The 72089-nt window shown below is 42.6% G+C and overlaps 1 protein-coding gene across 1 annotated transcript; it reads left to right on the forward strand.

The window, feature by feature from the left end:
* The first annotated feature begins 842 nt into the window (after positions 1-842).
* LOC141191661 (uncharacterized) lies at positions 843-32867 on the forward strand. Its single transcript, XM_073661608.1, has 7 exons — positions 843-920; positions 15257-15406; positions 15536-15715; positions 15798-15921; positions 16001-16098; positions 16294-16384; positions 31194-32867. Exons 2-7 carry the CDS (start codon positions 15335-15337, stop codon positions 32204-32206), a joined length of 1578 nt encoding a protein of 525 aa, XP_073517709.1. The 5' UTR covers positions 843-920; positions 15257-15334; the 3' UTR covers positions 32207-32867.
* The last annotated feature ends 39222 nt before the right edge of the window (positions 32868-72089 follow it).

The raw sequence follows: 72089 nt of genomic DNA on the forward strand, positions 1-72089 counted from the left end.
TCCGCTCCGTACACCTCGTACACACGCGGCTCTGCTCCGTACACCTCGTACACACGCGGCTCTGCTCCGTACACCTCGTACACACGCGGCTCTGCTCCGTACACCTCGTACACACGCGGCTCTGCTCCGTACACCTCGTACACACGCGGCTCTGCTCCGTACACCTCGTACACACGCGGCTCTGCTCCGTACACCTCGTACACACGCGGCTCTGCTCCGTACACCTCGTACACACGCGGCTCCGCTCCGTACACCTCGTACACGCGGCTCCGCTCCGTACACCTCGTACACGCGCGGCTCTGCTCCGTACACCTCGTACACGCGCGGCTCTGCTCCGTACACCTCGTACACGCGCGGCTCCGCTCCGTACACCTCGTACACACGCGGCTCTGCTCCGTACACCTCGTACACACCCGGCTCTGCTCCGTACACCTCGTACACACGCGGCTCTGCTCCGTACACCTCGTACACGCGCGGCTCTGCTCCGTACACCTCGTACACACGCGGCTCTGCTCCGTACACCTCGTACACGCGCGGCTCCGCTCCGTACACCTCGTACACACCCGGCTCTGCTCCGTACACCTCGTACACGCGCGGCTCTGCTCCGTACACCTCGTACACGCGGCTCCGCTCCGTACACCTCGTACACACGCGGCTCTGCTCCGTACGCCTCGCACACACACGGCTCTGCTCCGTACACCTCGTACACACGCGGCTCTGCTACATCCACACTGTAAATCCCTCCTGACCCCACACATAAACTTCAGCTCATCCAGCACCATGACAACCAGCACAGCAGAGTCCTGCATCCACTGAGGCCCCTGATCATGTGACCCCTGACTCCTCCCCTCCTGTGACCTCATCACAGCTCCTGTGCGCACAGAGCAGCCATATATGTGGTGGCGGCTCTGCAGGTGGAGGTATGTAGAGACCCCCATTACTGGGCACAGGGGGCATTAACCCCTTCAGCACCGAGACTCTTTTGGGGTCTTGTGTTGCCCCTTTATAAGAATCATAAGGTTTTTGTTCTGTTTCCTGTAATAGATACATACGACCCAACTATGGAGACAGGAAGGAGGAAACGTATTGTTCTAATAGTACAGGACCCCTTTACTGCCCCACAGTGTAATGCCCCCATTATGCCCCTTATGCAGGATGTATGATGCCCCACACAGTGTAATGCCCCCATTATGCCCCTTATGCAGGATGTATGATGCCCCCCACACAGTGTAATGCCCCCATTATACCCCTTATGCAGTATGTATGATGCCCCCACACAGTGTAATGCCCCTTATACATTATGTATGATGCCCCCATTATGCCCCTTATGCAGTCTGTATGATGCCCCCACACAGTGTAATGCCCCCCATTTTGCCCCTTTGCAGTATGTATGATGCCCCCACACAGTGTAATGCCCCCATTATACCCCTTATGCAGGATGTATGATGCCCCCACACTGTGTAATGCCCCCATTATGCCCCTTATGCAGGATGTATGATGCCCCCATTATGCCCCTTATACAGTATGTATGATGCCCCCACAGTGTGATGCCCCCATTATGCCCCTTATACAGTATGTATGATGCCCCCACAGTGTAATGCCCCCATTATGCCCCTTATGCAGGATGTATGATGCCCCCACACAGTGCAATGCCCCCATTATGCCCCTTATGCAGTATGTATGATGCCCCCACACTGTGTAATGCCCCCATTATGCCCCTTATGCAGGATGTATGATGCCCCATTATGCCCCTTATACAGTATGTATGATGCCCCCACAGTGTAATGCCCCTTATGCAGGATGTATGATGCCCCCACACAGTGTAATGCCCCCATTATGCCCCTTATGCAGTATGTATGATGCCCTCACACAGTGTAATGCCCCCATTATGCCCCTTATGCAGGATGTATGATGCCCCCACACAGTGTAATGCCCCCATTATGCCCCTTAAGCTGGATGTATGATGCCCCCACACAGTGTAATGCCCCCATTATGCCCCTTATACAGTATGTATGATGCCCCCACAGTGTAATGCCCCCCATTTTGCCCCTTATGCAGTATGTATGATGCCCCCACACAGTGTAATGCCCCCATTATACCCCTTATGCTGGATGTATGATGCCCGCACACAGTGTAATGCCCCCATTATGCCCCTTATGCAGGATGTATGATGCCCCCACACAGTGTAATGCCCCCATTATGCCCCTTATGCAGGATGTATGATGCCCCCATTATGCCCCTTATACAGTATGTATGATGCCCCCACAGTGTAATGCCCCCATTATGCCCCTTATGCAGGATGTATGATGCCCCCACACAGTGTAATGCCCCCATTATGCCCCTTATGCAGTATGTATGATGCCCCCACACAGTGTAATGCCCCCATTATGCCCCTTATGCAGGATGTATGATGCCCCCACACAGTGTAATGCCCCCATTATGCCCCTTATGCTGGATGTATGATGCCTGCACACAGTGTAATGCCCCCATTATGCCCCTTATGCAGGATGTATGATGCCCCCACACAGTGTAATGCCCCCATTATACCCCTTATGCAGTATGTATGATGCCCCCACACAGTGTAATGCCCCCATTATGCCCCTTATACAGTATGTATGATGCCCCCCATTGTGCCCCTTATGCAGTCTGTGTAATGCCACCCATTTTGCCCCTTATGCAGTATGTATGATGCCCCCACACAGTGTAATGCCCCCTTTATACCCCTTATGCAGGATGTATGATGCCCCCACACTGTGTAATGCCCCCATTATGCCCCTTATGCAGGATGTATGATGCCCCCATTATGCCCCTTATACAGTATGTGTAATGCCCCTTATGCAGGATATATGATGCCCCCACACAGTGTAATGCCCCCATTATGCCCCTTATGCAGTATGTATGATGCCCTCACACAGTGTAATGCCCCCATTATGCCCCTTATGCAGGATGTATGATGCCCCCACACAGTGTAATGCCCCCATTATGCCCCTTAAGCTGGATGTATGATGCCCCCACACAGTGTAATGCCCCCATTATGCCCCTTATGCAGGATGTATGATGACCCCCACAGTATAATGTTCCCCCAGTACCATCCGAGGTCCTGTAGTTGGAATTATCCCTCTGGAGTTGTTTTCCCTTTGCCTGCTCCCCTCCATGTAGACCCTCGAGCATGTATACATGCATGTAGGGGAGCAGGCCTTACTAGATATCGAGGCTTTGTACAGTAATATACCGCATGAGGATGATATCAGAGGAGTAAGATATTTCTTGAAATTGAGATCAATAGAGTGTAGCAGACATAATGACTTCATGGAGGATCTTCTAAAATTCACTCTTGCTCGTAACTTCTTTCTTTTTGACAGGAAGTACTTCCACCTGCTCAGGGGTACTGCGATGGGGAGCCTCTGTGCCCCCTCATATGCTAACTTATCCCTGGACTGGTGGGAGGAATCCACAATATTCAGGGATGGTCATAAGTGATGGCAGCCATATATTGGAGTATGGTATAGATATATTGACCACATTTTTATCATCTGGTCAGGGACGACCAGGTGTTTTCCGGGCACGCTCGTGTGCTAAGAGTATCTTCTGCGTGCTCGAAAAATATATTTGCATCGTCACAGTTGCATAAATTGCGGCTGCTAGGCATCTGCAACACATGCAGGGATTGTCTGTTATACTAGAGAGGAAGCTATAGTGTCGCCAAACTGGGACACAAGTTCTCCTACACAGAGCTGAATATCTGAAAACAAGAGACAGAGGGAGCTTTTTTTATGAAAGTAGAAAAATATTTATTAAATATTATAATACACCATAAAATTCATAGGGAGTCCATAAAAAGGTTAACAGACGATGTGTTAAGAAAAGAGCAGACGCCCCAAAAGAGAGTAGTCAGCCCTGGGTAAATGGTGCAAAGTAGAGTAAAAAACATATATGACACGACCAACAGTAAGCACCTTTAACACCTGGCCACATGAAGGCTTATGGAGCAAGAGGGGGAAGCAGACAATACTGCTATGGTGCATCCACACTAAATCAAAGCCAAAGAGATGGAAGGTCACAGGTGAAGGAACATGGGAATGCAGTATACTGAGAAGTGCAATGTAAAAAAACATAAATAGTACAACGCTTACCCAAGGGCTGAGAACCCCCCCAGTGGGGATGAAAGGGTGCAAGGACACCTACCCAACGCGTGTTTCGCGTGGACAATGCGTTGCTTTCTCAAGGGATGGATATGCAGTGCCACATCCAGTAGTGTGTGGCCCTCATCGAATGGACTTTGAGAGTCTTACCGACAGGCTCGGACTGGCCTGGCGGGGTGCCGGGAAATTTCCCGGTGGGCCCCCTGCAGAGAAGACAGAGGAGAAATATATATATATTTAAAAAAAAAGTGGTCGCGGGCCCTTTAAGGGCACGCGCACGCACTCTCACCGCCGTGATGCCCAGGACAGTAGCAGGAGAGCCGAAGGGGCTGCACTGCAGCGTCACACTCAGCAGACAGGGCCGCACGTCTGCTAAAAGTGACTTCACAGCGCGCCCTGCACTGCAGTCTCCCGCCTTAGGAGCACATCTGTACTGTACAGGTAGTGTAATATTTGTGTTTGTATGAATTTTTATGTATATGCCTGTGTGTGTATATGCCTGCCTGCATGTGTGTACAGGGTGTGTGTACAGTGTGTGTGTATATGCCTGCCTGTGTGTGTGTATATGCCTGCCTGCATGTGTGTGTGTGTATATGCCTGTGTGTGTAAATGCCTGCCTGCATGTGTGTACAGTGTGTGTGTGTATATGCCTGTGTGTATATGCCTGCCTGCGTGTGTGTATGTGTGTATATGCCTGCATGTGTGTACAGTGTGTGTGTGTATATGGCTGCATGTGTGTGTATGTAGTGTGTGTATATATACCTGCATATGTGTGTGTGTGTGTGTATATGCCTGCATGTGTGTACAGTGTGTGTGTGTATATGCCTGCATGTGTGTGTGTAGTGTGTGTATATATACAGTGCCTACAAGTAGTATTCAACCCCCTGCAGATTTAGCTGGTTTGATAAGATGCAAATAAGTTAGAGCCTTCAAACTGCAAACGAGAGTAGGTTTTATGAACAGAAGCATAAATCTTACAAACCAAAAAGTTATGTTGCTCAGTTGAATTTTATTAAATTTTAAACATAAAAGTGTGGGTCAATTATTATACAACCCCTATGTTTAATATTTTGTGGAATAACCCTTGTTTGCAATTACAGCTAATAATCGTCTTTTATAAGACCTGATCAGGCCGGCACAGGTCTGTGGAGTTATCTTGGCCCACTCCTCCATGCAGATCTTCTCCAAGTTATCTAGGTTCTTTGGGTGTCTCATGTGGACTTTATTCTTGAGCTCCTTCCACAAGTTTTCAATTGGGTTAAGGTCAGGAGACTGACTAGGCGACTCCAACACCTTGACTTTTTCACTCTTGAACCAGGCCTTGGTTTTCTTGGCTGTGTGCTTTGGGTCGTTGTCTTGTTGGAAGATGAAATTACGACCCATCTTAAGATCCTTGATGGAGGAGCGGAGGTTCTTGGCCAAAATCTCCAGGTAGGCCGTGCTATCCATCTTCCCATGGATGCGGACCAGATGTCCAGGCCCCTTGGCTGAGAAACAGCCCCACAGCATGATGCTGCCACCACCATGCTTGACTGTAGGGATGGTATTCTTGGGGTCGTATGCAGTGCCATCCAGTCTCCAAACGTCACGTGTGTGGTTGGCACCAAAGATCTCGATCTTGGTCTCATCAGACCATAGAACCTTGAACCAGTCTGTCTCAGAGTCCTCCAAGTGATCATGAGCAAACTGTAGACGAGCCTTGACATGACGCTTTGAAAGTAAAGGTACCATACAGGCTCGTCTGGAACGGAGACCATTGCGGTGGAGTACGTTACTTATGGTATTGACTGAAACCAATGTCCCCACTGCCATGAGATCTTCCCGGAGCTCCTTCCTTGTTGTCCTTGGGTTAGCCTTGACTCTTCGGACAAGCCTGGCCTCGGCACGGGAGGACACTTTCAAAGGCTGTCCTGGCCGTGGAAGGCTAACAGTAGTTCCATAAGCCTTCCACTTACGGATGATACTCCCAACAGTGGAGACAGGTAGGCCCAACTCCTTGGAAAGGGTTTTGTACCCCTTGCCAGCCTTGTGACCCTCCATGATCTTGTCTCTGATGGCCTTGGAATGCTCTTTTGTCTTTCCCATGTTGACCATGTCTGAGTGCTGTTCACAAGTTTGGGGAGGGTCTTAAATAGTCAGAAAAGGCTGGCAAAAGAGATCTTTAATCCACACATGTGAAGCTCATTATTCTTGGTGCCTGAACTACTTCTTAATACTTTTGGGGGACCAAACAGAATTCTTGTGGTTTGAGGGGTTGAATAATAAATGACACTCTGAATTAACTTTTAACGTTATAAAAAAAAACAAACAAACAAACAAAAAAAAATTTGCTGCAGTGCATTTCCCACTTCCAGGCTGATCTACAGTACAAATGTCACAATGCCAAGTTAATTCCGCATGTGTCAACCAGCTAAATCTGCAGGGGGTTGAATACTACTTGTAGGCACTGTACCTGCATATGTGTGTGTGTGTGTGTATATGCCTGCATGTGTTTGTGTGTATGTATTTGAGTGCCAGCATGTCTACGTGTGTATATGTGTCTTCACACATGTGTGCGTTCTTCCCTGCTTGTCTGCATTTTTGTGTGTGATTGTCTGAGTGTGTCTGTGCATTTCTGCGTGGTAGCATATTTTGCAGCGGTGGACAGACGCAACACATGCAGGAATTGCCTGTTTTTTAGGTAATTCCTGCATGTGTTGCTTCGGTCTCCGCCGCAAAACATGCTACCCCGGGGACTCGAGCATATTAGCAGAGCACTACAAGATACTCAGATAACACCCAAGCACGCTGGGATCACACCTTATCCGACCACGCTCGCTCAGCACTAGTTGCCAGGTGCTGCTGCCATGTTGGTCATTCAATGAAGCTCAGTCTAAGGTTGGGCTCCATGGAAGTGTCACAATCAAGGTGCCGGACGTTATTGCAGCACCCTCACTTTGTAGTTTGCGGTGACTGTAATGTCTCCCTCCTTGCACCGACCCAATAACAGGAAGCGAGTGGCGGCAGGGAGAATAAAATGTAATTTTCTCTGTGTAGCCAATGCCTTTCCATTAAGCCGTCTAACCAGGCTTTAAACCCTTTTTACCTGCAGATTAACCCCATATCTGCAGATAAATAGCGTTTTTCAAGATGACAAGTTACCATTAAAGGGACTCTGGCAGTACGGAATGACTGTTCAAACAAAGTCCTGCCGCTTGGTGCTCCACAGCGCGGCCAATCATGTAATTATAGTACATTATAGAAAAGCATAACAAGTAATAAAACAGTTTATGGTGGGCTGTAGTGTGGGCCCCTAGAGAGTCAGTTCCCCTGGTGGGCCCATGGCACCCCAGTCCAACCCTGTGTACCGATGCACCTCAGCCAGTGAGGTCCTCACAAATCAACTGGGAGCTGAGAGTAGCTGTGAGGGACTGTAGCGACACATCTCAACCCATATGGTCCCCACAGGAGATTATAGGCCTTACCATAATGGTTTGTTGGACTGTTGTAGCTTGTAACAATAGTTATGTACTTCTACATACAGTGCTGGCCAAAAGTATTGGCACCCCTGCAATTCTGTCAGATAATACTCAGTTTCTTCCTGAAAATGATTGCAATCACAAATTCTTTGGTATTATTCTCTTCATTTAATTTGCTTGCAAGGAAAAAACACAAAAGAGAATGAAGCAAAAATCAAATCATTGATCATTTCACACAAAACTCCAAAAAAGGGCCGGACAAGAGTATTGGCACCCTCAGCCTAATACTTGGTTGCACAACCTTTAGCCAAAATAACTGCGAACAACCGCTTCCGGTAACCATCAATGAGTTTCTTACAATGCTCTGCTGGAATTGTAGACCATTCTTCTTTGGCAAACTGCTCCAGGTCCTTGATATTTGAAGGGTACCTTCTCCAAACTGCCATTTTGAGATCTCTCCACAGGTGTTCTACGGGATTCAGGTCTGGACTCATTGCTGGCCACCTTAGAAGTCTCCAGTGCTTTCTCTAAAACCATTTTATAGTGCTTTTGGAAGTGTGTTTTGGGTCATTGTCCTGCTGGAAGACCCATGACCTCTGAGGGAGACCCAGCTTTCTCACACTGGGCCTTACATTATGCTGCAAGATTTGTTGGTAGTCTTCAGACTTCATAATGCCATGCACACACTCAAGCAGTCCAGTGCCAGAGGCAGCAAAGCAACCCCAAAACATCAGGGAACCTCCGCCATGTTTGACTGTAGGGACCGTGTTCTTTTCTTTGAATGCCTCTTTTTTTTTCCTGTACACTCTATGTTGATGCTTTTTCCCCAAAAGCTCTACTTTTGTCTCATATGACCAGAGAACATTCTTCCAAAACGTTTTAGGCTTTCTCAGGTAAGTTTTGGCAAACTCCAGCCTGGCTTTTTTATGTCTCGGGGTAAGAAGTGGGGTCTTCATGGGTATCCTACCATACAGTCCCTTTTCATTCAGACGTCGACGGATAGTACGGGTTGACACTGTTGTACCCTCGGACTGCAGGGCAGCTTTAACTTGTTTGGATGTTAGTCGAGGTTCTTTATCCACCATCCGCACAATCTTGCGTTGAAATCTCTCGTCAATTTTTCTTTTCCGTCCACATCTAGGGAGGTTAGCCATAGTGCCATGGGCTTTAAACTTCTTGATGACACTGCGCACGGAAGACACAGGAACATTCAGGTCTTTGGAGATGGATTTGTAGCCTTGAGATTGCTCATGCTTCCTCACAATTTGGTTTCTCAAGTCCTCAGACAGTTCTTTGGTCTTATTTCTTTTCTCCATGCTCAATGTGGTACACACAAGGACACAGGACAGAGGTTGAGTCAACTTTAATCCATGTTAACTGGCTGCAAGTGTGATTTAGTTATTGCCAACACCTGTTAGGTGCCACAGGTAAGTTACAGGTGCTGTTAATTACTTGAATTAGAGAAGCATCACATGATTTTTCAAAGGGTGCCAATACTTTTGTCCACCCCCTTTTTTAGGTTTGGTGTGGAATTATATCCAATTTGGCTTTAGGACAATTCTTTTTGTATTTTTTTCATTGAAGACAAATTAAATGAAGAGAATAATACCAAAGAATTTGTGATTGCAATCATTTTCAGGAGGAAACGGAGTATTATCTGACAGAATTGCAGGGGTGCCAATACTTTTGGCCAGCACTGTATAACCAGAAAGTTCTTGACTCTGCATAATGCAGAAGTACAGTGTCCATTTTTGACAAGTGATTCTGACAAGTGACTTTTACAACTGTAATAATAATAAAAAAAATATTCACTGTTCACTTATGGGACTTGAACCCAAAACTCTACGTCTAGAAGAGTACCCCTGTAGTTTGTGTGCTAAATAGGCATAATTACAAAAAAAACCAAAACATTCCTACTGGGATTTGAACCGAACCATTGTAGTTTCAGAGGCTGATGCCTTACCATTGAGCTATCCAGCCATGACATACTGCCTGGGAGCTTTTCTTGTCTTATGAGATCAACCATGAAAATACTCAGGATGACTAAAAGTTATTGTGATTCTGATGTTTGAAGAAAGTCACACATCAAAATCAAACATCATTTGAATTTGGCTTGGAGCAGGTATTTCTGAAAGCCCCAATCAGTTTCAGACAGGTTTGCCCTGAAAATCCTATAACCAAACAGAGCGCTTGGCTTTCATCAACTGAGTTTATAGCTCAGTGGTTAGTGTACTGACTTCCGGACAGAATTTTGGGTTCAAGTCCCATCAGCGAACAGTGACTTTCTTTTATTATTATTACAGTTGTAAAAGTCACTTGCCAGGATCAGTTGTCAAAATCACTTGTCAGACAGGGTATTTAGCCTCAGGCTGACATCATTCTGATGTTTGATTTTGATATCTGATCATGTCATAAAATGGACACTGTACGGAAGAAGCATTCATGAAGTATTGTGCCTGCTATCTGATATATGTACTTATCGTCAAGTTCTTGTTGGGTAAGAAAAGTTTTTTTGGACTTTGGGGGCCAATTACCGCTATTGCTGTGGGACCTGTGATTTTTATCTATACCACTGTTTATAGGATGTTTATAGGATGATAGAGTAAAATAAAGTTGTTATGGACGTGACTTAACTAAAATTGTGCAGTGAGTCTGTTTTCCCTATAGTGACCGATATTTCTTGTTATTAAAGCTGTGATATATTTTTTCATTTTAAACCTTTTTTTAAATTTTTTTAAACAACTCTCATTAGTGCAATCATACAACACAGAAGCCTCTGATTGGTCGGGTGATGCACTGTACTACTGTAGTGCCGTGTATTATCCCTGCCTGTTAGTGTAATACGAACGGCCCCATACACATGAGATAAATGTTGGCTGAACGGTCATTTGGCAGATGACATCTTTCCAGACTCCCCCATACACACAAATATTCCAGCTTTCCTGTGGTGTGTATGAGAGTCTCCTCCTGACTTCTCTAGCTGAGGATTATCTACAGGAAGAACAAACTTATTAGCCTCTGAAATACAGGATGCCAGATCCTTCTCTGCCCTGACATCATCTGTCGGGAGGCCCCCAAATACATTATATAGTCAACCAAACCACCCAAGTCAGTGCTTTCATGCAACTTTAGTGTAATATTTATGGAGGCGTTAAAAGGTAACTTATTGGACGCTGCCTTTGGCCCGTCCTAATAGACTTTCGTACTTTCCTTTCCTTTTCTTCCTTACTTTACTCCTTTTCTTTCCTTCCCCTACTCCCTTTCCTTCTCTTCCCCTTTTCTTCTTCCCTCTCCACTCTGCCATGCAGTTTTTTACTCTACAGTAGTATATATAGGTGTTACTCTAATTGATCCTATCCAACCATGGCTGTCATAATTTATGGAAGTATTCCTGCTTATTCTTCTTGGTGTAAATACTTATTTCAGGTTGAATTATATAGTTCGTTTGGGCAATGAATTCGCTTCTGGACGGGGGCTCCTCTCTAATCCAATATTTTGCAATCAATTTTCTGGCAATAAACAATAATCTCGCAATTGCTATTTTTATCATGTTGTCTGTTTTTATTTCTAAACAAAACGCTTTGGTAGATTAGGGACAAACTTTTAATACCCTTTCTTCATTTTAATGGAATAATTAAATAAAAGTGAAATTTTATAGCCTTATAGTGAGAGATATTATATGGAGTTTTCCCCATTTGGTTAATAATCAAGTGTACATCACTCCGGGCTATTGATAGTCCTATTTTGATTTTGGTAATTTTATTAATAGTTATTTTTATTTCACAGTATAGTAGTGATAGGGAGGACCCAGGGTCAGCCCGCCAGAGCGTTACAAGAGGGAAGTAGAGAGGGGGAAGACATCACTACATGGGGGAAACCCCAAACCCTTAACAATTAACCACTTAACTGTTTATGCTCTGCAGTAAGTTGCCCTGCTAATAGTGTTTGCACCACTGATCACGCTATGGACTTCTCTTTTTTTTCTGGTGAGTTGGACCTCAGAATATTAAGCTAAATTAAAAACTAAGAAAGGGAAAAGAAGAGACTCTTCCCGCACCTGGGTCAACTCGTTCACCAACAGGGTGCATGTAACTTCATAGCCTTAATCATTTATGTAGCATTAATAACTCTAAGAACTTTATATACTGTGTCTATAAATGCTACTGTGAATTATTTAGCAGCAATGTTCCTATGATAGAAAAGACAAAGAAAAAATATATAGCATCAACATTGAGACTGTTTTTCAAAGAGAACAATAAACAATATTGGTCCCTCTCATTAAAGTCAGGAAAAATAATGTAACTCTCTACATGGAGAATTAAGATGATGTAAACAAGCAATTCACTTCCTGATATGTAAACCAGTCGGAGACATAACTTTTTCAACATTTTTTCAAATCTTTCGAAAAGTGATTACCATTCAAGTAGGTGATCTGCTCCGGTGTCTATGCCGTCCTTGGGCCTTTGGGGTTGAGTAGGGTCCGACTTCTTCTCATTCACTTCTTTCCTAACCTCCATGTCTCGATGATTTGGAAAGTGAAGTGTCCATGTCCCTTTCAGCCTCTCGAGGCGACTTAAAAGTAATAACTTTTCCTGGAAAATTCTTAGTACAGCAGGGTACTGGAGTGTGAACCTCCACTTTTACTGGAATAAAGTTGAACAGATTTTTTTTAAAGGACCTCTTGTGTTTGGTGACATCTTCCGAATCAAAAAGGGCTGGATGATTTCCTCACTACGCATAACATTGTGGGTTATAGTTAAATTAGTGACAAAATGTACAATTGGAGGAAGAAGGTTGAACTTGATGGACCTAGGTCTTTATTCAACCTATGTAACTATGTCATCTTCAAATAGTAAGAGTCTCATTACTTTCATTATCAAAGGGCGATAGTCATGTAAGGTGTAAGAAAGACTTAGTGCAACACAAAGGGAAGGGGAAAAGGGAGCGCCCAGACTCTATGGAAAGGGGGAAGTGGAGACCTCCTAGGCTGATCTAGTATCACCCTGTCTCCACTAACGTCCCTACATTTGCTCTTCACCAATCGCCGCACGCAAACCTCACCCTGTCTTTCCCTGGCGTTTGGCCCTGGCTAGGGAAGGGAGCGGGATGAGCGCTAGTCAATCCCCACTGACTACTAATGATAACAAGGGGTAACAAACAAGGGAAGATAGCTTAGCTTTTAGTCAACTTCAGAGAGATGAACAACCGTAGCTTCAGAGAGGATGAAGTAATGCACTTTGCTCCGAGCCTTCACAAAGGGTAATGTGAGTGTTGCCGGCACCTCCCTCTAGCAGACAGCAGGTATTTATACACCCAGGCCAGGGTGTTCATTAGCCAGAGGAAGATAGCTGCTGGGTCCTAGAGAGACAGCCTCTAAGAAGGTGTCTGTAATGCCAAACGTAGAGATCTCCTGCAACCAGCTGTAGGGCGACTGTCTGTCACTTCTGACACACCCGTGACAGTGATACCTTTTTCTGTAAGCTCTCATAATGTCTGCTTTGTCGTTGTAATCTAAGAATTTCATTGTTGGTGAGAATGTATATCCAGTCCCACTCTCTGTGCTCTTTCAACTCTGCAGCTATGGCTGAGACCCAGTGATTGAGGCAGATCTCTCTCACAAAGTCGCTGTAATTTTGAGGCAGGAACCGACTCCATTAGCCTTATTAGTCTCAAGTTACTACATCTGTATCTATTCTCTAGATCTTCCACCTTTTGGACTCGCTGTCACTTGTGATTAATTCGGACTAATGCAATCCAGTAAAACATTGGATTGCATTAGGTCCAGTGTTAATCTTTGAGTGTGTGCTCATATGCTTTTTTTTTTTCCCAGCTCCAATCGAATTGCGATTGGACTAAAAAAAAAAAATGCATGATGGTGCGATTGCATGCTGAATTTGGATCTCACGCACCCATACAAGTCTATGGCTGCATGTGAAACATCGCACTGCACTCTGATATCACCCTAATGCATTGCGATTCCCGCCGACACCAGCAAAAGAGGAGATGGAGAAATTAATTTCTCCATCTTCTCCGCAACTGTGCTGCAATCCTCTCATGTGAGCGGATCAGAGCACTGACACTTGGCTCTCGCTCTCAGCAGAGCAGGAGCCGAGTGTCATTCGCATGTCGCTCGCGCATCGGATGCCACACGCTAATGGGACTCCGGCCTTTCACTGAGGCGGCTGGATTCTGTAGACATTTCTTTAACGCAACATAGTACATCGTAACATAGGTTGAATAAAGACCTAGGTCCATCAAGTTCAACCTTCTTTCCCCAATTGTACCCCCTACACTAACACTACACTAACTTACTAACTAACTGGGACTAGGCCTCACAAATGTATTATTATTACCATTTTTATTATTGCTTCTCTTTTACAATTAAAAATAAACCCGTTTATAATTTTTTAATTAGTTTTTATATTTTATGTTACTCTAGTGATTTAATAAAAGTATTAATAAAATCCCTATGTAAGTTTTCATTTAACTATTTGCATCTTTCAAATGCAGGACCCGTTGTTCAAGCTCTGCGATTCTATCTTTGTGGCCACGTAGTTCTCACTGTAAGTGGTTGAGGGAGGTTTGGATGGTTGCTCCAGAATCTTTTGAATATCAGGAGCAATTCTGCTTTCAACAGCCAGTTATTTATAGTCCAGCAAATCGGAGGGTATCTCTGTTAATGATGCATCCTCAGTATATTCACTGTTAGACGGAGGTAAAGCTGTTTGCGTTGCTGAGACGCATTCTGGGGTCAGCGCCATATTGTCCCGCCATCCGTTCGGCAAAGCAGATACTGGTTCATGCAAGAGTAGGGCAGGTTTGTCAAGGTTTTTACCCATTGGTAGGCTTGTCTAGGCCATTTATTGGTGCTTATCTCTGGTTTTATTTAAGTCGGGTGCAGGAGCTTTTCACTTGCATCCTACTTGACTAGCGCTGTAACCTGAAATCCAACTTATGCTTTTTGCATGTTTTTTTTCTTTTTACAAAAATTATTGGTGCCAATTTTCTTTTGAAACATTTTAATATCTGCTTTTTTCTGGTGTTTTTCTTGTAATATGGGAAAGCCTAAGGCCAGAAACAAACCCCATAAAACACTGTACATGGAGATTTTGGTATCTAATAATTTCTGTGCACTGTGTTTGTACAAACAATAAAGCTTTTAGAAATGCCTCAAACTACTGTGTGTGAATCAGACATGAGATCTAAATAGATAGAAGATAAGAGTCTGGGGAAGACGGGAAACATTTATATAGACGGCCGGTGATGATATAGTCAGTGAAAGACTGTGGCCAAATATGTTTCTAGAGCCGTAGTAGAAGATGAAGATGTCATCCTCATCATGAAGTAGTTATTTCTCATGTCACGTGTAATGAATATCTCCTGCAGTATTGCTAATGCCTATTCCAGTGTCGGTAAATGAGACGAGAATTAGAGTTATGGAAGATGAGTCTATGAGAAACGTATTCAGCTGCAGACTCCAAGGAAGAAACTGCTTGTTTTCTGTGGCCTAAAATATATAGGTTTTATTAGTAGATGTAAAGAAGAAAACTACTGTAAAATAATCTCCTCCATATGTTTCCACTTATTGTCTCCAGTACTTGTATTATTACATAGGATTTTTATGATGTTTCTTCTGCTCATCTTTTTCCCATTCAGGTCTCTACAATATCGGACCCTCTCAGTGAAGATCTTCTATAGAAGAGAATTTTCCTCATTTACCGATCAAAGATAGATATGGACAGAGACAAGACGGCGGAGAGGATATTACACCTCACCCTAGAGATCATCTTCCGGGTTACTGGAGAGGTGAGAGATTCTGATGACGTCACATTACATCATTCTTATCTATGGGAATAACAGATGGACAGAACTGGAGAGGTGAGGACTCTGGAAATGTCTGTAGTGAGATTTATTAATGTGTCTCTCCATAACCAGGATTACACAGTAGTGAAGAAGACCTCTAGTGAGCGCTGTCAGGACCCTGTGTCTGAGGGATGGGGAAGACCGCTGAGCCCAATCACGAGGCCTCCGTCTCACCCCCTGATACATGAGGACATCAGTGACCAGAAGATTCTAGAACTCACCTACAAGATGATTGAGCTGTTGACTGGAGAGGTGACACTGCTGGGCATGCTGGGACATTATACAGTAACGCTATGAAGGGATTGGTGGATGATAGTATCATTGTATCTGTCAGATTGCTATAAGGTGTCAGGATGTCGCTGTCTATTTCTCCATGGAGGAGTGGGAGTATTTAGAAGGACACAAAGATCTGTACAAGGACGTCATGATGGAGGTTCCCCAGCCCCTCACATCACCAGGTAATAGGACTAAATACACACGGCCTATAATTATCTGTATGTAAAGAATGAATTCAGTCCCTGTATGTGTTTCCTCCAGATCTATCCAGTAAGAGAACAACACCAGAGAGATGTCCCCGTCCTCTTCTTCCACAGTACTGTAAACAAGAAGGTCCCAATGTTCCTCAGGATCATCAGGTAGATGGAGAGAAGGTGTCATGAGATCTCCCCTATGATGTGTAGACGACTGTGAAGGTCTTGTGTTCAGTCTTGTTTTATCCACCAGTATTCTATGTTTTATACTTGTGTAATGAGAATGGTGGAGATGGCAGGATTAGAGCTGATCATAGATGGGACTTCTTCTGTCTGTATCTTTTACAATATTTGTTTCAGGGTGAAGATCTGGCCCATATTGATACTACAGAGACATATGTGAGGGGTGATGAGCAGTGTAAAGAGGAGATTCCTACATATGACTACCCAGGTGAGTACTGACCACAAAATGTAGAGAAGTAACAGATTCTTCTCAGTCACCGGCTGTGGCTGTTTTATTGGTGGTGTAGTCCGGCCGTATCACAATCGTGTGATCACCATTTTGCTTCTAGATCACAACATTCTCCTGCTGACCGTTACCTGTCCAGATCTGTAAACTATAAAGCCAAATGACAGCGTACGCAGAATGTGCTGACAAGTTAGAAAATCACTTGAAGAAAAATATAATGATGGGCCTGTAAGAGAAAGCGGAGGGTAATGATGCTATTGGCTTCCTAGATCCCTGATATCTTATTGGATGAATCTACCTTCTCCCCCTTCTATGCTGCTGAATGTGCTCATATGGTCCCTACAAGACCAGGTCCAGTCTTTCTGCCCAAACTTCACTTTTATGATCGACAACATTAAATGTGCAGTGAGGCCAAGTGTGAATTTCTGTACAATAACAACAGAGTTTCCCTTTATCCTGACTTTTCAATTTCTTTTAAAACCAACTAACTTCAAACAGGATAGTGATAAACTATACAGAAAACATTACACCTGTGCCATGATATATCTCTAAGCTGTGCGTGGCTGATGGCTGTAATATACATTTATTCACGCCTGCAGGAGATGTGTTGGCTCCAGCCCTGGTTTCATGGATTTACTCCGTCATAAATTCCATTATGTTTTCATTCCTAAGAAATTTAGATTACTGCACAATCTCTCCTGAAATGGGAGCGCTAATACTTTCTCTACTCTCCTGGTCAGGACTCATAGTAGCTCCAATGGTCCACCATAAATGAGTGCAACTCCATTTAGAAGTGGAAAATGAACTTTGACACTCCAATAAATGAAATTTTCAAATGCTTTATTGAATAAGAAATATACCCCTCTTGTAAACAGAGCATAAGCCCAGAGCATGGGCCAACGTTTCCACCATTTTACCAGTCTTTTTCAAGGCAAATCCATCACTAAACAAAACAAAATGAATACAGGTATAACAGATATGGCAGGTTCTGCCTATTATAGGCTACAGAATATTATAGTGACAATTCCTAGAACCCCACCAAAAAAATAAATATAGAGGAAGAGGAGTGGTATCAGAAGGATAAGCCAGGTGGACAATAGATCCTAGATAAGGTCCAACAGGGCCGCATGATATAGACAGAAACTATTAGATTTATATATTGAGTTAATATTATCTAATATGGCCACAAGAAATCCTGAATAAAGCAGGGTTGAAATCGGTGTTCGTGAAGGGAGCTCTGTTGCGTCCTAATTCTGCGGGGACTTCCTGGCACGTGGTACGGAACTTCCGATTCGGTGGAACGCATTTCAAAAGGAGATAAATAATTATATCATAATCCAATTGTGATAGGGTAGTGATGTTCCATAGGTGAACTACGTTCCTAGGGCACGGTGAAAGATGATGGCGCTAATGCTATTGGGTGACCTAAAATAAAAAGGAGAAATAATAAGTGGCACTTCAGAACATGAGAATCAACAAGTAATCTGGACAATGTACCAATAAATAGCTTAATAGACATGGAATATCATATGATCATATGGAATACATATAGAAAACAAAACACCAAGGGAGAATTGCTCTAAAACTGTATTTCATACTCCCTGTTAAGACCTTTGGGATGTAGGGTCTGAAGGGTGTGTATCCAGTAGGATTCATGTTCCTTCAACCTTTTAATGCAATTACCCCCTCTACGGTTTAACGGTACATGGTCTATGACCTGATACCTCAATTGTGCGGCTGTATGGGACATGGCACTGAAATGGGCTGGTATGGGCAACATGGTACGTCCACACCTAATGGTCAATTTATGTTGTGAAATGCGATCTCTGATATGTTGGGTAGTCTCGCTAAGATATCCGAGACCACAAGGACACTTATTCAGGTACACTACATACAGTGGCATATAAAAGTTTGGGCACCCCTGGTCAAAATCACTGTTATTGTGAACAGTTAAGCAAGTTGAAGATGAAATGATCTCTAAAAGGCATATTGTTAAAGATGATATATTTCAGTTGTATTTTAGGCAAATAAATATATTTATTGTCTTTTTTTTTTTCATTTTAAAAAATTACAATAAGGGAAATGGGCCTATGCAAAAGTTTGGGCACGCTTGGAGATTTGTGTGCTTTGATAATTTTGACCAATGTTTCTGACCTTAATTAGCCTGTTAGGGTTATGGCTTGTTCACTACCATCGTTAGGAAATGCCAGGTGATGAAAATTTCCCAGCTTTATAAAAACCAAGCCTCCTCTAACTTTATCCCAAAAAATCAGCAGCCATGGGTTATTCTAAGCAGCTGCCTAGCACTCTGAAAATGAAAATGGTGGAGGCCCATAAAGCAGGAGAAGGCTAAAAGAAGATAGCAAAGTGTTTTCAAGTTGCCCTTTCCTCAGTTTGAAATGTAATTAAGAAATGGCAGTTAACAGGAACAGTGAAGGTCAAGATAAGGTCTGGAAGACCAAGCAAAATTTCAGTGAGAGCTGTTCGTACGATTGCTAGAGAGGCAAATCAGAACCCCCCTTAACCTCAAAAGACCTACAGAAAGATTTAGCAGACTCTAGCTTTGTGGTTCATTGTTCTACTGTTCAGAGACACCTGCACAAATATGACCTTCATGGAAGAGTCATCAGAAGAAAACCTCTCCTGCAGCCTCACAATAAAATTCAGCATCAGAAGTATGCAAAAGAACATCTAAACAAGCCTGATACATTTTGGAAACAAGTTCTGTCGACCGAAAAGGTTAAAATAGAAGTCTTTGGCCACAATGATCAAAGGTATGTGTGGAGAAAAAAGGCCACCAAATTTCAGGAAAATAACATCTCGCCAACTATTAAGCATGGGGGTGGATCAGTCATGCTTTGGGGTTGTGTTGCAGCCGATGGTGCAGGGGACATTTCACGGGTAGAGGGAACAATGGATTCAATGAAATTTCAACAAATTCTTGATGCAAACATAACACCATCTGTAAAAAAGCTGAAGTTGAAAAGAGGATGGCTTCTACAAATGGTTAATGATCCTAAGCAAACATCAAAATCCACAATAGGCTACCTCAAAAGGTGCAAGCTGAAGGTTTTACAATGGCCCTCCCAGTCCCCTCTTCTGAACATCAATGAAAATCTGTGGCTAGACCTCAAAATAGCAGTGCATGCAAGATGACCAAGGAATCTCACAGAACTGGAAGTATTTTCCAAGGAAGAATGGATGAAAATCCCTCAAACAAGAATTGAAAGACTCTTGTCTTGCTACAAAAAGCTTTTACAAGCTGTGATACTTTCAAAAGGGGGTGCTACTAGGTACTAACCATGCAGGATGCCCAAACTTTTGCATTGGTCCATTTTCCTTTTTCGTCATTTTTAAAATGTAAAAGATTAAAACATATATATTTTTTGCCTAAAATACAAAGGAAATCTGTTATCTTTAACTTCAGGCCTTTTAGAGATCATTTCATCTTCAACTTGCTTAACTGTTCACAATAACAGTGATTTTGACCAGGGGTGCCCAAACTTTTACATGCCACTGTATGTAGAATCGCAAGTGAAATATTCCCTGATAGGGGATGTGTAAATGAGTCGCCCTTCATTACATTAGAGCACTGAAGACATCCTTGACATGGGAAGGTACCCCGACATGGTGTCATCAAAGTGCGTTGTACCAGTCCTCTTTTAGTAGAGCCCACGTCGGCTCTAACAAGATGGTCCCGAATATTACGTGGGCGTTTGTTGCACAGTAAGGGTTTGTTGGCAAATTCCGGTATAGAGGGATACGATTGCTTTAATAGTGACCAGTGTCGTTGAATACATTGGTAGATCGCACCTCCAAAGGGGTGATAGGTGTTTACGAATGCTATTCTTTTAGTCTGTTCGTGAGATGGGGAACGTGGGGTATTAGATTTCAGAATATGATCAGGATAACCACGCTGAAGAAACTTCTGGTCCATTTCCCTATGTCTGATACTCCTAATCTCGCTATTTGAAACGACCCTACAGTGTTGTGATTTGGGGAGAGCTCTTTTTATATGATGTGGGTGACAACTGGAATACAACAGCAAGCTGTTTTGTCAGTGGGCTTGACATAGAGGTCTCTCTCGAGTGAGCCAGTCTCGGTTAGGGTGATCAGGGTATTTAGGAAATGGATTGAACATGGATTATGAAGTATTGTGAATGTTAGATTGGGGACATAAGTGTTGCGGTATACTAAAAAAGTGAAAAGCTCACTGTCAGTGCCTGTCCAAATGAAGAAAATATCGTAGATAAAACGTTTCCAATATTTCTGAAAAAAATCATGTGTGTAGACATAGACATCCTCAAAGTCTGCCATGAAGATGTTAGCATAAGGGGGCGCTACATTTGAGCCCATTGCTGTCCCCCTCTTTTGAAAATGAAATTGATCCTCAAAGAGGAAATAATTTTTTGTCAGGATCAGCATAAGAATGTCAACGCAGAAGTGAATTTCTGCCGATGTTAGTTGAGTACGAGTATTAAGAAAATTGGAAGTGGCTGTGATGCCGTCGTGATGGTCAATACTCGTATACCAACTATTTACATCCATGGTTACTACAAAAATATTTCTGGGGATGTGGTCCACTTCCCTAGAGATTTAAGAAAATGACTTGTATCTTTAAGATACGAAGGAATTTTTGGGATGTGTGGTGTCAGAATTTTCTCGAGCGTAATGGCAAGTGGTGATAAAATAGAGTCAGTAGAGGCAACGATGGGCCTACCAGGTGGTGTGAGTAAATTCTTATGTATCTTAGGCAACGTATAAAAAAACTCGTGTAGTTGGATGATTGTTGATCAAAAATTCACAGAGTTTAGGGGCAATAGTGCCTTTTTTTGCATTGTAGGAAAGCAGTCTAGTAATTAGATCTGCTATCTGTGATGTGGGATTGAAAGGAATTGCAGAGTAGGTCTCATTGTCCGTCAACTGGGATTTGATCTCTGAAATATAATAGGCTCGGTCCATAACGACTACTGCGCCCCCTTTGTTGCCCATACCAGCCCATTTCAGTGCCATGTCCCATACAGTCACACAATTGAGATATCCGGTCATAGACAGTGTACCGTTAAACCGTAGAGGGGGTAATCGCATTAAAAGGTTGAAGGAGTGTGAATCCTTCTGGATACACACCCTTCAGACCCTACATCCCAAAGGTCTTAACAGGGAGTATGAAATACAGTTTTAGAGCAATTCTCCCTTGGTGTTTTGTTTTCTATATGTCTTCCACAAAGGTATTCCATATGATATTCCATGTCTGTTAAGCTATTTATTGGTACATTGTCCAGATTACTTGTTGATTCTCATGTTCTGATGTGCCACATATTATTTCTCCTTCTTTTTATTTTAGATCACCCAATAGCATTAGCACCATCCTCTTTCACCGTGCCCTAAGACCATAGTTCACTTATGGAACATCACTACCCCATCGAAATTGGATTATGATATGCCAAATAGAGATAAATAAATAAGTATATCTACCATCTGGGGGATATAGTACGCACCCCTATAATCCTTGTTGGACCTAATGGTGACTGAACACACATTCTCCATCTCATAGCTTGATACTAATACAACACTTCCTTTCTGGAGAGCTGTGAACCACAATGCGTTCCACCGAACCGGACGTTCCGTACCATGTGACAGGAAATCACCGCACATGTGACCCGCAGGTCCTTCACGCAGTAATCGGCTACACTCTCATGCTGGGGAGCGCGCCCACACTAAAATCACCAATGAGGTAGTGCAGAGCGCGGTATTTAAGGAGGGGACTCCTCCAACCCCCTTATACCACTTACCAGAACGCCATTTCCACTATCACCCTGCACAGGTATGAGATCTCCATTATACATGGGGTTTATTGTTCCAGTTTTGCCATTGGCGATTATAGAATTTTATTATATTATGATGATGTTGCTTTGAGTCCCTCACTGTACTTATTTATACGTGCTTGCTAAATTAGGACGAAACAGAGCTCCCTTCATGAACACTGATTTCAACCCTGCTTTATCCAGGATTTCTTGTGGCCATATTAGGTAATATTAACTCAATATATAACTAATAGTTTGTCTACATCACGCGGCTCTGTTGGACCTTATCTAGGATCTACTGTCCACCTGACTTATCCTTCTGACACCACTCCTCTACCTCTATATTTATTTTTTTGGTGGGGTTCTAGGAATTGTCACTATAATATTCTGTAACCTATAATAGGCAGAACCTGCCATATCTGTTATACCTGTATTAATTTTGTTTTGTTTAGTGATGGATTTGCCTTGAAAAAGACCGGTAAAACGGTGGAAACGTTGGCCCATGCTCTGGGCTTATGCTCTGTTTACAAGAGGGGTATATTTCTTATTCAATAAAGCATTTGAAAATTTCATTTATTGGAGTCCCGAAGTTCATTTTCCACTTTGAAGTTATTTCTTCTGAGCACCCGACCAGCAGTGAGTGACCCCTCATTTGATGATTATTGCAACTCCGATTTAGTTTGTAGTTCTCCCCTCATACATACATTGTTGTTGGGGATGTAGCATAGAATAAAAAAATATTTTTTTTTTGCAGGTTCATTCTGTATGATGGTTTCATTGTGGTGGGATCGGCCTGTAACTGGCTGGTAGTCTTTAAAAAAAAAAGGTCTCCATTGACTCTCCCAGAAGCCTGGGATCTAAATGTAAGACCCCTCAGCTCTGCACTGTTATAAATAGTTCTCTTTAAAAGTTTATTTTTTCTTGAAGCTTCATGTGATAGAAAATATTGGCCCTTACGACAATTTAGATTGCCAAGAGCCACCGAGCCCCATACTCTAATTACCCCAGAGAGGTTTCACCACTAGTTACTCATTTATTACTGATGGAGACTGTTGAGTTTGATCTTTTCATTAGATGTGTTATTGTCTATAGTCACAGTTTTGCTCATCACCCTTGATCCCTTCTACATGGATCTGGACTTACACAGAGACCCCTAGGCTTGGGCCACAGTGTTACCTAATGTTCTGTGGAGTGAGATGGCAAGAAGAATAGTCAGGTAGCCGGGTCAGAACAGGAGGGCAGAGAAAATACAAAATCAGAAGACACAAGAGTAGTCAGTAAACGGGCCGAGGTCACAACAGAAACAAATACACAAGCCGTTAGCTGCGCACAGAGGACTGAACCAGAGGAGAACAAGGCTGTATCTGGCAGCTTCTGGCAATATGCTTCCAGCTTTAGTAGGGTGCGGTGCTTTCCAAATGGCTGAAGCAGGGAGCAGATTACTCCAGCTGGACAGCGCACACACCCATACTACCAGACTGGATGGTACTACAGGTCCCAGCTACCTAATCTTAGTGGTTGAACAGAGCTTCTGGTTCCGACGTCTTCGCTATCACCAGCGCCGCCTGCAGAATGAATAATTAACAGATAAAGTAGCATACTGTAACGCCAAGCATGCAAACATGAAATCTATGAAATATGAATAGCATTACTTCTGTAGAAAATAAAAATAAATGAGAAATCTTAGCGCATAAATAGGCAAATTCATGTGTACCTGGTAGCTGCAATAAGGCGTTTCTCAAAAATAAGTGGTGGTGCCGTCCGGACCGGAAGATTCCAAATAATCAAATAAGAGATAATCAGCCGCACTCATGGAGCTATCCCTGCAAATAGATTTATTGTGACAGTCATTCATCACAGTGTTAGGAAATATAATACTTGATGATGGAACAAAGCGATAGGGTCGGTAACTTAACCCAGCATATCAGGGTCTTTCTCAAACATCGCTAGAAGAAGAGAGAGATACAAAATTAGCCGTGCTGTACAAATATACCGGTGGTCCTAAAAACTGACTATACCGGAATAATATGTACAGAAATCATGGGGAACAAAAACAAAAACCATATTGCCCAAACATATATTCTATGCAACTACATGACACGAAGACAACAAAACAACCAAAAAGCAAACAAAAAAAATAAAGTAATAATCGATTAATATAGGGGTAAGAACAATAGGAAGACTAAAAGCAAGAATTTGAGGGCTAAGTACTAGAGCCAAACATATGTGCACATATATATGTACCCAGGGAGGGTTTAGTTAATAGGTGAGACGGAGATGTTCTGGAAGGGGGAGGGGGAAAGAAGACATTGAAATGGTACAAACCTAGGTATGGTAATGTCCGAAGTATAAGGAAGTTGTATGCTTGTTAGCAAAAATGTACTGTCCAACAGTGGTACGGTGGAGGCTGTAGGAAAAGACATAAAAGTACCTGAGATGTAATCAGTAGTATAAAGGAAAAGTGGACACCGGGAGTAATACTGACCATATGGAGCATTGTCCAGGGGAGTTGGTGTGGAGCGCTGTGTGCACTTGCGGTGGTGCTCTGGCGCCATTGGTGTCAGTGGGAACGTGTATATACGCGCTTAGCTCGGTACTTCCGGTGTCAAGGCACCGGAAGTGACCCAGGATTGAGAGCCAGAGCGAGGCTTCAGACGCAGTGTGTACCGAGCTAAGCGCGCATATACACGCTCCCACTGACACCAATGGCACCACAGCAAACGCACACAGCGCTCCACACTAACTCACCTGGACAACGCTCCTTATGGTCAGTATTATTATACAATATGGTTTTTGTTTTGTTTTTGTTCCCCATGATTTCTGTACATATCACTCATGTATAGTCAGTTTTTAGGACCTCATGTATATTTGTACAGCACAGCTAATTTTGTATATATCTCTTATTCTAGCGTTGTTTTTTCGGTCTCCCATGACAGCACCACGAGAGAGAGGATCCGCCCATCAAGGACAGGAAACCTACAGGTTAAAAAGGGCGGCCCTCTCTTCCCGCCTCAGTTTAGGTTTCCTGTCCATGATGGGGGACCTTGCAGGCTTACCTGCAGAAGATGGACTCCTGTCCCAGAGAGGGCCACAGCAGGTGGTTGGAGCCGGTCCGTCCCGGTCCTCTGGAGATGCCACGGCAGGGCTCATGAGGGCGCCTCCGTGAGCGTTGCGGCGGGCGCGACATCGCCTCACGGGAGGTAGATGTCCGCCAGGTGTGGGGTCGCTAGCGGGCTTCCTCCCCCCGCTACAGCTTGCAGGAGATCCAGGTCGCGCCGGCAGCGCACGTGACGGGCGCGACCTTCTGACGTGACTTCCGGTGCGCCGGGCAGGAAGCCCTGTGACGTCACCGGAAGGGGCGGGGCTCGTTTGAATTTTTGGCGCGCGAGCTGCTGAACGCCGGGGGATGAGGACCTGGCGGCGAGGAGCCCACCTGGATCCCACCTGGACCTGGGGAGGAAGACCAGGGAGCAGGTAACACCCTCCTGGGTTAAAAAAAAAAAAAAGGAAACACACACCTACACATGGTACCAGTATGGCCAGTATATAAAGGGTCTGGTAACATACAGAGGTGCTTCCCAGCCCATTCTTACATTGTAAGCTATGGAAGATTCACAGGAGCTGTCACCTAGGCAACAACATCTGCTGCAGGAGCAGCCCTCTGGGGAGCCCTCACAACTAGTGGCACAGCGTCATTCCCGGCTAGGGTCTGGTCGTTCGGCTAGAAGAGCTACCACTAAGAGCAGGAAGGACCTTCCGGTGCGGCGTGATTCCTCGCCATGCATGCTGGATTCTTCTGCTTCTACGGTACCGAAGGTTCTGTGGGGTGAGAGGGCAGCATGGTGGCTCAGTGGTTAGCACTGTAGCTTTGCAGCACTGGAGTTCTGGGCTCAAATCCCACCAAGGACAACCTCTGCAAGGAGTTTGTATGTTCTCCCCGTGTTTGTATGGGTTTTCTCTGGGTCATCTGGTTTCTTAGAAAAAAAAAAAAAAAGAAGAAGTCAGCTGAGGATGTTATGTTTGGTGGTCTGGGGCTAAAGAAGAGAAGGGTCTCTCCAGTAAATTCAAAGGTGAAAGACCTCATTGATAAGGAGTGGAGAAAGCCTGACAAGAAGGGTAGTGTTCCTCAATCCTTTAAAAGGAAATATCCGTTTGAGGATGCTATGTGTTCCTCCTGGTTAAAAGCACCCAAGCTGGATGTTGCTGTTACCAAAGCAGCGAAAAGAACTTCCCTCCCGTTCGATGATATGGGTGCATTGAGAGATCCCCTAGACAGACGGGCTGATACTTTCCTGAAAGGGGCATGGGAGACAGCTGCGGGAGCACTGAGGCCAACAGTAGCAGCTACCTGTACGTCCAGAGCCCTGATGGTGTGGCTTGAACAGCTAGACAGTCAGTTGAAGGATGGGACTTCTAGGAAAGACATTATTTCTTCCCTTCCATTGGTGCAGGGGGCGGCAGCTTTTCTTGCTGATGCATCTGTGGACTCGGTGAGGTTGGCAGCAAAGTCAGCAGCACTGTCAAATGCGGCTCGGCGAGTCTTGTGGATTAAAAGCTGGCCAGGGGATTTACAGACTAAGTCCAGACTGTGTACAATCCCGTGTGAAGGGGAATACCTCTTTGGTCAGACCATGGACGACTTATTGGAGAAAGCGGGGGACCCTAAGAAGGGGTTTCCATCAGTACCTCTACCCTCCTTTAAGAGATCGATCCGCAAGAGGAAATTTTTCCGGAAGAGATATTTCAGGGAGCAAGACAAGTCTGATGAAAGAGGTCGAAAAGGTAGAGGTCTACTCTTTGGTCCGTCTCCAAAAATTGAGGAGAAGCCAGGGGATACGCAATCAGCCCAGGTGGGAGGGAGATTGTCATTTTTTGTCCCAGCTTGGGAACAGATTTCTCATAGTAATTAGATTTTGAGCCTGATTAAGTATGGTCTTAAATTTCAATTTAAAGCATTGCCTCACAAAAGATTCATGGTTGTTCCCTCCAGTTCTTCCCCAGAACGCCAGGCTGCCCTCGTTTCGGAAGTACAAACCCTAATAAGAAAGCACGTCCTGGTTGATGTTCCGGAAGCTGAAAAGGGTCTTGGTTTCTACTCCCCGCTCTTCTTGATTCCGAAACCGGATGGAAGTTTCAGGACAATTATAAATCTGAAATCCCTGAATAATTTCCTTAAAATACACACCTTTAAAATGGAGTCTTTAAAATCCGTAATAAAGTTACTTTTTCCCCACTGCTATATGGTAGTGCTCGATCTCAAAGATGCGTATTACCATATCCCAATTCATAGTGATTACCAGAAATACTTGAGGCTGGCCATTGAAATAGACGGGGTGGTTAAACACTTCCAATACACTGCACTCCCCTTCGGTTTAGCTATAGCCCCACGGGTTTTTACTAAAGTAATGGCGGAAGTTATGGCCCATATAAGAGAAAGGGACATTCTAATTATCCCTTACCTGGATGATCTCCTGATAGTGGGGAATTGTTTGGTTCAGTGCGAGACCCACCTGCAGGAAACCATGTCGGTCTTAAAGAGTTTGGGGTGGTTTCTAAATTTAGAAAAATCTAGACTATCTCCACTCAAGGTACAACAATATCTGGGGGTCATATTAGATTCCAGGAAACAGCTATGTTGTCTTCCAGAAGAGAAAATTGATAGAATCCGGGAGTTGGTAGAACAATGTATACATAAACCTTCTATGTCACTCCGAAAGGCCATGTCACTATTGGGAACCTTCACCTCCACTTTTCCTGCGGTTCGTTGGTCACAATTGCATTCAAGAGCCTTTCAGTGGGATGTGTTGTACAATAACGCAGCTTTAGAGGGGCATCTAGACCGTAAGTTTACGCTAGGTCCTCGTGCCATATGATCCCTTCGTTGGTGGTTACGACAAGACAATCTTGCTAAAGGGGTTCTCTGGGAATGTAGTCCAACTGCAGTCATGTCCACTGATGCAAGTGCTACAGGTTGGGGAGCTCACTTTGAAGGGAAGTTAGTGCAGGGAACCTGGTCAAGCAGTGAGCAACAGTTGTCATCAAATGTTAAGGAGCTTCTGGCGGTGCAGTATGCGTTCAACGAGTTCCTTATATATTTACAGGGCCAGCATGTCCGTGTACTCTCGGACAATCAAGTCACGGTAGCTTACATTAACCACCAAGGGGGAACCCGCTCAAGAAACTTGATGAGGGTAGCGAACGCACTTCTGCTGAAAGCCGAAGATCATTGTCTCTCTCTTTCGGCTACTCATCTAAAAGGCAAGGAAAACATCACGGCGGATTTCCTCAGCCGTACTTCTGTAAGAGAGGGAGAGTGGTCCCTAAATACACAAATATTCTCCAGAATTGTAGAAATGTGGGGCCTTCCGACTGTGGACTTATTCGCAACAAGAACCAATCGGAAAGTGGAAAATTTTTGTTCCTTAGACCCCAGAGAAGGACCCCTGGCGGTGGACGCCTTCATGGTTCCCTGGAGATTTCCTCTGGCATATGCCTTCCCTCCCATGATCCTGCTCCCAGCAGTGATAAGAAAGATCAGGGCAGACCAGGCCAGAGTGATACTCATATGTCCCTTTTGGTCCAAAAGACCGTGGTTCCCTTGTCTCCGGAAGATGTCCATATCAGATCCCTGGGTTCTTCCGGAGATTCCGGACCTCCTCACTCAAGGGCCACTTTCCCATCCTCCAACCCCAAGTCTACATTTGACGGCGTGGAATTTGAGAGGGTGTTATTGACCAACAAAGGATTCCCCGCAAATGTAGTGAATACTCTCCTGGCTAGCAGAAAACCTGTTACCACCCGTATTTATGCCAGGACCTGGAGGAAGTTTCTGTCCTTTGCAGAAGTTAAGGTGGAGGAGGGGCCCCCTATTGGGAAAATTCTGGAATTTCTGCAGCGAGGCTTAGAATTAGGTCTCACTACCAGTACCTTGAAAGTACAGGTGTCGGCGTTGGGAGCTTTATTTTCTGCCAATATTGCAGATAACTATTGGATAGCCCTTTTTATAAAAGCTTCCTTTAGGTGTAGACCCATTACCAAAGTAAAGATGTCTCCCTGGGATTTGAATTTTGTATTAGATGCCTTGACCAGTCCTCCTTTTGAGCCACTAGATTTAGTCTCCCCCAAAATTATTTTCCTAAAGACGGTCCTCTTAGTAGCCCTAACTTCAGCCAGGAGAGTCAGTGACCTACAGGCCCTTTCAATATGCCCTCCATTTACGCAAATTCTGGACTATAGGATTATATTAAAACCTGATCCAGCCTTTCTTCCTAAAGTGGCCACTCGATTCCATAGAACCCAGGAGATAGTTCTCCCGACTTTTTGCTTCCCGCCCAAAAATCAAAAGGAGGAGAGGCTTCACACTTTAGACGTTAGGAGGTGCGTACTAAAGTACTTAGAAGTATCACATGGCTTTAGAAAGGATAAGTCCCTATTTATATGCTATCAGGGGGCTAGAAAGGGTTGTAAGGCCTCAAAGGCTACAATCGCTAGATGGATCAAGGAGGCCATTTCCCTCGCATACTCCTCAGGGGATAAAGAGATACCGGAGGGATTGAGGGCGCATTCTACCAGAGCGGTATCAACCTCCTGGGCGGAGAAGACAGGGCTTTCCATAGAGGAAATTTGTAAGGCTGCCACCTGGTCTTCTCCCTCTACTTTCTATAGGCACTATAGATTGGATCTGGGTGGCTCTGCAGATCTCACTTTCGGGAGAAGGGTGCTTCAAGCTGTGGTCCCTCCGTAATTTCCTTAGTCTCTGTAATTCTCTCTCGTGGTGCTGTCATGGGAGACCGAATAAAGCCTTAGTTACTTACCGGTAACGGGATTTTTCGGAGCCCATGACAGCACCCGTATATTCCCTCCCTTCACTGGTGTTGTGCACTCCCGTAGAGTTGATTTCTTTTTTGTGCACCCTTGCGAGAAATTGATGAAAAGTAATGTACTTAATGTGATTATGTTTTGTTATAACTAACCTTGGCGGTACTCTCATGCTCTGTTAACTAAACTGAGGCGGGAAGAGAGGGCCGCCCTTTTTAACCTGTAGGTTTCCTGTCCTTGATGGGCGGATCCTCTCTCTCGTGGTGCTGTCATGGGCTCCGAAAAATCCCGTTACCAGTAAGTAACTAAGGCTTTCAGAAAGACCCTGATAGGGTTGAAACGTAACCCAGCATATGGCTTTGTTCTGTCACAATAAATCAATTACCAAGGATATCTCCATGAGTGCGGCTGATTATCTCTTATTTGCTGACTGAAGCAGACGTCGCAGGAGCAGATCCCAGAGGAGATGGGACACACCATTTACAGAAGCCCTAATATAATAAAATGTCAGAAAATCAGCAGTAGAAATCACCATATAATTTATATATAAATGATAACCCTCATTGAATCAATCTTTAGAAGTTGTTACTATTTTGACTCCACAGGCACTTTCCGGAAATTAGCACGTAGTGGATGTTGGAGAGTGAAAATTGCAAATATACCATTTTATTACCCAACACATAGTGCCCAGATTGTGCTCCAGACACACAGCGTAAATTAATTGGGTTCTACTCACTATAGTAATGCCAAATACATGGATGGTACATGTGGTTTGGACACACACAAGGCTCAGAAGCGAGGGGGAGATTTGACTTTGGGAGAGCGGATACTGCTGGATTAGTTTAAGGAAGCCATGTTGCTTTTCAAGAGCCTTTGAGCCACTAGTGATGTGGAAACCCCCTTTTTTTTCCATTAACAGATGATGGATTTGAGTGGTATTATTTTCGCCTACATAACATTTTTTGGTGGCTTTTTATTGCATATTTGGGAGGCAGACTGAACAAAAAGTTGCACACCGTGCTCTACTGGTTCATCCTCTGAGGTTTTCTTGGTGAATAATTCAATATGTTTTCATAACTTACCATTTTACAGTTTAAGTAGAAATGTTAAAAAATATAAAATTCAAAGATATTTTATTCTAAAATAATAATTAGTTTTATTCTTGGCAGATGTCTGTACCAGGAGATCAGAGGGACAGCTGACATCTTCAATTTTTAAATCGGATAATCTTGAGATCCCACAGGATACAACTGAAGTGAATGCCATTACTCCTCCATATATACCATCATCCCTTCACAGCAAAGATCTGTCATCTGATCAATTGAAACAGGTCATGTCTTCTGATTCATTACCGACCACTAAGGAAAATCAAAGTCGCAAAATAAGCATTAAAAAACTAACTGCTCCTAATTCAAAGAAGCCATTTTTACGTTCAGAATATGGAAATGGTTTTCCCCTCGAAAAGTCTTCTCTTAAACATCAAAAAATTCACACAGCGGAGAAAAGATTTTCTTGTCACAAGTATAGGAAATGTTTTAACCAGAAATCAGATCTTGCTAGACACCAGAGAACTCACACAGGGGAGAAGCCTTTTTCCTGTTCAGAATGTGGGAAATGTTTTACACTGAAAGGGAATCTTGTTATACACCAAAGAACTCACACAGGAGAGAAGCCTTTTTCCTGTTCAGAATGTGGGAAATGTTTTACACTGAAAGGGAATCTTGTTATACACCAAAGAACTCACACAGGAGAGAAGCCTTTTTCATGTTCAGAATGTGGGAAATGTTTTAACCAGAAATCAGATCTTGTTAGGCACCAAAGAATTCACACAGGGGAGAAGCCTTTTTCATGTTCAGAATGTGGGAAATGTTTTAACCGGAAAGCGCATCTTGAAAGGCACCAAAGAATTCACACAGGGGAGAAGCCTTTTTCATGTTCAGAATGTGGGAAATGTTGTTACCTGAAATCAGATTTGGTTAAGCATCAGAGAATTCACACAGGGGAGAAACCTTTTTCATGTTCAGAATGTGGGAAATGTTTTAACCGGAAAGCGCATCTTGAAAGACACCAGAGAACCCACACAGCAGAGAAGCCTTTTTCATGTTCAGAATGTGGGAAATGTTTTAGTCGTCAATCAGCTTTTGTTAAGCACCAGAGAACCCACACAGGGGTTGTCCACTAGTAGGGCAACCCCTTCTCATTCCTCATGTTTGGTCCTGTTAAAATAAAAACACTTAAACTAACCTCCCATGACGGCACCATTCCAGCGGTGTCAGGATTCGCATTCCCGGGGCTCATGTGAGGTTGTTACATCACGTGGGCCCTGTGCCCAATCAGCCCTGGCTTCACTGTCCTCGCCTTCAGACGTATTGAACATCAACAGGAAGCCAGGGCTGCAGCTTCTCTCTGACTTCGTCTCATTGTTCGATTTGTCCGAAGGTGAGAACAGTGATGCCAGCGCTGATTGGATGCAGGGCTCACATGACATAACAACCTTACATGAGCCCCCGGAACGCAAGTGCTGACACCGCTGGAACATCGCCGGCATGGGAGGTTAATATCTCACACACAGAGGAGCCATTATCATACCTAGATTGTGAAAAATTAATTACTGGAAAATCGCATTTTGTTAACCATCAAAAATAACCCAGACGTGGAGAAACTATATATTTTATTGACAAATTGTAGAAAAACACATAAGACGGTCATATAATTAAATGAGAAAGGAAAATTACTTTAGAACTTACCGTATTTCTTGGACTATAAGACACTTTTTTTTCAATCAGATCATTTTTATTAAGAAAATGACACAATAATGTTTTACAACGAAAGATCAGTAGAACAGAGAGAGATTCAATGTTACATGGTATCATTATATATTATTGTTATACATAAAATACAATAAAATTGTCATCTGCTTCCAAGGATTCGATTTTTTTTCATTCAAACAAACTAATACCCCCCTCCCCAATAACACTCCAGAGAAATCTATATTCATATGATTATTACTTTTTATGATGTGTGTAAAAGGACGAGGTTTTCCCCAAAAATATCAGTTATTAATGGGGAACTCTCCTACACCTCTATTGAGGTCCGATATTAACTATTAACATCAAACTTGATTATTAATAATTAATATCCACTAACGTTATCTGTGCCTTATACTATATACCAACTGAGACAAAACCGTGTGCTAATAAAAGGTATTTATTACACAAAAGTCTACAGATAATATACTACTATTTATCCCACTAACACAGTACACAATAATAATATACAATTCCCAATTACCTAATATATTTTCCACCCACGTTTCCTAATCACTCATGCAATATCAGCCCACCCAACTATACTAACTTTCCATATACAGTACAGACCAAAAGTTTGGACACACCTTCTCATTGAAAGATTTTTCTGTATTTTCATGACTTTGAAAATTGTACATTCACACTGAAGGCATCAAAACTATGAATTAACACATGTGGAATTATATACTTAACAAAAAAGTGTGAAACAACTGAAAATATGTCTTATATTCTAGGTTCTTCAAAGTAGCCACCTTTTGCTTTGATGACTGCTTTGCACACTCTTGGCATTCTCTTGATGAGTTTCAAGAGGTAGTCACCGGAAATGGTCTTCCAACAATCTTGAAGGAGTTCCCAGAGATGCTTAGCACTTGTTGGCCCTTTTGCCTTCACTCTGCGGTCCAGCTCACCCCAAACCATCTCGATTGGGTTCAGGTCTGGTGACTGGAGGCCAGGTCATCTGGCGTAGCACCCCATCACTCTCCCTCTTGGTCAAATAGCCCTTACACAGCCTGGAGGTATGTTTGGGGTCATTGTCCTGTTGAAATATAAATGATGGTCCAACTAAACGCAAAGCGGATGGAATAGCATGCCGCTGCAAGATGCTGTGGTAGCCATGCTGGTTCAGTATGCCTTCAATTTTGAATAAATCCCCAACAGTGTCACCAGCAAAGCACCCCAACACCATCACACCTTCTCCTCCATGCTTCACAGTGGGAACCAGGCATGTAGAGTCCATCCGTTCACCTTTTCTGCGTCGCACAAAGACACGGTTGGAACCAAAGATCTCAAATTTGGACTCATCAGACCAAAGCACAGATTTCCACTGGTCTAATGTCCATTCCTTGTGCTCTTTAGCCCAAACAAGTCTCTTCTGCTTGTTGTCTGTCCTTAGCAGTGGTTTCCTAGCAGCTATTTTACCATGAAGGCCTGCTGCACAAAGTCTCCTCTTAACAGTTGTTGAAGAGATGTGTCTGCTGCTAGAACTCTGTGTGGCATTGACCTGGTCTCTAATCTGAGCTCCTGTTAACCTGCGATTTCTGAGGCTGGTGACTCGGATAATCTTATCCTCAGAAGCAAAGGTGACTCTTGGTCTTCCTTTCCTGGGGCGGTCCTCATGTGAGCCAGTTTCTTTGTAGCGATTGATGGTTTTTGCAACTGCACTTGGGGACACTTTCAAAGTTTTCCCAATTTTTCAGACTGACTGACCTTCATTTTTTAAAGTAATGATAGCCACTCGTTTTTCTTTACTTAACTGCTTTTTTCTTGCCATAATACAAATTTTAACAGTCTATTCAGTAGGACTATCAGCTGTGTATCCACCAGAGTTCTGCACAACACAACTGATGGTCCCAACCCCATTTATAAGGCAAGAAATGTCACTTATTAAACCTGACAGGGCACACCTGTGAAGTGAAAACCATTTCCGGTGACTACCTCTTGAAGCTCATCAAAAGAATGCCAAGAGTGTGCAAAGCAGTCATCAAAGCAAAAGGTGGCTACTTTGAAGAACCTAGAATATGAGACATATTTTCAGTTATTTCACACTTTTTTGTTAAGTATATAATTCCACATGTGTTAATTCATAGTTTTGATGCCTTCAATGTGAATGTACAATTTTTATAGTCATGAAAATACAGAAAAATCTTTAAATGAGAAGGTGTGTCCAAACTTTTGGTCCGTACTGTATATGTATATATATATATATATATATATATATATATATATATATATATATATATATATATATATATATACACAAGGGCTAGTAAGTAAAGAGTTACAGGGGAAGAGAGATATTCAGCCATGTGTTGTGTCCATCCTCTCTGTCCAAAGAGCAAAGAGCCCAGCACATGTGCTCTGGGGTTTTTTAGTCCTGCACAGGAAATGAGGTGGTATTCCCCGCCCACTGGCTAAGGTCTTTGTTCATGTCCAACCATACTCGCAAAACCTGTTTTAGTACATGGCTGGACATTTTGTTGATCCTGCCCCCAACAACAGCAAACAGACTGAAACACATAAGGAGATGGGGGCCAATATATACATGTATACTTATCTGCAAGCATGGCTAGTATGTAGATACATATATACATGTACAACCTAGGACACTTACCTTTACACCATCCAATCCACATAGGCAAAGAAATCAAACAATAGATGTCCATAAATTAAGTTATGTGTAATAATGAGAAATTACATGGGGAAAAAGTATTGACTATGCTTACTGAAATGTATTTAATACTTCGTACACAAGCCTTTGTTGGTGATGACAGCTTCAAGATTCATCCTGTATGGAGAAACTAGTCGCGTGCATTGCTCAGGTGTGATTTTGTCCCATTCTTCCACACAAACACGCTACAAATCCTGGAGATCCCTTGGGCTCCTTCTATGAACTCTGAGCTTCAGTTCCTTCTATAAATATTCTGTTGGATTCAGGTCAGGTGATTGGGTGGGCCATTTTAGCAGCTTTAATTATCTCTCTCTGAAAACAATTGAGCGTTTCCTTGGCTGTGTGTTTGGGATCATTGTCTTGCTGAAATGTCCACCCTTGTTTCATCATCATCCTGGTAGATTGCAGCCGATTTTTATCAAGAATGTCTCGTACATTTATCCATTCCTCCTTCCTTCATTAATATGAAGATTGCCGTATGCTGAAAAACAGCCCAACACCATGATGTTCCCACCTCCAAACTTCACTGTTAGTATGGTGTTTTGGGGGTGATATGCAGTGTCTTTTGGTCTCCAAACATGGTGTGTATTATGACATCCAAAGAGTTCAATTTTGGTCTCATCTGACCAGACTCTATCCTCCCAGTATTTCACAGGCTTGTCTAAATATTGTTGAGCAAACGTTAAACACGCGTCAACATGCTTTTTGTTCAGCAATGGAGTCTTGCGTGCTAAGCGTGCATACAGACCATGGAGGTTGAGTGCAGCACTTATAGTTTTCTTTGAAACAATTGCTGATTCCTGGTCTTTCTGTAACTCTCCACAGGTGGTCCTTGGTCATGGACAACTCTTTTGATAATTAATTTCACTCCTCTGTTTGAAATCTTGCGGGGAGCACCTGGTCGTGGCCGGTTCATTATGAAATTATGTTCTTTACATTTCTGGATTATGGCCCCAGCAGTGCTCACTGGAGCCTTCAGTAATTTAGAAATTCTTCTGTAACCAATACCGTCAGTATGTTTTGCAACAATTAGGTTGCGGAGGTCTTGAGACCGCTCACTGGTTTTACCCATCATGAGATGTTTCTTGTGTGGCATCTTGCTAACGAGACACCTTTTTATAGGCCATCAGTTGAACCACCTAATATTATTTTTCACTAAGTGGCAGGATGGGTTTCTAATTACTGATAGATTTCAGTTGGTGTCATGACTTTCCATGGCTTTTTGCCTCTCTCTCTCTTCATGTGTTCAGTACCTTTTTCCTGTGTCATTTCTCATTATTACACATAATTCATGGACATCTATGATTTGATTTCTTTGCCTGTGTGGACTGGATGGGTTGTTACCGACATCTGGTGAGAATTTCATGTCAATAGCACCTTTAGTAATATATTTACTTAGACAATTGGTGACATGTTCAATACTTATTTCATCCTCTGTATGTGTATATTAATATAGAAATTTTTTTTATTCTTTTTAATCCAGAAAAGAATCTTCAAATTGAGCCAATTCTGGAGTCAAAGCGACAAGCATTATTAGATAAGGTAAGCCACTGTGGATGGGGCTGACATGGCAGGCGCAGTCTTTACGGTAGGTTTGGTTCATTTGTGGATTGTGCTAAGGAATTCTGACGATCTCACCCTTGCTATATTGAAGTTGGTGAAATTCACATTGATAATCTGTATTTTCACCCCACAATGACATGCCGGGATTTGGAACATCTTTGGCGTTCTCATTTTTCTATATGGGCAATCTTTACAGTTTGCGGATGAGATTTGTAAAGTCTCATCCACTTACCTTATAAACCTGCTCTGATCTGGCCGTAAGAGCGGCAGCAAATGCGGCACGCGTGAATTCATCCTCATTTCCTTGTGTTTTTCTTCTCTTCCAATATGAGCTTCTGACTCAAATGAAAACCACGTTTGAAAAGAAGATGCAAAGACAGCATGAGCTGAGCGAGGTAATGTGGCAGATACGGGGCTAGAGAAGATGGCGCCTGCGGGACAGTGATATCACCTCTTGTGAATGGTGGATTCTATTGTATATTGATTGTTACCTTTCATTATTATCCTGTCTGTAATGATCATGAGACTGATGCAAAGCCTTGTGAACAGAATAAGAAGTTTGAGTCTAGTATTAGGATTAATGGCCAGTTTGCATTTTTTTTTTATCTAGATTGTGTTATGGAAAATCGAAAAAAAACTCAGTAGTTAAAAATAACATGTAAAGAGAACCTGTCAGCTTTCTCATGCCTCCCGAAGCGCCACCATGTATGTATTGATCTTTTTGTACCCTGTGTAAAGAGCCCATTAATAGTGGCTTACTGATTTCTAACATTTTTATAACTGCGGCCGTGATAATAAGTAGGTGAATATTTGTGGGGGCATTGCAACGCGCCCCACCACTAGTCACCCTCTAATTAGCAAATTGCCACCACAATTATAAAATAGATTTTCGCCAAATGCAGAAATCAGAAAGCCACTAAAAGGGGCGTGGCCTGGCATGTGAGTAGACGTGAGGCAGAAGAGCTCCTATAACCCTGTCCTGTAATCCTTCCTGCCCGAGGGAATCATTGCTTCTAAAAGATCTCACCAGGTGGCCTGGGGTCTCAGGAGTGCAGGGGAGCAGTCGGTGGTGCAGAACAAGATGACCCGGTGAGATAGCAAGCAGAGGCAGGCGGCTGGTGCCGTGGCCTCTGAGGCGGGAACTGAAACTCCAAGGCAGCGGGAGAAGCGCATGGAGGTGGTGAACAGGCTCTCCAAATATGCGCATGGCGGAGGAGCTGAGGAGCTTACACCCGACCGGAATGTGCAGTCATTAAAAAGCACGGTAACTGAGGGGGATGTGGAGAGGGCAGCAGGGGAGGCACATGAGAGGAATGTGCAGGCTGCTAAAACAACAACTCCCCCCAGCAGAGAGGCTCAGGTTACCAGTGGTGCTGACTCACTGGCAGAGGATGATGAGCCTACTTTAAAAGATGTGCTGCTGGCCATCTCACATAGTAAAGCTGATCTCACTGAGCACATAGGGTCTGTGAAAGTGGACATATCTCATATACGCCATGACATGCAGAAAATGAGGGAGCGCCTCACTTCAACAGAAGGCAGAGTGGGGGATTTGGAAGATACTGTGACTCCTATGACTAAAACACTTAAAACAGCTACTGACTCTATTAACTATTTACTCAGCAAAGCGGATGATTTTGAAAATCGCCTAAGAAGAAATAACGTGCGTATTGTGGGTGTGCCTGAGAAAGCAGAGGGCAGAGAAGTGGTGGATTTTTTTGAGACATGGCTGCTGCAATCCTTTGGAAAAGATAAATTCTCTAAAATGTTCGCTATTGAGAGGACACACAGGGTCCCCACCAGACCTCCACCTCCTGGGGCAATGCCACGTACAGTTTTAATCAAAATGCTGCATTTTCGTGACAGAGATAAAATCCTGCAATTGGCGCGGTCGGCTAATGACTTATGTATAGAGGGGGCGAGAGTGTCCTTCTATCCTGACTTCTCTGTGGAGGTTCAAAGGAGACGCGCCCAATTTCAAGATATCAAGCGCGGATTGAGAGCACTTCAAGTACCCTATGCAATGCTATATCCTGCACGGCTGCGGGTCACAGCACTGGGTGAAACTCATTTCTTTGATTCACCAAAGGAGGCTGTAAAATGGCTGGACTTAAAAGAGAGACAAATCCGGACGGGCTGACACCAATTTTGAGAAGATTCTTGACAGAATATAATATAATAATTCAAGAAATTTGAATTCTAGTGGATAATACTCCTCTGTTGGCTAATGAATCTCTGTTTATAAATGTTATGATTATTATTTTACAGTTATTATATACTGTTCATAACCTGGCTCTCATATATACCTCGGGCAGGCCAATATACTTATATGGTTGTTGAGGTGCTGGTTTCACCTACAATGTATAGGCAGGGTTAAGACACTCTGCCGTTTGAATGTTCTGGGAACGTTGTGTGGGGGGGAAATGAGGGAGTCTGTGATGCAACTCATGTTGCGGCGCCTCGTGTGCTTAAGGCCTACTAGGCTGCATGAGGCTAAACACCAGACTCTACATGTTACGGCTGTTGGTATTCATTTGATTAAGGGGGGGGGATGTTAAATGAGGTAGCGATGGGGGGTAAAAGAACAGAACTTGCTTTGATTGGTGCAGACTGTGTATTACTACAATACCATAATCTTGATGATCAGACACACGTGTGGGTACAGAGGGGGGCATGTGACAGTTCATCTTCAATCGTTAAAACATGGTTAAGCAGATTAATGTAGTATCCTGGAATGTCAGGGGTATGGGAGATCATGGCAAAAGATTTGCGGCACTTAAATATCTTAAGGAATATCGGGTGTCGATAATCTGTCTGCAAGAGACGCATTGCAATAAGGAGGCCGCTGCGGCGCTGAGCAAGCTTTGGAGGGGGCCAGCCTATCATTCTACACATAGTACTTACTCTAGGGGGGTTAGTATATTGATTCATCCGAATTTACCCTTTGAATGTGAAAGAAGTATTTGTGACAGGGAGGGTAGGTATGTGTGTCTAGTGTGCAGAGTGGCTGGGCTTAGAATTTGCCTAATTGCTCTATATGTTCCCCCACCTTTCTCTATACAGACTTTGCGCCAACTATTCCCGTGGATAACGGAATTTGCTACTATACCCCTGTTAGTTATCGGTGATTTTAATATGTATCTACACGCTGAGCTTGATAAGTATAGGGGTAATGTGGGGGGAGGGGCTGCTCAAGAGACATCGTTGGCAAGGGTCCTGCAGGAAATTAGCTTGGTAGATGTGTGGCGGGTTCGTTTCCCAAATGTTAAGCAGTATTCGTGTTATTCAGCATCCTATTCTTCTCTGTCCAGAATTGACCTGGCTCTGGGAAATAGTCATCTAGTCCCTCTAGTCACTAAAGTAGAATACTGCACGAGATTGTTATCTGATCATTCTCCATTATTGGTTGTTCTGGGGGTCGATCCTGGCATCATAAACAGAAGGGCACTGTGGAGGTTTAATCCCTACTGGCTGGACGTATTCGGGGAACAGTTAGATTTAGCAGGTAAATTGGAGCATTTCTTTCAAGACAATATAGGCTCTGCTCCTTTAAATACGGTATGAGAAGCCATGAATGCGTTCTTAAGGGGGATCCTGATTAAGGAAATTTCCAAAAATAGGGCTCATACTCAGGAGTTGCGGAGGGAAGTAGACATATTGGAACAGAGGTATGTTGGGTCTCCAATCATAGAGAATAGGGAACACTGGACACGGGCACAGGCTACACTAAATGACCATATATTGAAACAAGCAGAACATAAACGATTCTTTGTTAAACAACAGTTTTATGTGGAGGGAGAGAGTGCAGGGCACTTGCTGGCCACTATAGCCAAGGCCCAGACTGGGGCTCCTATGATTGCAGCTATCAGGGATACTAAGGGTGTGGTAATTAATGATTCAAAGGCTATAATGGAAGATTTTTTTCAGTTCTACAGACAATTATATGCTTCCAAACTGACTAAGGCGCAAAGGGACATAGATCTATACCTTCATGATATGCAAATACCATGCCTAACAGATAGCCAGAGAGAGCAACTAGATGCACCAATCACCCTGGAGGAGATGCAGGAAGCTTTAAAAGATTTTCAAAATAACAAGGCCCCTGGTGCGGATGGGATCCCCGCGGAAATTTATAAGGAGGCTGGGGGGGTTTTACTTCCCAGGTTACTGGAAGTGTTTAAGGAAGCGAGGGAGGGGGGGGCCTTGCCGACTTCAATGAGGGAGGCTAACATAGTTCTTTTGCCAAAACCTGGAAAGGATGCACTAAACCCCGAATCATATAGGCCAATATCCTTACTCTCGGTAGATGTTAAAATTTTAGCTAAGGTCTTGGCTACCAGATTGGTGGTGGTTATTACACATCTGGTTGCAGAAGACCAGACTGGGTTTTTACCGGCCAAGTCGACGGCAATTAACTTGCGTCGGCTTTTTTTTAATCTACAAATGCAGTCACAAAATGCGGGTGGTAGGGCAGTACTATCACTTGATGCCGCTAAGGCTTTTGATAGTGTCGAATGGGAGTATTTATGGGCTGTTTTGCGAAAGATGGGGTTTTGTACTGGATTTCGGGCCTGGGTACGGCTTCTATATAACAATCCGGTAGCTCGGATTAGAATTAATGGTAATCTTTCTGGTAGCATTGAAATGGGCAGGGGCACGCGTCAGGGCTGCCCGTTGTCTCCCCTACTGTTTGCCTTGGCTATGGAGCCATTGGCTGTTAAGCTTCGTTCCAGCAGTGAAATTCAGGGTTTCCACTACAAAACACTGGCGGAGCTGGTGGCCCTATACGCTGACGACCTTCTGTTGTTTTTGGGTGACACGGAGCAATCTCTGATGACAGCTATGAATTTAATAAGGGAGTTTGGAGATCATTCTGGCTTACGGATTAATTGGGACAAATCAGTTCTTATGCCGGTTGATGGTTTGTCTCAGAATACGAAGGTAGGGAGTACTTGCTTGAAGGTGGTGCGAGAATTTAAATATCTGGGAGTTAGAGTGACTGCATCTATCGGAGATTATATTCCTTTAAATTTACTTGAACTGCTTACTAAATTTCAACAAAAGGCCAATACTTGGAGCAAACTTCCCCTATCAATGGTAGGTCGAACTAACTTAATTAAAATGGTGTTAATGCCCCAATTATTATATATCTTTCATAATTCACCGGTTTGGATCCCCATGAGAATATTTTATACATTTCAGGCACTGTTTCGGGAATTGATCTGGAAAAAAGGGGTGGCCAGAATCAGCTTGGATACACTTCAAAGGCCCAAAGATCAGGGGGGACTAGCCGCACCTAATCCATGGATATATTTTTTAGCTTCTCAAATGCAACAGCTCTGGTTAATCCAGGGGAACCTAGATAAACTGATACGACTACTCTCACACAATCTGCCAATTACCTCCTTTCTAGAAACAGGAATTTCGGGGTGGGATGCTAGGCGACACCTCCCGACCCTAACACTTATGGGGAAAACGTGGCAGAAAATCAAATTGTTGTTGGGAATAAAAGGCTTTACCCCGTTTACCCCGTTGTGGCATAATGCGGGCCATCCAGAGATCCATAAATTGAAAGGATTCGGAATATGGGAAAAATTGGGAATAACTAATGTGGCGCAAATATTAGAGGGGGAAATATTTAAATCATTCCAACAGATAAAAGAAGAATATTGTATTCCACAAACTAGTTTTTACTTTTATCTCCAATTGAGGCATGCATGGTTTGTACAGCCGCGACATATGCAAAGTAAAATCCAACATCATCTACTGTTTAACACATTATTATGCCATAGAGGTGGGAAGGGATTGATTTCCAGAATTTACGGGATACTTATGCAGCAATTTCAGTGGGACAGACCCTTAAATGTTAAGGAGAGGTGGGAACGCGACATTGGTACTATATCCTCAGAGGAGTGGGAAGATGTGGTGGGGAGCGTTCCGATACTATCTACATGTGAGGCACATAGACTTTCACAGTTGTACTGATTACATAGGGTATATAGAACCCCCAAATTCCTACAGCGCATTGGGTAAGGAATGACAGTATGTGTCCAAAATATGGAGAGGAAGGAGCAGATCTTATGCATATGATGTGGACGTGTAGAAAGGTCGCTGTATTCTGGAATGAGTGTGCGCAATGCATTAATGATGTGTTTGAGTGTAATTTACCCCTATATTCTAAAGTGTGTGCATTAGGCCTTGTAGAAATAATAGGATGTGAAGAGGATGAAATAATAGCTATTAAGAGGACTCTATACCAGGTCAGAAAGCTTATAGCTGCACATTGGTTGGATCCCTCCCCTCTCAGGCTCCAGGAATTTTTGGATAGAATGCGTCTTTTATTGAGATTAGAAGAGGGAGTGTACAAAAAGCGGAAGGCTATACGTAAATTCGATAAAATCTGGGATAAATGGAATATGTTTCATGGTTATCATATTATGTCTATTTTAAATATCACTTGAGTTTGAAATGTTGTGGTCTCTCATGTTCTGTATAACTAATTACTGATTATCAGATATTAAGCTCTGTACCCATGGATCAAATTATTAATGCTTTAACAGTCGGATAGGCCATGTGATGGTATACGGTCTGTAACAAAAATTTGCTTTTGCCATATGGTTCTTGGGGCTGTTATGGGTGGGGGGAAGGGGAACGGGTGGGTCTTGAGAGGCACTGCTAGTTTAGTGATGCCTCACTGTTGTTTATGTATAATGTTATAAAAAGTTTTTTAATAAAAAATATCTGATTTAAAAAAAAAACATGCATCGCCAAGCCGAAAAACAAGGAAATATTAGTAGATGAAAAACAAATCATTTTTGAAGTTCACGCCATGGTGGTGCTTTGTGTTTAGAGTCAGGATCCAATAGGCTTCCCTCAGGGCCGGCTGCTTTTGCCAGCTGTCACCACGGGCCGCAAAATTGATCTTTTAGAGTTTGAAAAATGATTAACATGAAGTATCCTGTTTATGTATTATGGTAACATGTTTGGCCGCACCAGAATACCCAGAGTTGTTAGTGATATTGTTGATGTGTTTGGCGATCCTCTTCTTCATGTGGTATAGCCAATCTACTGAAGCTGACGGCTACTGCAGAATATACCGTATATCTCGTGGCTGGTTTCACAATTTATGTCCCCCCTGCAAGATTTTTACCTTTTTCAAACAATAAGAGATGTAAATCACTTTACGCGGTTACAAAACATTTCTTCAATGAGTCCGAAGAGTCTTCCACTCCTAATAACATGACGGCAGAGATTATGGAACATAATGATGCTACACTTAGGCTATGTGCCCACGATGCAGAAATGCTGCAGATTTTTTCTGCATCTCCCTGGCAGGAAAAACGCATGCGGATTTTACATGCTTTTTTCCCGCCAGGTAGAAGCGTTTGTCAAGCGTTCTTCACATGCATTTTTGCATGCGGGTTATCAAGCGCTTTTCCAAGCGATTTTAGCATCACTTGGAAAAGTGCTTGACAACTTGGTCACACTATATAAATCCATGCAACCGGTGTGACCAAGTTAATAGTTAAAAAAAGAATAAAAATGGTAAAAATAATAAAAAAAAACATTATACTTACCTTCTGATGGCCCGAGGTGTTCTTTCCAGTGTGTCCGGTCTCTTGTACAGCTTGCGGTCGTGTAAAAGGACCTTCCATGATGTCATTTAGTCATGTGACTGGTCACTCGACCTCCGACGTCAGCATTTTTATTTTAAATTCTATTTATAACAGGTACTATGGTACCAGAGTCTCCTCTTCTCCAGACCCGGTTACAATCCGCACTTTGAATCGCTTAATATCCTCATGTGCACATGTAGTCATGCTGATATTAAGCGTTTCAATGCAAGTCAATGGCGGCAATTACGTTGCGTGTCCGCAAAATTAATGAACATGCTGCGGATATTCCCACAATGATAAATGGAAATAAATGGAAATTCCGCGGCAAAAACGCATAGTGGGCACGCTGCCTTACAGTCATTGAACAGACAGCCTTACTAACTTTGTCTTCGTTACAGGATCCAGATTTTTCTTTGAATAAACTACAAGATCGAGGAATTCACATCACCCATCTAACCCTGCATACTATCCTCTGCAATCCAGGGTTCCATCTTTAGTTTTATTTCAAACTCTAGCTGAAAACAACCTTATAAAATTACATGGTGGTATCTGTAATATGAAGTATAATAGTAATTTTGATATGCTCCATTTTGAAGCGGTCAGAGAACAACAAAATGTTAGTATAACCATCCAGCAATCAGACAAAGGTGGATGTGTTATGGTATTGGACACTGAATTGTATTGTAACATGGCTCTTTCCATCCTCAGCGACACAAACACCTACACCACCTTAAGGTCTGATCCTACTAATGCATTTAAATCTGAGTTACCAGAATGTCTGTGTCAAGGATTCCACAGGATCCCGATTACTCATAGAGACCACCCACTGTGATCTCTGGAGTGAACAGTTCTCTGCTGCCCCCTATTGTCCGGACAATTGCACGATTGGCCGGCAATCAATATAGGCGGCTGCTGGCTGTTCTCACTACGTAGGTATCGGCAAGCTAGCGGTGAGCGTACGGCGTACACACCACCTTCCAACACATGGAATATATGTATGCACCCTTGTACGATCGCTGTCACTTCACAATAACCCAAGAGAGATTATTCTTTGCCACCACCAATCTGTTTTTCCAGCCGATTGGACGCCTTAATCCAAAGGGAAGCAATGTTTATGAAAAAAATCTACAAAAGATTTTACAAAGGGGGACAAAACCATACAGCATATACAGTTACACAAAATAAAAGGGATTAATAGAAGAACTTACTATACCAATCACAGAGACTATTCAGTTTAGCCAAAGGAGAGCACTTCGATTGATTTGGCCGTTTCAGTGAACGTGACCCCTGCTTACATGAAAATATGTATCTCCCAGCATGAGCATAGATCAATATTCGGCTTGATCTTTTATGCCGAAGTGGGCCCTGCCCACACACTCCCCTGTGATGACCTCACGTCGGCTGGTTGCCGCCTTTCATGCTTTTATTAAATCTCTAATTTCTGTGATATCTCCTTACTCGATGATCGCAGAAGTTAGCAAATGATGCCATTTTTTATTGTGATCTTACCTTTCCTTAGAGATCAAACATGATGCTGTCAGTTATCTCTGCACTGTTGCGTTACAGCTCACCGGCAGGACTCACAGATATGGAAAAATATGCATACTGTTCCTTATTTAGCCCCGCCACTAAAAATATATGCCCTATCACAATCGGAAATATAGAAATGCCGCTATTCCATATTTCATTTCGGCGCCTCAGAGTCTGGAGATCTAACTCATGTGCAGCTGGGACTGTCCCGGCTATTGTACGGAGTGTGATAGTAAACATTTCGTTAAGGCTTCAAAGGGAATCTATCTCTTTCAGGTGTCATAATTGTTATTTCTGATCTAGTAAACAACTCATTCAGTCTCTGGCCCATATGTTCAAAGGTGTCTATTTGTCACATATGTCTCCATTACCAGGAGCTCCATTTCATATGGTAATTAGCCTGGATAATTAAGTTTGTCACTTGTTTTGTACACTACTATTTTGCATAGAAGCAGATTTTTAGATTGCTAGCTCTTCTTACTCTAAATGGGATAGGGGAGGGCGGACAGCTGAAGAGTTAGGAGGGAGAGATTTGAGAGATTTTTAATATTTCCTGACAGTCTGGATATAGCAGACTTGGTATTTTGAACCCTAAATTATGAAAATGGTTGATTCCTGAATACCCCATTATTCCTATTTTCCACGGGCTCCCTAAGGTTTACAAAGGGGTTTTCCTCCCTCCGCTCAGACCAATAATTTCTGGTATTGGATTCCTGAACGAGAACCTTAGTGAGTGGGTGGATGGTCATCTCCAACTACTCATTATTAGAACTCCCGTTTTTTTGAAGGACACTTCTACTGTCCTTAAGGTTTTCGATAATTTCAAATGCCATCCTAACTATTCTTTTGCTACATGTGATATGGTCAACTTATACTCATCCATACCTTACAATAGAGCTATGGTGGCTATTGCATACCATTTGGAGAAGTATAGTGCCTATTCGCCAGCCCTCAAACATTTTATTTTATTATCATTGGATTATCTGTTAAAACATAATTTTTCATGTTTGGTACTAAATTTTATTTACAGACATTGGGGACACCGATGGGTCCCAAGTTCTCCCCATCTTTAGCAATATGTTTTATGGCCTGGTGGGAAGAAATTTTCATTTTTTTTCTATTAATAATACATTCTCTACTCATTTGGTTTGGTTTTCCAGATATGTGGATGATGTACTCCTTGTCTGGCAGGGAGACACATCCACATATTCTGAGTTTGTTTCTTACATCAATTCAAACAATTGTAACATCCGTATTACTTCTAGCCAGCTCTCCATCCATGTCTCGTTTTTGGATATTGAATTGCATGGTAACACAATCACCGGTAGGGTTGATACTTCTTTACACCGTAAAGACACTGCCGGTAACTCCATTCTGTTGGCATCCAGTTCTCAACCCAGGCACACGACCAATGCAATCCCCAGTAGAGAATATACCAGGGCCAGGAGAATCTGCTCCAATGATGACACTTTTACCAGTGAAGGAAAAATCATAACTGACAGGTTATTAGATAGAAGCGATGATAAATCTAACATCCGTCATACAGGTGAGGAACACTCCACGCAGGGATTTATTGTATGGCACCAATAATATTTGGAAACGGTCCTCTCCTCAGAATATTGTATTTTCCACTCCGAACAGTAGACAGTTTAACACTATAAAGAATATTATTCTGAAATACTTGCCGGTTATTAACCAGGACAAATGTCCTCGAACTATTTTGGACGGGGGATGTCAAGTAGTTGCTAAGAGAGGAAGAACCCTTGGGAATATGTTGTCCCCCAGTATGCTGCGTAATACCAGAACACCTTCTACATGGCTCTCGGCTTCCGGTTGTGCATTAAATAGATGCAGCGTATGTGGCTTTACTGACAATAGAGAACAGGAATTCCCCTCTATGAGCACTTCATCTCATTTATCCTATCCAATCAAATCCTTTATAAATTGTGAGACCAGTCACGTGGTATACGGTATATTCTGCAGTAGCCGTCACCTTCAGTATATTGGCTATACCACACGTAAACTGAAGAAGAGGATCGCCGAACACATCAACAACATCACCAACAACAACTCGGGGTATTCTGGTGCGGCCAAACATTTTACCATAATACATAAAGGGGACTCCTCGTGTTCATCATTTTTCAGACTCGAAAAGGTCAATTTTGTTGCCTGTGATGGCAGCTGGAAAAAGCAGCCGGTCCTGAGGGAAGCGTATTGGATCTTGACTTTAAACACAAAGTACCACCATGGCGTGAACTTCAAAAATGATTTGTTTTTCATCTATGAACATTCTCCCCGTTTTTCGGCTTGGCGATGTATATTTAATTTCAATTTTACATCAAAATAATGTGTTTCCTTATTGAGGAATGTGGACATTTAATCTATATAATGTCTAATGATCAGCTGTGATTCACTATATGTATCTCACAGTCGGACCCTGTGCACACGTTCAGTTTTCTTTTGTAAATGATGTGTCTGCTTCCTGTGAATCACTATCTGATTCACCATTCACACTTGTATTTTCTCCTAATAATTATCTGGCAATGCGTTTAGTAAGAGACGATAAAACTCCCTTATGGAATTTGTATATATTTCCATCTGTGTCTATCGCAGTAGTGTAGACGGCCGCTCCATTGGATCATTGGCTTTTGTTGTTTTACAATTGTTCACATTCATTCCACTCACCCGCGGCCAGGTTGCAGCATTCAGTTGTATTGTCAGCCATGTCTGCTGCATTGGTAGCAATGGTTCGTCAGTCAGGACTCCTGGGACCAGTTGTTCCTCCGAGGTTCCAGTATGGTGCCGGCAGATCCGTTCATCCAGGCCGCCGGTATAGATTACTATAATCATTTTACTTACGTGTGGCGACGTTGTGGTATGAGTTGCATCGCTGGCCATGCTCGCTGTGTCCGCATTGGTGGACGTTGTTCTGGGACTGCTGGGACGTGTTGTCCTTTAGTGTTTCCATCGCAGAGTCGGTGTATTTGGATGTAGTATCATGCGCCCCTATAAACCGCACTTTATTCCTCGTTGGCTTCCAGTTAGTTACCCTAAGCTATACCGCTGATGTCAATACCATGTAGTCTTTTCTTCTAAGATTGCTGGTTCTTCTAGTTCATTCTTTGAGTGTAACATGGCGTTTGGCACTTGTGTTGCAGTGTTGGCCGTGTCTGCTGTGCTCGTAGTTGTAGACGTCTTTCCGGGATTGCTGGGACATGTTGGTCCTTGGTGTCTTCAGCGGGATATCGGTGGTTTCGTGTGTGGTGCTATGTGCCTCTTTGAGCCGCACTGCTTCTCTTGGTAGTTGTGAGTTAGTCAGCTAGGATCCATACTCCTGGTGTTAATACAATCTGCCCTTTTTCTTTCCCAAGATCGCTGGTTTCTTTAGTCCATTGTTGAGTGTGGCAGGGTGTTTGCTTTTCTCTGGTATCCAGTTGTGTGGTTTTTGGGATGGTGTTAGATGGTGCTGTGTTTCCCTGCGGTAGTCTTTTTGCTTTTATTTAATATATCTATGTCATTCATGTCAGCTTATAACGTCATGTACTCAGTTTATGTGTATGCGAACACCTGATACCTCAGTATTGGTTAATTAATTCATTATCCAGTCAATGGACATTGTTCTTTAAGATATATAGCAGCATTTATGTGTTACCTCTGACATCCTATGACTAAGGGTGCGTTCTGCACCTGAAACGCATCAGGATTTCCTGAGGTTTCTGAATTTATTTCCATGATTTAACTTTTTTCTTCAAATACATTTTTTTCCCTTTTATATGTCCTGGTTGGATGTGCCGGTTCTACTTTTTTTTTTCTCCATTCATGGTCTGTAATCACCGATGGGTGCGGCACCCACAGGATTTCTCCAGCTGAAGTCATTCCTTCTCTCAACATGGTAAGCCTCCACCTCCCCTCCTTCCCTATCCATTGTCTTTTCTCTCAGTCTATCATGCGGAGTCTAATGGTCAAACGGAAAGAATGAACCAGGAAATAGAGCAGTATTAGGGATGTTGTGTCTCCTCTAATCAGGAAGACCGGGTGGAATTTCTGCCTCTTACCGAGTGTGCTCTAAATAACCGTTCCTCTAAGGTTATCAGGACTTTGCCTTTTTTTTAGCTGCGGTAGTTTTCATCCAGTATTTGGGAATTTTTCAGGATTACAGTCCTCTATGCCAGAGGAGGAGAGATTTTGTTCCCAATTAATTAAAGAGGTTGTCCACTACTATTAACATTGCCCCTATGGATTTAAATAGTGGCAACAAGTCTTTTTGTAAATACATTGCTTGTTCTTTATTGCCTGTGGGTGGCGCTATCACCAGGCATCACGTGACCCCAGCTGCAGCCGGATTAGACATCCGCTGATGTCATGTCAAGTTCCGGCTGCAGTCGGGCGTGAGCAAGTGATGCACTCCCCCTTGATTGATGGGCTGTGGACGGGATTTCATCGCACGTCACAGCCCAGAATCCACTGCAAGCTTTACCAACGAGAGGGAAAACCCGTGACACCAGAACCACCACACCTATGTGGGGCAATTATTCTGCATGGAGGACTTTGTGGGGCCCATTATACTGTATGGAAAGCTATGTGGGGGCCCTTTATACTGTATGGAAAGCTATGTGGGGCCCATTATTCTGTATGGAGGACTATGTAGGGCCCATTATACGGTAAACTGGTTGTCCGACGACTTTGTCCACGTTTTTCATTTTGGCCCTCTGCATGTTTTGAGTTTTATATCCCTGATGTAGAGAGTCAGTATGGGTAATGTACATGGAAATGGCAATAATGGAAAGCTGCTAATTGGAGTTTGCTACAATCCTCCTAATATAGCTGAACATGAAGAGGATGATATGCTGCAACAAATTAAAAAGGCAACAAAAACAAGTCATGGTCATAATGTTGGATCCCTTGAAATTGTTCCAGAAATGAAGTAATTCTCCCAGAAAATTATTGCAATTACACATTTTGTCATACTTTTTTATTTCCTTTGTGTGTATTGGAACAACACAAGAAAATAGAGAAAAAAAAAGGCAAATTGAACATAACTTCACACAAAACCACATAAAATAGGCCGGACACAATTGTTGGCATCTTGCCAAAAACGTGGGTAAACAAATATGAAAATCACACCTAAAGCCAGATAAAAAAGGGAGAAGTTGATTCAATCTTAGCATTGTGTCCATATGTCCAAAATAGGCTGGACACAATTGTTGACACCTTGTCAAACTTGTGGGTAAACAACTTAGTTTCAAGCATGTGAAGCTTCTTCAAATGCAATTGTGGCAAGTAACAGGTGTGGGCAATATGAAAATTACACCTAAAATCAGATAAAAAAGGGAGAAGTTGATTCAGTCTTTGCATTGCGTGCATATGTGTGCCACACTAAGCATGGAGAAAACAAAAAAAGAAGAGTACTGTCTGAGGACTTGAACCAAAATTGTTGAAATATATCAACAATTTCAAGCTCCATCGTCAGAGATCCGGATGTTCCTTTGTCCATGGTGAGCAACATAATTAATAAATTTACTACCTATACAGTCAAATATGGTGGAGGTTCAAAGATGTTTTGGGATTGGTTTGCTGCTTCTGGCACTAGGTGCCTTGACTGTGTGCAGGGCATCATGAAATCTGAAGATTAGCAAAGGATTTTGGGTCACAATGTAGTGCCTAGTGTCAGAAAGCTGGGTTTGCGTCCTAGGTCATTAGTCTTCCAGCATGACAATGACCCCAAACATACTTCAAGAAGCACCCAGAAAATGGAAGGAAACATAGTGCTGGAGAGTTCTGACCCTCAATGAGTCCGGATCTAAATCCCATTGAACACCTGTGGAGAGATCTTAAAATTGCTGTTTGGAGAAAAATATTAAAATTTGAGAGTCATCAGTGGTTGATACCATCTTTTCAGTTAGCCATTAAAAGGTAAGAAATTTCAAGCTTTCGAGACTACTCAGGTCTCTTCATCAGACATAGTATAACACAAAATCTGAAGAGTCACATATTTATACACAACAGGGCACAGGAATAATGCAATAGATAAGACAAGTGACGTGAAGCAGAACTAGGAAAAGGGAGAAGCAGTTGTGGCCGTAATTATTAGAACAGTTCAAAGATAAGGAGTATGAAAGTTTTATTGTGCTGTGTCTGAGGTTTGGTTCATGATTGTGATGCCCTTAAATGGTCTGAGGAGCACATTCCTTAACTGATGTAAGTAGACAAATCCATGTGACACATTCATTCCTGCTCTGTGTCAAAGGTTGTCATAATTCTGTCTCTCTGAGATTTGAAGTTACCTTTTAATACAATTAGTTTCATGTCCGTGATGCTGTGATCAGGGACACAAAAATGTTTGGTAACAAGTAGGTCTATTCTTTTATTGTGTGGCGATGAGAATTCATCATTGTTCCAAGTTTTTGCCCTGTCTCCCCTACATACCGACCCCAGTTGGACATTTGCTACATATAATTGAGTACACTACATTAGATGTGATGCATCTGAAAGTCCCTGGGATCTTGTGGTCCTGATGAGAGTTGGGAATCTTTATCTTGTCCGTGGTCTTTATAAATGGACGGGTTTTACATTTACAGTTGGTGAGGATGAATTTTGTAAGTTTCACAACAAAAGTGAAACTGTCCTCCCGGTCAGTTTGCTTTCCCTCCCAGTATCTTTTCATTCTAACAATGTTAGGTTTCTGGGAGATTATACTTGTTCTTTTTATTTTTGGTTCTCCTTAGCTTGCCTTCTTTGCCCTATATGAATGTGTTTTAGTTTCTCACTCAGTGTTTTCATATATTTCTTCATACTTTCCTTTCCCCTTGTTCACAGTGTTGCGACCTCCCCTCTGATTCCTCAGGAGGCACGAGAAACTCATCAACAGCCTATTAGGGAGTTAGGTCCGTGGTGGCGTTTTTAGTTGTGCAGCTAATGCCTTTCTAGTCTGTACAGAGACCAGTTGGGTGTGGCTGCAAAATTCTTACCTGGGTGGTTTCTCCGGTGGCTATCAAGATGCCCTTACGGGTTAAAACATTTTCCACATTCTGAACATGAAAAAGGCTTCTCCCCTGTGTGGGTTCTCTGATGTGCAATAAGATTTGATTTCTTTGCAAAACATTTCCCACATTCTGAACATGAAAATGGCTTCTCCCTTGTGTGAGTTCTCTGATGTGCGATAAGATTTGATTTCTCTGTAAAACAGTTCCCACATTCTGAACATGAAAATGGTTTCTCCCCTGTGTGGGTTCTCTGGTGCTTAACAAAGTCTGATCTCTGGTTAAAACATTTTCAACATTCTGAACATGAAAATGGCTTCTCCCTTGTGTGAGTTCCCTGATGTGGATAAGATTTGATTTCTCTGTAAAACAGTTCCCACATTCTGAACATGAAAAAGGCTTCTCCCCTGTGTGAGTTCTCCAATGTCTGATAAAAGTTGATTTCTGTGTAAAACATTTACCACATTCTGAACAGGAAAAAGGCTTCTCTCCTGTGTGAGTTCTCTGGTGCCTAACAAGATCTGATTTCTGATTAAAACATCTCCAACATGTGGAACAAGAAAATCTATTCTTCGCTGTGTGAATTTTTTTATGTTTATGAAAATACTTTTTAAGGGAAAAACTATTTTTATATTCTGAACCTGAAAATGGCTTCTTTGCATTAGGAGCATTTTGTTTTTTAATGCTTATTTTGTGACTTTGATTTTCCTTAGTAGTCGGTAATGAATCAGAACACAGGATCTGTTTCAAAGGATCAGATGACAGATCTTTGCTTTGAAGGGATGATGGTAAATCTGGAGTAATGGCATTCACTTCAATTGTATCCTGTGGGATCTCAAAATCATCTGTTTTAAAAATTGAAGATGTCGGCTGTCCCTCTGATCTCCTGGTACAGACATTCTGCCAAAAATAAAACCAATTATTATTTTTTAATAAAAAATTGTTGAATTTTATATTTTTGAACATCTCTATTTAAACTGTCCGAAAAAATGGCAAGTTTTGCAAAAAAATGTACTCCTCACCTTGACAATGACAGTTTACAGTCTAATAGACAACCTCATAGCATGAACCAGTGTAGTGTGGTGTTCAATTGTTTGTTCATTCTGCCTCCCAAATATGGAATAAAAAGCCACCAAACAATGTAGGCGAAAATAATACCAAGAAAAACTTCTACTCATCTCACAAAAAACAAGTCCCCACTCAGGTCCATCATCTGTCAATGGAAAAACAGAGGTTTCCACATCACTAGTGGCTCAAAGGCTCTTGAAAATCAACATGGCTTCCATAAACCAATCCAGCAATATCCGCTCTCCCAAAGTCAAATCTCCCCCTCGTTCTGAGCCTTGCAGGGTGCTGAAGCCACATAGCATCCATGTATTCGACATTACTATAGTGAGAAGAACCCACTTAATTTACGGTTTGTGTGTCTCCTGGGGCACAATCTGGGCATCATGTGTTGGGTTATAAAAACGGCAATTTTCACTCTACAACATCCACTGCGTGTTAATTTCTAGAAAGAGCCTGTGGAGTCAAAATAGTCACTACTCCTATAGATTAGTTCACTGAGGGATATAATTTCCTTAATGGAGTCACTTTATGGGGATTTCTACTGCTCTGGTTTTCTGCCATTTTGTAACATTAGGGCTTCTGAGAATGTGTGTGTCCCATCTCCTCTGGGATCTGCTTGTGCGACGTCTGTTTCTGTCACCAGGAAGCGTCTTATTCAATATGTAGGCGGCGCTGGAGGAGACATCAGAAAAAGAAGCTCTGGGCGGTGCAGGCTCTGTTCAGCCACTAATAGCCCCAGCCCCCTGAGGAAGCCAGACATGGCGAAACTTGTTGGGGAGGATATGTATATATTTTAGTTAGCACTAGGGAACCTGTGTATGTCCTAAATAATCTGACCAACCAATCTATGAACTACAGACATAGAGTAAGACTATAATGAATATAATGAGCTAATGATATCAGATGTATCCTAATACTATACAATTTCTAGAGACTTATTATTATAGTAAGGGCACAGACAAACTAGTGTAGTTTTAATTTACTTCTTTACCACATTTTAGTAAAACAGTAATAAAAGTAATGTTTTAATACACCCCTCAACCATTTTTTTTACCCTCTGGGTAATTTGTCAATATGTATATGACCGAAAATACCCAAAAGTGACACCATTCTAAAAACTGCACCCCTCAAGGTGCTTAAAACCACATTCAAGACATGCATTAACCCTTCAGGTGTTTTACAGGAATTAATGGAATGTGGAAGGAAAAAATTAACATTTAAGTATTTTTCACAAAAAATTTAATTTACACCCAATTTATTTAAGTTTTACAAGGAGACAGGAGACAATGGTTGTGTAAACATAAATCCTCTAAAACGTATCATTTTTATTGAGATGCTATTAAAAATACCAAACCCATATGATCAAAGGGATTTAAAATCATGTCACTCTATGGTGGTCCTACTAAAAAAACAGTGTCCCCATGGGACTAAATAGAGTCAATGCAATACATAAAGACATGAACACAAGTGTACTATATATGATAATCCCCTTAACTTGCCTTGTCTGTAGCCTGTTCTGATACGGCCTATCATGGGGGTTGGCACCCTAGAGAGTGAGTTTGGCGCCCTCGTCCCTCACTATCCCGGTCTTGCCCTGATGGAGTGAGCTATATACAGGAAATGAGTGACGGCCTGCTCTAATACATATATAACACTAAACTACTGCATAACAATAAACATATCCAGATAGTAAAACTTATCTCTTATTCTGGAAACCGCCTAACGCGTTTCCAGGTTCTGTCGGTTCATCAGGCCATATAGTGAGTGATCCAGAGAGGTGTCAATATAAATGCATGGTAGATGAGGGCAAGCTATATTGATTTGATGGAAGGCTGTGTTTAAATAGGTTAATCCATCCCTTTTTAGTGAGTCCCACATGCTCATTCTCTCTAGCTCTCCCCCTTTAAAAAGACAGTCTCCTGTCCTCAGATATGGACTGCACATGTCACATACCTTTGGGCACTAGAGGCTGCAAATTCAAAAAGGTTTTTAGCGCGTCCATGTCACTTCCGGTTCATTACGAAAATGACGGTTGCATCTCACATTGGCGTGCACAGAAGAGATACTGCGCATGCACTAGAACGTCACCTCCACCCCGGAAGTGACGCGTGTCTCACAATAGAGCGCAGAGAGAGGTACCACGCATGTGCCATCGCGTCATCTCCGGGGTGGGGTCCGGATTAGACCAATGCCCGCATTTGCATACACACAACCCCGCCAGGATATGGTGTATATATTTCCAATCACGGCACACATTGAGATTAAGACTTGAGTTGCAGTATTCACCAGTGCACCATATAAAAACATATCATTCAATACCCCCGCTGATATAAATATATAGATATACAGTTTCATTACAGAGAAATTCATATAAAGATTTAGATCTTTAGTATCATAGCAAAACAGTCTTCTGAACAAATGAATAAATCCCCTCTCTGAGAATTAATATGGACCTTGCATGTATTTTGTATAGGATCCCAGTCTGTCACATGTCCCTAATGTTATACAGGGATTAAAGTCAATTTAAAGGGGAGGATGGGGCTTGGGAAAAAAAACTCCAAAAGAGACTGGTGGCAGATTCTTGCCAATCTTAAATAGATATAGATAAATCAGATACCAGGATAAAGTTATTTCCCAATGGGGAATTCTGCCAGATTGGAGGAAAAAGAATGGCATCCTGTCATGAGTACACCCATATTGTCACAAGGGTAAAGGAGGCAAAAATTCAGGAAGTGCGAAGCGAGGGGGGCCACAGGTATACATTCAGATGGTATTTATATATCATTGTATATACGAACACGTGTATAGAGGAAGAAAACGTGGAGCCTTTTACAGAAAGCACACATATGAGAGCTGCTCGTTTAATCCTCTTGGGGATACCGACTATAGTCTCAATATCCATTCAGATTCTTTTCTAAGAGGTGTTTTATCTAATTCCCTCCTCTCATTTTAGGTCTTAGGAGTTCAATCATGTTAAATCATACTTCTCTAAGTCGGCCCCCATGGATTTCATTCATGTGATGGGCAATGGGAGTATCCCGCTTATTTCTAATGTCTCTTAAATGTTTCCCCACACGTTCATAGCTCCCTTGTGGTTTTACCCACGTAGTCTTTCGGTCATGTACATGTAGCTTTGTATACCACCCCTGATGCCCTGCAATTACCAAAATCTCTCAGAGAATAAAGCCTGCCTGTTGTCGAGCTGGTAAAAGGTTTTACACACAACCATCCAGTCGCACCTACTGCAATTGCCACATCTATAATAGCCACAAGGTTTTCTATCAAGCCAGGTTCCTGGTTCAGTAGGTCTTTGATATAGGCTATGCATCAGATGGTCGCCAATAGGCCTACCCCTTCTGTATGTAATGCTTGGAACAGGAGGAATCAACCTCTTGACATTTGTATCCGCTAATAGGATACCCCAGTGTTTTCTTAGGATATGAGAGACTCTTTCAGACTCATTATCAAAAGTGCCTATTATCCTTGTAGTCTCTTTTTCCTCTATTTTAATATTGGGGTTGACTAGAAGCGACTGTCTGTCCCTTCCCAAGGCCTCCGAGTAGGACATCCCTGTCACGGAACCTATGGTACAAATCATTGGCATGTTCTCTAAAGGTGCTGATGTTAGTGCAATTTCTCCTTATTCGTAAGAACTGGCCTTTAGGAATACCCTGCTTTAGATTCTCAAGACGATGACTATTCCAATTCAAAAGGCTACTTGTTTCAGTAGGTTTGCGATACGTGCATGTGCCTATGGAACCATCCTTCTCCTTTTTTATTTTAACATCTAAGAATATTGGCAGTCTTTATGGTATTCAGATGTAAACCTGAGTCCAAAGGAGTTTATGTTGATGGCTTCCATAAATCGCCTAAAGTCGGCCTCTGGGCCAGACCAGAACACCAGTATGTCATCGAAGTATCTGGCCCAGCGGCCAACCTGGGAGTGCTCCTCCTCCCCAAAAATGATGGTTTCCTCCCAGCAGCCCAGGAGCAGACTGGTGTACGTGGGGGCACAGGGGCTCCCCAACACTTTGCCCCTGAGCTGGTGGAAGTACTTACCATCAAAGACTAAGTAGTTATTGGTAAGTGTGAGCCGCAACAATTCCTCCACCAGTCTTTGTGATTGTAGCACTCCACTGCCCTCGATTTTAGGAAATGTCCAACTGTCTGTATCCTCGCCTCATGAGGGATGCTGCTGTAGAGGGCCTCCACATCAATGGAGGCCAGATAGGTGTTCTCCTCCACAGCAACACCCTCAAGTTGAGTAAGCAGGTGAGGTGTATGCCGAATATATGAAGGCAGGGAGATCTCAAAAGGACACAATATTCTGTCAATGTAAATACCGATATTTTGTGATAGCGAATCTATTACAGCAACCATAGGGAGACCTTTTAATGGACTGAGGACCTTATGGACCTTCGGGAGGGAATAGAAGGTAGGTACTGTTGGTGTTTCAGGTTTGAGATATTCAAATTCATTATTTGATAATAGACCTCTTTTTCTGCCCTCTTTCAAGTTATCAAGCAAGATAACCCTTCAAGTGTTTCACAGGAATTAATGGTATGTGGAAGGAAAAAAAATGAACATTTAACTATTTTTCACACAAATTCTAATTTACACCCAATTTTTTTTAGTTTTACAGGAGAAAATGGACACAAAAATTAGTTGTGCTTTTTCTCCTGAGCACGCCGATACCCCACATGGGGGAAACAACTGTTTGAAGTATGGTGAGCACCTTGAACCCCCATGTTCTTCACAGAAGAAATTTATAATGTTGAGCCGTGAAAATACAGAAAATCATTTGACTTTTTGAATGCAAAATTTGCTGGAATAATTAGCGGATGCCATGTCGCGTTTGGAAAGCCCCGATGTGCTTAAATAATGGAAATTCCTCACAAGTGACACGATTTTGGAAACTAGATCCCTCAGGGAACTTATCTATATGTGTGGTGAGCACTTTGAGCACCTTGAACCCCCAGGTGCTTCACAGAAGCTTATAACATTGAGCCATGAAAAGAAAAAAAAAATTACCAAAATTTGTTTATTTTAGCCCCAAATTTCTTATTTTCTCCAGGGTAACAGGAAAAAATGGACTCCAAAATTTGTTGTACAATTTCTCCTGCGTATTCAGATACTCCATATGTGGGGGAAACTACTGTTTGGGCGCCCGGTAGATCTCACAAAGGAAGGAGTGACATTTTGGAACACAAACTTTGATGGAATGGTCTGCGAGTGTCATGTCGCATTTGGAGAGCCTCTGATTTGCCTAAACAGTGGGAAACTTCTACAAGTGACCCGATTTTGGAAATCTGACCCCTGAGGGAACTTATCTAGATGTGTGATGAGCACCTTGTACACACAGGTGCTTCACAGAATTTTACTTTGATCTGTAAAAATGAAAAAATATATATATTTTTCCCACAAAAATGTTTTAACCACAATTTTTTTTTCATTTTCACAAGAATATCAGGGGAAAATGGACCCCAAAATGTGTTGTGAAATTTCTCCTGAGTTTGCCAATACCACATATGTGGAAGAAAACTACTTTTGAGGCACAGTGCAAAGCTCAGAAAGGAAAAAGTGCCATATTGGATTTCAGATTTTGCTGGACTGGTTCGAAGGTGCCATATCACATTGGCAGAGCCCCTGAGGTGCCAGAACAGTAGAACTCCCCTCCGTAAGAGACCCCATTTTACAAACTAAACCGCTCAATGAATTCATATAGGGGTGCAGTAATCATATGGACACCACAGGTGGGTCACAGAATTTAATACTATTGGGCAGTAAAGAAAAAAAAATTAAATTTTTCCCACTAAAATTTTGTTTTAGACTACGATTTTACATTTTCACACTGGGAATGGGTAAAAATTGTACCAAAATGTATCCCACAATTTCTGCTCAATGTTGAAATACATTGAGCAAGACTCCATATAAAGAGCACCTAAGAACTCTAAGAGCAGAATCCCCCCATTTTGGAAAATATACCTCTTTGGGAATTTATCTACAGGTGTAGTGAAGATTTTGACTCCATGGGTTTTTTCCAGAAACAAGCAGCAGTGGATGTTGCTGAGTGAAAATTGCAAACTGCCGTTGTAGTGACCAGTACGTTGCAGTGCCCAGTACATTGCAGTGCCTGTACATTGCACCTAGATCATGCTTCTGGAGACATGCACCCGTAAATTAGGTTGACTCTCTTCGCTACAGAAACGCCAAACATATGGACGCTAACTGCAGTTTTGGCACACTGTGGTGCTCACTCAGAAGGGAGGGGAGCCTTTGAATATCGGAGAGAATTTGCTGAATTTCTTTTGGGGGGGCGAGGAGCCATTTCACTATTCCAGAGCCTCTGTGCTTCCAGAGCTACTACTACTGTGCTACTTTTATGCACACCTAAATAGACAGGACACTGCCGAATCATAGGCAAGACTGCAACCACAGTGCGCCGAGAGTTCTGTCTGAATCACATATTTCAGAGATTTACATGGAAACCTTGGTATAAGTGCTCAGCGCAGGATAAATGTGAGCCGAGCTTTACGGCAATCTTTGAGAGGCAGAATAAACAAATCAGCAGCAGATGAAGAATTGGTTTTATTTATTTTTTACACCGTTCATCGTGCAGCATGAGTGACTAGACGACATTATACTTCGGGTCGGTGCGATTACAGCAATACCATGTTTATATAGTTTTTTTAAGTTTGGCTTTTGTCACACACTAAAAGATGATTTTTTTTGCAAAAACTAGTATTGCCATATTTTGAAAGCTATAATTTTTCCATATTTCTGCTGACAGAGTCATGCATGGCTTATTTTTTGCGGAACGAGTTGATTCTTTTATTGGTACCATTTTTGGGCACATAACATTTTTTGATCACTTTCTATTGCAATTTTTGGGAGGCAGAATCAATGAAAACCAGAAATTCAGGAATTGTTTTTTTCTTTTTTTTTTATGTTGTTCCGCATGTGGTAAAATTGATAAGGCAGGATTATTCTTCGGGTCAGTACGATTACAGCGATACCACATTTATTTCTTGTTTTTTATGTTTTGGCGCTTTTATACAATAAAAACTATTTTATAAAACAAAATATTATTTTTGCATCACTTTATTCTAAGAGAGCTATAACTTTTTTGTTTCCACTGAAGGAGCTGTATGGCAGGTTGTTTTTTGCAGGACAAGATGACGTTTTCAGAGATACCATATTTATTTACATTTATATTTTTGATCACTGTGAAGAAACGGCACCAGGGGGGCCCCGCAGAATCCCGCTGTCGCCGCTTCTTCCGGTGGATACACAGCCCGCCACCCGCCTGATGTTACACTACGCCAGACAAAGCACATGATACGGATCTACCCTTTGCACCATGACGTTCCGCACCCCCCACAAGGATGCGTAAGGTCAGATCGGCACAGTTCTACACTGTCACCTCCTGTCCACGCGGGTACAGAGAGGCACCAAGGAGTGGGACAAGGTGGTCCACTCAGATGCTGACGTGGCCCCACACTCTTGACAGGCTGAGAGGCTCTTTCACTACTCCAGTGAAGCAGAGCCTTGTTGGCCTGGATAGAGCTGCCACCAGTTTCTATTTGATATAACAGACTTCTATCGAGCTAGAAACCAGCCCGGTAGCGCATTCGTCGGCCCAAACAACCGACGTAAAGTTTGTGTTTCGAGATAAAAGGACAGCCCAAGATTAAATTATATATTTAATCGCCATAAGGGCTCACTAAACAATCTACTATATACATCAGGGTTATATATACAGTGGTCAGAGTTACAAATACAAAAGCATGGTACATCAAGCATAACAGATCTTAAAGTCAATTACCATGGAAAGCATGGCTTGGGGATTGGGCGACCACATGGGGAAGAATGTGTGCCCTGTTTGGTTGCTGGACTTGTCCCTCACATCTGCATGTCACGAGCTGCGCCAGGGAAAAGACAATAGGTTTTTGCTACACAGACCTTGCAACTCTCTGGAAACTCCCACTACCTGCCCCCTGTTCAGCCCAAGTCTCCACTCCCTGTTCCTTCCTGGCTAAGAGACTCCCAGAACTAACATGGCCCATACCTCCATACTGGATGGTCCCAGGGAACCGGTTCTAGTGTTAACGGACCCGGCTGGGCCCCTGTGGGTACCAAACACAGCAGTTGTAGGAGGTTCCAAAAGGCTGGGACGTGTATCTCCTCATCCCTCCATGCTAGAGTGGACTAGGATGCAGTCTGCCATTCGCTATCTTCCCCTGAGCTAAAAATCCATTTTGTGAAGAGCTGGGAGATATACTTCTTCCACAGCTATGTATTGAAGTATAGTACCTTACACAACATAGCACATGTTAAGAACAAAGAGGATCTCGGCAGGGAGACAGCCTGTCAGCTCAGCTCACAGCTGCCAGGGGAGGGGGATTTCTCACCCCCCTTTGTTGGCTGCAAAGGAATTCAAGAAAGTCAGATTACACTATGCCTGAAGACCTGACAACCAGGGCACATGTGATTATTCTAGAATATTCTTCACAATCACATTTTACTCCACTTTTTGTTCGGCAGTATGATGATAAAACATAATTTTTTGCCTTGTTTTTATTTTTTTTTACGGTGTTCAATAAAGGGGTTAACTGGCAGGAAGTTTTATAGGTTGGGTCGTTCCAGATGCAGCAATACCAATTATGTGTATTTTATTTGTTTATTTTTTTTTATCATAAAAATATTTATGTACAAAACATATATATTTTCATTATTTTGTGGTTTTTTTTATATATATTTTTACAGTTTTTTTTACTTTGTCCCACTATGAAACTTTCACTTTTTGCAATCTGATTGCTTATAAAGAATAGCAATAATAGCTTTGCTATGCTTTACAAACTGTCAGCGCTGCACTGGCAGACAAACTTGCTCTGGGCATGGTGTAACAAGTTTGCTAGCTCTGATGACACGGATGTCGTCATGATGACATTGGTTCAGCATGGCACGGGGGGCGCCAATTGGAGGGCAGAGGGGGCTCCCTCCTAAATGCTGGGATGGATATCAATAGCAGCTGTGAGAGGCTAAAGTAGCAGGAGCGGTGCACTGAGGGCCGGGTGTCAGCTGTCAAAACAGTTATTAACTAATTGCAATAAGGAAAATGATCCCTAACTCAAGATTCTCTATTAATATATAACGTTTATTTACCAATAACAAGAAAAATTGTGCAATTTTTAAGTTACAGTGACTGTGTGGTCTTTATATAGTCTTGATGTAAAGCTATATTATTATCTTTTCCAACTTATCGCCTATATTCATTGATAATGAACACATCCACTAGAGGACATCTCCTACTAGTTTGACGTTGTCTCACTGCCAAAATGTATGATTTTTTTAAGTATGATTGTTTTGCACATTCTGCACTTTAATATTATATTTTATATTGGAGTTGTTGTGCATGCACTATTCACTTTATGTATTATATCTCATACATCACGTTGCACTTTTTTTTATCATGTTTAACCATTGCACTATTCACTTTACGAATTGATCTAATGAACACTCACCTATGCATTTCTTGAATTTTTCTTTCATATATTTTGCACATTTAAGTGTCCCTTATCTTATAATTGCACCATAATGTCTATTCTTCAGGCAGTTATGTACGTGATGAATTCTTCTCAAATGCATTCAGTTTATTTGTATCATTCGCTCACTCTTTTGACATATTTGGGCTGGTTTCCCTGGCTACTTGTCCTGCTCTGCCTCTCTCCTCCCGCATTGTGTTTACAGTTGTGGGCGAGCGAGGGGTGATGCGGGTTTATCCCCTCCTTCCTGGCCGGGTTGCTATGGCCTACGTGTCCCTCTTTCCACTCCCCGCCCACATTCAGATCTAGTGCGTGGGTGGTATGAGGTGGCTTGGGTCACAGGTCCATTGTTCTGTGCCAGCTGGGCTTCTGTGGTTACGCGTCCCGGCTTTGCCTCTCCCCGCCTGCACTGTGGTCACGTGTGTGGGAGGGCGGAGGTGACAGATCGCCATGGCAACGCGTCCCTACCTTGTCTCTCCCCGTCCACATCAGGATTTCTTCCGATGTGGGCGGGCGGAGGTGACGTGGGACGCTGACCCTGGTTGTTCCGGCGTGGGATACAAGGGACGTGAACATCTCAAACACCGGTCATTGGTAAGCCATGATATATAAACCTTCTCCTGACACCTTTACATCACCCCTCAGAGGAAGCTGCACGCGAAACGCGCATCAGGGGTGTCCCATTGGTAGTCACACAGGTCACCTTATCTCGTCACATTTTAGGTATACTCTGGGCCTTTTCTTTACTTGGATTCATCCATATAACATATTTCAGGCAGACATTCAATTCTTTTTACCTAAGTTCCTGTGTCACCACATTTGTGTGTTGTTAAGAACACACTGATTCCTTGCTATATTTTATTTGACTCGCTCAGGTCAGTTGTATATCACTGTTTGGTTTACTGCATAAGGAAATCTCCTTTGTTAGGATTCATTGCCACCATTGAATTCAGTCATTTATTTATAAGCATGAATATGTAGACCATGCATAGTGTTTTTTTTGGGAATCATTGTCTAGGACTATGATTGCAGCATTTTTTCTTTCATGATGCTGTTGGTTTCCAGCATTCTTCCTGTGTGACGTTGCCTATGTCTGATACTCTCTTTTTACCAGTAATGTATTGTGTTATTTGTGTTAATAAACAGTCTTATGTTTGGCTTATACTCCTGTGTATTTATTATGATTTTGTAATCTTCTAATCCCAGGGAGTAAGTGGATCCTCCAGGTAGTAAGTTCTATAGAAAAGGGCTTTCAATGCACAAAGTCATTCGAACAGTTTTGGGTAGAGGACAATGTTGTGTTCTAGAGGCAAAATGGTGATCACATGATTGTGATACGGCCGGACTACACCACCGATAAAGCAGCCACAGCCGGTGACTGAGAATAATCTGTAAATGTTTTGGATTTTCAGATGATTATGAATTTCAGAAATACCTTATGACAGTTTGTTTCTAGTACTTTTTATGTTTTTGTCTGATATTTGTAGTTTTTATTTTTATGTGTTTAAGCTGTAGTACACACTGATGACGGTCTTGAGGACCGAAACGTTTGTACCTGTGTTGGACTGCAATTAAATACTTTAAAATTATGCCTGTTTGATTGCCAAGTTTCATTTGCCTTTTGTATGGTTTTAGACCCTACTTGCGCACCTATTCCAGCAGTGCTGCAGTTTTCTACACTATTATCTACTCCAGTACGTAAGCACGCTGAAGTGTCATGTCCTCTTCCACGTTCTAGTATAACGTTGAGGAAACATCCAATATCATTGCACAATCTAACCTATCATGTGATTTCTTAAAAGTCCCTCCGAAGGAGACACGAGGATGGAACTTAAAGCGAGAATTACGCCACCTCACCAGCATTGAGTTGCATTGTGCCACATTGACGGAATACTTGAGAGTGCAAAGGATCCCAAGGAGATTGAGGGTCCCAATTCGTCCAACCCTGTTTAGCGATCAGTCTGAGCACTGCATAAAATTTGAACATATACTTAATAAATGCTCTTTCGATATTATTACCCTAAGAATTGACTACTTACAGAAGGCTATTGTATCTACCAAGGAACAGGTAAAAAACCTTGAAACTCAGCTTGCCGCTATCTCTACAGAAGAACTCATCACTCTACAAAACAAAATCAAGATGAGAATCGACGAGATACGGAGAGCAAGAAAAGGAATAAGTTTGCGAGATACCGAAGATTATGAGCAAGATAGATACACCTCAAGAAATTATGCTCCCAGATTTGCCAAATCCACTACAGATCCTTCTACCTCCGGTTCGGACACAGACAGGAGGGATCCTTTCACCACTTCTGCTCGTTTTTTGGATCAACGAAAAAGATATTCCCAACGCAGAAGAACAGAAGAGGTGGCCAACACAAGCGGAAACACAGACTTCATCCGAGTGACCAGCTCTCAGGCACACAGCACCGTTGGTGGTAAATATCTCCTCTAGGACTTTGAGTATTAACCCCTTCTGTAGTACAGAAAGTTGTGCATCTTTTTGTCCCACTAACAAGTACAACACATTCAATCTTGATATGGAGTTACAGCATTTTTGTCGCTCACTACGCCTTAGGACACACTTTACCAATGACACACTAGGCAATACCTTGTCTATTCCTTCTACCCTCTCTGATGTTAATACCTCCATCACGGCGCCAGTCTCGGCCTATGCCTCAAAAGTGCATACAGACCTCCACATGACTCACGTGCGCTTGAGACCTTCATTGGTTTCGTGGATAGTGCCTTTCAGGACTTACATTCCAAGGTAGACAAAGGGCTGCTTCATTACCAGTCCAATCTTTCTCCCCTTGACCTTCAGGCCCTCAGAAGCCTTCAGGAAGAGAGTAATCTTATCATCAAACTGGCATACAAAGGGGACACCATAGTAGTGATGTATAAAGGGGATTACCTCCTGGTAGTCAATAGACAACTTAACAATAACTCCACATACCAACGACTACCCCATGACCCAACACACAAAGTCAGGACTGCAATAGCATCTGTGTTGGAACATTTTCTCGCCAGAGGAGTGATTGATAGTAAGGCACGTGATTTTCTTACTAAGCAACATCCTATCACACCTGTCTTTTATGTACTCCCCAAAATTCACAAAAGCCTTGACCATCCTCGCGGTCGTCCTATAGTAACCTCAACAGATTTGCTTCTTTAACCTTTATCAATTTTCTTAGAGAAAATATTAATACCATTGATTAAAAAAGTCCCTCCTTTTTACTAGATACAGGAGCTTTTCTCAATTTTATCACTGACCTAAAATGTGTCCCCCCCCCTAAATGCATCTTGGTTTCTTTTGATGTCAACAGCCTCTATACGTGCATTCCACACTCTGAAGGTATACAGTACAGACCAAAAGTTTGGACATACGTTTTCATTTAAAGATTTTTCTGTATTTTCTTGACTATGAAAATTGTACATTCACACTGAAGGCATTAAAACTATGAATTACCACATGTGGAATTATATACTTAACAAAAAAGTGTGAAAGAACTGAAAATATGTCTTATATTCTAGGTTCTTCAAACTAGCCACCTTTTGCTTTGATGACAGCTTTGCACACTCTTGGCATTCTCTTGATGAGCTTCAAGAGGCAGTCACCGGAAATAGTCTTCCAACAATCTTGAAGGAGATCTCAGAGATCCTTAGCACTTGTTGGCCCTTTTGCCTTCACTCTGCGGTCCAGCTCACCCCAAACCATCTCGATTGGGTTCAGGTCTGGTGACTGTGGAGGCCAGGTCATCTGGGGTAGCACCCCATCACTCTCCTTCTTGGTCAAATAGCCCTTACACAGCCTGGAGGTGTGTTTGGGGTCACTGTCCTGTTGAAAAATAAATGATGGTCCAACTAAACGCAAACCAGATGGAATAGAATGCCACTTCAAGATGCTGTGGTAGCCATGCTGGTTCAGTATACCTTCAATTTTGAATAAATCCCCAACAGTGTCACCAGCAAAGCACCCCCACACCATCACACCTCCTCCTCTATGCTTCACGGTGGGAACCAGGCATGTAGAGTCCATCCGTTCACCTTTTCTGTGTCGCACAAAGACACGGTGGTTGAAACCAAAGATCTCAAATTTGGACTCATCAGACCAAAGCTCAGATTTCCACTGGTTTAATGTCCATTCCTTGTGTTCTTTAGCCCAAACAAGTCTCTTCTGTATGTTGCCTGTCCTTAGCAGTGGTTTCCTAGCAGCTATTTTACCATGAAGGCCTGCTGCACAAAGTCTCCTCTTAACAGTTGTTGAAGAGATGTGTCTGCTGCTAGAACTCTGTGTGGCATTGACCTGGTCTCTAATCTGAGCTGCTGTTAACCTGCGATTTCTGAGGCTGATGACTCGGATAAACTTATCCTCAAAAGCAGAGGTGACTCTTGGTCTTCCTTTCCTGGAGCGGTCCTCATGTGAGCCAGTTTCTTTGTAGCGCTTGATGGTTTTTGCAACTGGAATTGGGGACACTTTCAAAGTTTTCCCAGTTTTTCGGACTGACTGACCTTCATTTCTTAAAGTAATGATGGCCACTCGTTTTTCTTTACTTAGCTGCTTTTTTCTTGTCATAATACAAATTCTAACAGTCTATTCAGTAGGACTATCAGTTGTGTATCCACCTGACTTCTGCACAACACAACTGATTGTCCCAACCCCATTTATATGGCAAGAAATCCCACTTATTAAACCTGAGAGGGCACACCTGTGAAGTGAAAACCATTTCCGGTGACTACCTCTTGAAGCTCATCAGGAGAATGCCAAGAATGTGCAAAGCAGTCATCAAAGCAAAAGGTGGCTACTTTGAAGAACCTAGAATATAAGACATAATTTCAGATGTTTCACTTTTTTGTTAAGTATATAATTCCACATGTGTTAATTCATAGTTTTGATGCCTTCAGTGTGAATGTACAATTTTCATGGTCATGAAAATACAGAAAAATCTTTAAATGAGAAGGTGTGTCCAAACTTTTGGTCTGTATTGTACGTGCTGTACACAGTCTATTGCTTGAGTCACAGACAGATCACCTTATCATTGAACTTTGCATTGAACTCCTGACCTTAGTTCTTAACAAAAATTATTTCTTGTTTCAAGATACTTACTTCCTACAGACTAAAGGGACAGCGATGGGCTCTGATGTGCCCCCCCCCTTATGCAAACTGTTATATGGCCACCTTTGAGGCCCTAGTAGCTTACTCCAATCCACTCTTTCGTAATCACTCCATCGCATGGAAACATTACATCGATGACATTTTTTTGCATAGTGGGTGCCCACCGGAATCTCTAAATGAGTTCTATGACCTTTTGAACTCCTCATGGACAGACCTTGGCTTTACCATGACTCACAGTTCTCATCAAATCAGTTTCCTGGATACCATGGTCCTCAAGGACCAACGAGGATTACTAACCACTAACATACACAAAAACTACCGATCTAAACGGTCTCTTACACTTTACGAATAATCACGCTTTACAAATGAAACGGTCAATTCCAAATTCCAAATCCCAGCTCCAGCAAGTAAATAGGATAGTGAGCAATCATCAATTACGCTCAGAGAGGCTACAGGAAAAGTGCCACAAATTTGAGAAAAGGGGCTATTCCCCCGAAATCCTACACCAACATAACACACCTTCAGCCCACACCCGTCCTAAACCCATGAACCGGATTCTGTTTGTCCACACTTACCATCCGTTCGCATACATCTTGCACAAAACCATCCGGAGACATTGGAACATCCTACAATCCGCTTATCCCCACATCCCAGAGTTCCAACAACCATTTTTTCCGTGTTTCAAAAGGGCGCCCAGTCTCAAGGATTCATTACTTTGTGCCGACGTGAGCCCCACACATATAGGGGTCAAACAACGTTTTTTACTAATTCCTAAGAGGGGGACCTTCCCCTGCTTGCAGTGCCACCAATGCAACAACATCCTACATGGGAACACCATTTACCATCCCCATACCGGTAAACAATACCCGGTCACAGGCTATTTTACGTGTTACACCAACTTCGTAGTATACCTCATTAAATGCCATTGTGGTCTGGCATACATTGGTGAGATGACACAACCACAACCATAAGTCCACAATTAGATGTAAGAATCTACTACTACTCTTGCTACAACATTTCGTTACATTAGGCCATAACATATCTCAACTCAAGTTCCAGGTCATTGAACAGGTGCTTCCCACTATTCGCGGTGATCATGTACGCCTACTGAAGGGAGGCCTTTTGGATCCAAGAACTTCAAACCTTTACCCCCAGGGGGCTCAATATGGATTATGATTTGTTGTCATTCCTGTGATAATTTTAGGGAGAACTGTATAAGATGTACCACATTGTTGTCAGCCTTGAGTTTTCACTGTTGGAGTGTACATACAGTCATGGCCAAAAGTATTGAGAATGAGACATAGTAATTTTTCCAAAGTTTACTGCTTCATTTTTTGTAATAGCAATTTGCATATACTCCTGAATGTCAAAGAGTGATCAGCTTAACAGCAATTACTGTACTTGCAAAGTCAATATTTGCCCAGAAAATGAACTTTAACCCCCAAAACACATTTCAACATCATTGCAGTCCTGCCTTAAAAGGAGCAGCTAACATCGTTTTAGTGATTGATCCATTAACACAGGTGTGGGTGTTGATGAGGACAGGGCTGGCAATCAATCAGTCATGATTAAGTAAGAATGACATCACTGGACACTTTAAAAGGAGGCTGGTTCTTGGTATCATTGTTTCTCTTCAGTTAACCAAGGTTATCTCTAAAGAAACACGTGCAGCCATCATTGCACTGCACAAAAATGGCCTAACAGGGAAGAGTATCGCAGCTACAAAGATTGCACCTCAGTCAACAATCTATCGCATCATCAAGAACTTCAAGGAGAGAGCTTCCATTGTTGTCAAAAAGGCTCCAGGGCGCCCAAGAAAGACCAGCAAGCGCCAGGACCGTATCTTAAAACTGTTTCAGCTGCGGGATCGGACTACCAGCAGTGCCGAGCTTGCTCAGGAATGGCAGCAGGCTGGTGTGAGTGCTTCTGCACGCACTGTGAGGCGGAGACTCTTTGAGCAAGGGCTGGTTTCAAGGAGGGCAGCAAAGAAGCCACTTCTCTCCAGAAAAAACATCAGGGACCGACTGATATTCTGCAAAAGGTACAGGGAGTGGACTGCTGAGGACTGGGGCAAAGTCATTTTCTCTGATGAATCCCCTTTTCGATTGTTTGGGACATCTGGAAAACAGCTTATTCGGAGAAGAAGAGGTGAGCGCTACCACCAGTCTTGTCTCATGCCAACTGTAAAGCATCCTGAAACCATTCATGTGTGGGGTTGCTTCTCAGCCAAGGGAATCGGCTCACTCATAGTCTTGCCTAAAAACACAGCCATGAATAAAGAATGGTATCAGAATATCCTCCAAGAGCAACTTCTCCCAACCGTCCAAGAGCAGTTTGGCGCCCAACAATGCCTTTTCCAGCATGATGGAGCACCTTGCCATAAAGCAAAGGTGATAACTAAATGGCTCATGGAACAAAACATAGATATTTTGGGTCCATGACCTGGAAACTCCCCAGATCTTAATCCCATTGAGAACTTGTGGTCAATCATCAAGAGACGGGTGGACAAACAAAAACCAACAAATTCTGGCAAAATGCAAGCATTGATTATGCAAGAATGGACTGCTATCAGTCAGGATTTGGTCCAAAAGTTGATTGAGAGCATGCCAGGGAGAATTACAGAGGTCTTGAAGAAGAAGGGGCAACACTGCAAATATTGACTTGCTGCATTAACTCATTCTAACTGTCAATATAACCTATTGGTACTCATAATATGATTGCAATTATATTTCTGTATGTGATATAAACATCAGACAAACACTAATAAAAATCAGAGGCCAGCAGATCATGTGAAAATATAATTTTGGTGTCATTCTCAAAACTTTTGGCCATGACTGTATATGTGTTTTGAGATACAGTATTTGCATGTCATTTGAAGGAGATTAATTTTCTTTCATTATCATGGTATTTATTTTGTATTCTTTATGTTGCAGAACGGCTTCTCCTTATTTTAATCACTGATTATTATCCTCCACTGCCCACAGGCTGATCCACTTACACCTGTTCGCCTCCTGTCACATTTCCAGGCTTATTATTCTTTTCTCCACTTCCGGGAACGTTACACCAGCGGTTCACCCTGATTGGTCTCCTGGGACATTAGGTCCCTCCCTCTGACCACATATACTAGGCTTTCTCCTCCCTTGACATGGCGACCTTAGGAACCAGCGGCGGA

The sequence above is a fragment of the Phyllobates terribilis genome, unplaced genomic scaffold (assembly GCF_046119375.1).
Source record: "Phyllobates terribilis strain yellow unplaced genomic scaffold, ASM4611937v1 Scaffold_49__1_contigs__length_9717188, whole genome shotgun sequence".
Taxonomy (NCBI): Eukaryota; Metazoa; Chordata; class Amphibia; order Anura; family Dendrobatidae; genus Phyllobates; species Phyllobates terribilis.

Bases quoted from the DNA above. Each gene is read 5' to 3' on its own strand.
- LOC141191661 (XM_073661608.1), top strand. From the start codon at position 15,335: ATGGACAGAGACAAGACGGCGGAGAGGATATTACACCTCACCCTAGAG. The intron at 15,922-16,000 runs GTAATAGGACTA...TGTTTCCTCCAG, and splicing joins CCAGCCCCTCACATCACCAG to ATCTATCCAGTAAGAGAACA. The intron at 16,385-31,193 runs GTGAGTACTGAC...TATTCTTGGCAG, and splicing joins TCCTACATATGACTACCCAG to ATGTCTGTACCAGGAGATCA.